The sequence below is a fragment of the Oncorhynchus kisutch genome, linkage group LG14 (genome assembly GCF_002021735.2).
Source record: "Oncorhynchus kisutch isolate 150728-3 linkage group LG14, Okis_V2, whole genome shotgun sequence".
In the NCBI taxonomy this organism is placed as follows: Eukaryota; Metazoa; Chordata; class Actinopteri; order Salmoniformes; family Salmonidae; genus Oncorhynchus; species Oncorhynchus kisutch.
In genome coordinates this window covers 67,280,708-67,341,655 of record NC_034187.2, presented here as the reverse complement: position 1 = coordinate 67,341,655, position 60,948 = coordinate 67,280,708, and the positions used below count along the sequence as shown (strand labels likewise).

The following is a 60,948-nucleotide window of genomic DNA, read 5'->3' as shown; positions in this document are numbered from 1 at the left end:
AGGGCTGATATGAATGGCACGACAATGGGCCTCAGGATTTTGTCATAGTATCTCTGTGCATTCAAATTGCATTTATAAAATGCGTTCATTGTCCATAGCTTATGCCTGTCGGCCCATACCATAACCCCACCGCCACCATGGGGCACTCTGTTCACAATGTTGACATCAGCAAACCGCTCGTCCACACAACGCCATACACGTGGTCTGCAGTTGTGAGACAGGTTGGACGTGCTGCCGAATTCTCTAAAACAACGTTGGAGGTGGCTTATGGTAGAGAAATTAACATTAAATAATCAGCATGCCAATTCCACTCTCCTTCAAAACTTGATACATCTGTGGCATTGTGTTGTGACACAACTGCTCATTTTAGAGGCCTTTTATTGTCTCCAGCACAAGGTGCACCTGTGTAATGATCATGCTGTTTAATCAACTTCTTGATATGCCACACCTGTCAGGTGGATGGATTATCTTGGTAAAAGAGAAATGTTCACATACCTGTGTTACAGATACAAGTATCCGTGAAAATCATCACTCCCCAATCAGTCAACAATCAATTATCAATCAGAAGACACACCTCCTCCTGTTTCCTACCCTATCACAGTTCCTTTCCCTTGGTTTAAAAACCCCATCAGTTGTTTGCTCTAGAGCTCAATCTCTCTGTAAATGCCATGTATGTAGATCTCTGTGTTTCACTCTCGCTTTGTGTCTTAACCTCTCTTTTGTTTGAGCACCTCCAAATCACTTTGTCATCTCCCGTGAGTATTGTTTTTGGTTATGGTGTTTGTTTGATTGCTGGTGGGAAAAGGGGAAACCAAGACAAGTCGCCCATGGGCATACACTACCCGTAGGTAGACTTTGTTAAAAACACTAGTTAGAACTGGGCGGACCACCCACTGTATTTTTGGTTAGTTAGTTAGCTGTTGTTAAAATAGGCTAGCCTAGCTTAGGGGTGTTTTGGATGCTTATTGTTTCTTTCCTTGAGTCCAGCTCAGCCCCTTTTCCTGCTCCCCCCATTACCGTGTGTTTTACAATAAACCCGGAGTTTGACGGTATAATTTCAGTTGTCGTGGTTATTTCGTTAACACTTTTACTTTGTCACAAATATAATTTGCATGAGTTATGTTACGGGTCTCATTACCATCCCCCCCCCTAGACTGTCGGGCCAAAAGGGATTCGTAACATAAGTGGGGGCTCATCCGGGATCTGTCATAACTGACACCCATGCCGCTCATGTAGATTGTTGTAGTGGTATAGTTCAGTGTTGAGCGTCATAGCTGAAGTAGCATTAGTGTTTGCTATTTTCTTTGGCTCTTCTGAAGTAGTTTAAGATGGCTACTTTTGATTTGAAATCCTTTTTGGATAATCCTTCGTGGGAGGTTTTTGATAAATGTCGTAGAGTTGATTTAATAACCTTGGCTGACCATTATTCAGTATCGATTCCACAGAATGTAGTTAATTCGGAGGTTAAAAAGCTGGTGTTAAATGTATTGTTGGAAGAGCAGGTGCTTGTGTTACCGCTGCCTGAGCCTACTACCCCTGTAGGGGATGTTGCTGCTCCTGTAAGCCCATTGGTGTCTGATAATGAGGGCGAGGCTAAAACACCAGCCACATTGTCCCGTTTTGATCCACTCTCCCCACTGTCAAATGGTGATGCCAGGAGGGATGTCCGTATAGCACAGTTACAACTGGAGGCGGAAGAGAGAGCCCAAATTAGGCGAGAGACTCTCCAGTTGGAGATGTGTAAAATTGAGGCAGAACGAGAACAGTGGCATTTAGATTTGGAGATGTGTAAAATTAAGGCAGAAAAAGAACGAGAACGAGAACAGCGTCAGATGACGTTTAAAATGCGCCAGATGGAACTGGAGGCAGAGACAGCGAGGCTAGCCTCCGGTCCTACTGTGCCTGTTTGTGAGCCGTCCTCACCTGCTGTGTCCTCAAACACGTTTGACATTAGTAGGCAGATTGCCTTAGTACCTTTGTTCAGAGAGTCAGAGGTTGACTCCTATTTTTGTGTATTTGAGCGTATAGCCATAGCATTGAAATGGCCTGAAGAGGTATGGTGCCTATTAATTCAGTGTAAATTAACTGGTAAAGCCCAAGAGGTTTTGTCAGCGCAACCTCTGGAGGACAGTTTGAATTATGAAGTGGTCAAAGCTACTGTTCTTCGTGCCTATGAGCTTGTGACTGAGGCATACCGACAGAGATTTAGGTCTCATAGAAAGTCTTCTAGTAAGACTTATGTGGAATTTGCTAGAGACAAGGGAAATCTGTTTGATAAATGGCATGCTGCTAGTAAGGTAACTGATTTCAACTCTCTCCGGGAGTTAATCTTGTTGGAAGAGTTTATAAATTGCTTACCCGAACGCATTGTAGTTTACCTAAACGAACAGAAAGTATCCTCCCTGGCAGAAGCGTCTGTGTTGGCAGACGAGTTTGTGTTGACGCACAAGAGTGTTTTCGGCTCAAACTGAGAGTAGAGCCACTGAGTTTCCTACTTTTAGCCCTAGTCGACCAGCAGTAGTATATCAAGCACGCCAGAAGAATGAGCGTCCCTGTTTCTATTGTCATAAAGTGGGACATATGATGATTGTTTCCTGCTAAAACGCAAACAAGGGATGCCTCTTCGTGCCAAGCCGCCAACAGGTGTTGCTCTAATTCGTACGGTTGTGAGGTCTGCAACAAAACAGGTGCCTCAGGGTAACTGCAGTTTGAAAGTCTCAGTCCCCGACATCAGTTATGAACCATTCATTTTCGAGGGGTTTGTGTCCCTAACGAATGACGAAGCGTCTTAGCGACCGGTTAAAATCCTTCGAGATACTGGTGCGGCGCAGTCGTTTATATTGTCTGATGTGTTGCCCTTATCTGACGATACATACTGTGGTTCCAGTGTGTTAGTGCAGGGTATTGAAATGGGTTTTGTCCCAGTGCCATTGCACTTTGTGAAAGTACACTGAGTTAATCAGTGGAATATTCAGATTGGGGGTACGTCCTATGTTGCCAGTAAAAGGTGTGACCTTTATAATGGGTAACGATATTGCCGGAGGAAAGGTAGTACCCGTATTGGAAGTATTGGATAAAAGTGACCACTCTCTCTCCAATGAGTTGGCACAGAGTTATCCACATGTGTTCCCCGCTTGTGCTGTCACTTGTGCTCAGTCACGACAAGAGGGTGACGTGATAGATTTGTCAAACACTGTTCTGTTCAAAGAGGATGATCAAGAGGATGGATTGTGTGATACCTCTGAGAAGCTGATCACCTCTGACAAACAGCCCAGGAAAGAATCAAAGAACGTTGAACTTATTGCTGATGCAATACAGTTACCAGTCACTCGTGAGCAGCTGATTGCAAACCAAAAGGTTGATGACAAGCTTGCTAAATGTTTTTCTAGTGTTGTCTCATTGGAAGATGTAAAGATGAAGAACATGGCTTACTTCATTGATGGTAATCTCCTCATGCGTAAATGGAAATCCCATGTTGACGCGGGTGGAGATTGGAATGCTGTTTACCAAATAGTGATTCCTACAGCCTTTCGACAAAATGTGTTATCCCTTGCTCATGATCACCAGTGGTCTGGTCATTTAGGAATCACCAAGACTTATGATCGGATCCTTCGACATTTCTTTTGGCCGGGTTTAAAACCAGATGTGGCTCAGTTTTGTCGGACATGCCACACATGTCAGATAACAGGAAAACCAAATCGGGTTATTCCTCCCGCTCCTCTTTGTCCCATACCTGTCATAGGTGAACCATTCGAGCATGTGGTGGTTGATTGTGTCGGACCGTTGCCGAAGACAAAATCGGGTAACCAGTTTTTGTTAACGATTATGTGTATGGCTTCAAGATACCCCGAGGCCATTCCTCTACGAAGGATTACAGCCCCAGTAGTGAGTAAAGCCTTAATAAAATTCTTCACGACATTCGGGTTACCTAAGGTGGTACAAAGCGATCAAGGTACCAATTTCCTATCCAAGCTCTTCAAGCAGGTGTTAAAATCCTTGTCAATTACGCACCGTGTGTCAAGCGCCTATCACCCAGAGTCTCAGGGTGCGCTTGAAAGATGGCATCAGACACTGAAGTCTATGCTACGTAAATATTGTTTGGAATCTGAGAAAGATTGGGATGAGGGAGTTCCTCTAGTTTTGTTTGCTGCTCGTGAAACTGTGCAGGAGTCCCTAGGTTTCAGCCCGGCTGAACTAGTGTTTGGTCATACAGTGAGAGGACCAATGAAAGTCCTTAAAGAACAGTTCTTGTCCCAAGAGTTGTGTACAGGAGACGAGAATGTGTTGGACTACGTTAGTCGCTTTCGTGAGCGCCTACACCAAGCTTGTGCTCTCGCAAAGGAAGCTCTGTCTTCCTCACAGAGAAGCATGAAAAGACACTATGATAAAGAGGCTGTTTCTCGTCCACTACAGCCAGGTGACCAAGTACTGGTGTTATTACCTGTTCCAGGATCTTCACTGTCAGCTCGTTTCTCTGGTCCTTATTTGATTGAAAAGAAAATAAGTGAAACTGACTATGTGCTTCAAACTCCTGATAGACAACGGCAATCTCGTGTGTGTCACATTAACATGTTGAAAGCTTATCACACCCGACCCATCACACCCGACCCATCACACAGTTAGATAGTTCAAAAACAGAGGAAGGTACTGCTGTCTCCTCTGTTACTACTGCTATCATAGTGGACTGTCATGTTGATGATGATGGATTGGAGTTGCGCAACACTCAACAGCAGTGTGTTAGATTGCCCAACTCAGAAATGCTGCTGTCTATCCAGTCAGGTCTGGTTCATTTAACGGATGGACAGGCTAATGATATTGTGAGGCTACTACAGTTTTCCATGTCTCTTTAATGACGTTCCTACTCGCACAAATGTGTTGGAACATGACATTAATGTTGGAAATGCTACACCTCTCAAGCAACACCCATATCGTATCAACGCTTCCAAGAGGAAGATAATGAGGGATGAGGTGAAATATTTGTTGGAGAATGACCTGGCTACGCCAAGTTCCAGCCCTTGGAGTTCTCCTTGCATTTTGGTTCCTAAACCTGATGGTACGTCCAGGTTATGTACGGATTATCGAAAGGTAAATTCTGTCACAATGCCAGATTCGTTCCCGTTACCCAGACTGGACGACTGTATCGACACTATTGGTGCTGCTAAGTATGTAACTAAGTTGGACCTCTTAAAAGGTTACTGGCAGGTTCCGTTAACTTCACGTGCTTCTGAGATTTCTGCCTTTGTGACCCCAGACAACTTCCTACAGTACTCAGTCATTGCTTTTGGGATGCGAAATGCACCAGCCACTTTCCAACGACTGGTTAACTCCGTATTAGCTGGCTTTCCTAATTGTAGTGCATACCTTGATGACCTAGTGATTTATTTGTCTGAGTGGTCAGATCATGTTGACTCGCTAAGGGTAGTATGTGAACGGTTGGCAGCTGCTTCTCTAACCCTGAACTTGGCAAAGTGCGAGTTTGGGAAGGCTACTGTTACCTATCTCGGTAAAGAGGTTGACAGGACAGGTGCGCCCTGTTGATGCCAAGGTCTTGGCTATAACTGCATTCCCTGCACCTACCACCAGACGAGAGCTACGCAGCTTTCTCTGCGGTAGTTGCTCCATTGACCGATTTTGCTTAGTCCGGCTAGATCATTTGTGTGTTCCCCTGATTGTAAGAGAGCTTTTGAATCAGCGAAAGCACTCTTATGTAGTACACCTGTACTTGCTGCTCCAGAGTTTGAACAACCGTTCAAACTTGAGGTAGATGCTAGTGCCAGAGGTGCTGGTGCTGTTCTACTGCAGCAGGACAAGAGTGGAGTGGATCATCCCGTTTGTTATTTTTCTCACAAATTTTATAAATGTCAAACTATGCGACAATAGAACAAGAAGCTCTTGCTTTGTTGGCTCTGCAATACTTTGAAGTATACATTGGTTCCAGTGCCCTACCAGTGATTGTGTATACTGACCATAACCCCTTAGTTTTTCTCCACCGAATGTACAACCAGAACCAGCGCCTTATGCGTTGGGCGCTGATTGTACAAAATTATAATTTGGAGATCCGTCACAAAAAGGGTTCAGATAATGTGTTGGTAGATGCTTTGTCTCGTGTGTAATAATTGTTGTATGTTTTGCAAGGTTGTTGCTTTGTTGTGAGTATTCATTAATACTGTGGTCGCAACCCCCCCTAGGGTTGCTCTTTTAAGGGTGAGTGTTACGGATACAAGTATCCGTGAAAATCATCACTCTCCAATCAGTCAACAATCAGACACACCTCCTCCTGTTTCCTACCCTATCACAGTTCCTTTCCCTTGGTTTAAAAACCCCATCAGTAGTTTGCTCTAGAGCTCAATCTCTCTGTAAATGCCATGTATGTAGATCTCTGTGTTTCACTCTCTTTGTGTCTTAACCTCTTGTTTGAGCTTCTCAAAATCACTTTGTCATCTCCTGTGAGTATAGCTTAGGGGTGTTTTGGATGCTTATTGTTTCTTTCCTTGGGTCCAGCTCAGCCCCTTTTCCTGCTCCCCCCCATTACCGTGTGTTTTACAATAAACCCGGAGTTTGACGGTATAATTTCAGTTGTCGTGGTTATTTCGTTCACACTTTTACTTTGTCACAAATATAATATATATAAAATATAATTTAAAATATAATTTGCATGAGTTATGTTACGGGTCTCATTACCATCCCCCCCCCCTAGACTGTCGGGCCAAAAGGGATTCGTAAACAACCTGTTTGTGAGCAAATGTGTGCACAAAATGAGAAGCTTTTTGTGCCTATGGAACATTTCTGTGATCTTTTATTTCAGCTCATGAAACATGGGACCAACACTTTGCATGTTGCGTTTTATATATTTTTCAACGTATAGCACTTGATCTGTTACTCAGTGTTGAAATTGAAAGTTTTGTGAAATTGTGATTCCTAGGATTTGTGTGGTGTCAATCTGACTAATTTTTGTAACTACTTATTTTGTTCCCCCTGTTATTCAAAGGTGCTGTCAGGTGAAACTTTCACATCCAAAGCTACAGATGGAGAGACGGAGAAGTTTGTCATAAGGTTGCTGCAGCTTGCACCAGACCTAGACGGAGGCAGAAAGGAAGTAGGTTTCCCTGATGGGAAACCTACAGATTAAGTATTTTTGGTGGCTGGGACAGACGCCTGTGCGGGAACCCGCAGTCCTCGCAGACAAGCCCCCTGTCTTTTCACACTGCGGGCATGTCACCTGAATGTCTAAGGGGAGAATTGATGGGCGAGGGAGCGGCCGACCTGTGATCCCCTGGCTCTTCGCCCAGTGCCTCAGGCCCCATGTGACTTGCTGGGATTCTGTCTTTTGTCATGCGACCCCTTTGACCATCAGGGTTCTGAGTAGGTGCTGGCTCAGCAATCCGAAGGTCAACCCTGTTACGAAGGTACAGTGATCCATTCACTTCGACCAAGTAGGAGCGTGGTGCCACTTTCTGTACACAGGATCCGAGTCTCCAGAGGCCTTTCCGGTCCCCTGGTAGTGGCTTCATTCGCACCGTTTCACCCACCCTGAGCTCAGGTAAGTCTTTGCTGATTTGTCGTAGATGAACTTGGAGACCTGTCTTCTGTGACGTAGCTTCACCAGCACGTCTGTCACCACACATGGCTCCAGGAGAGTGCTGGCTACTGGCAGAGCTGCTTTTAAGCGCCGTGCCATGAGGCGCTGTGCCGGGCTGCTGTCCATGCCTTCTGTCGGGGTATTGCGCCACTGCAGGATTGCTTTCCAGGCATCTTTGCCCTCGCAGAGCCTTTTTGCAATTTTTACTGCAGACTCCGCTTTCCCATTAGCTTTTGGGTGTCGTGGTGATGAAGTGACGTGCTCGAATTCCCATCCTGCAGCAAATTTTCGGAACTCAACTCCGGAGAATTGGGGTCCATTGTCTGAAATTACCCTATCTGGCTGGCCATAGCGGGCAAACCGAGCCTTGCAGCGTTTGATCGTTGTCTCTGCTGAGAGGTAGGGGAGGAGGTCGATCTCCCAAAAGTCTGAGTAATGATCGACTACCAGCAGAAAGTCTTTGCCACTGTGTTGGAAGAGATCTAGACTTACTATCTGCCAGGGGCGCATCGGTAGCTCGTGGGACATCATCGTCTCTCTCTGTTGCTCAATGGCATATTCATTGCAGATTGTGCATTTACTGACATAGTCTTTGATTTCACTCTGCATTCCTGGCCAATACAGTGTGTCACGTGCTTGTCTGTAACAGGCCTCACCTCCTATGTGACTTGAGTGCACGCGTGCCAACATCTCAGGGCGCAGAGACCGGGGAATAACGACTCTCTGACTCTTGAATATTACTCCGTTTTGAACACTGAGCTCCTCTTTGACTGGCCAATATTCTCTGACGGCTAAAGCAGTTTCTTCCCTGCAGTCGGGCCAGCCCATCAGAATCACAGACCTCAATGCCTGGAGTTGCCTGTCCCTGTCTGTGTGCTGTCTGATTTGTATAAGGCGCTGGTCCGTAACATTAAGGTAGTCAGCCTGGTTGATGTGTTCAACATCCACTTGCTCTGTTTGTAAGCTGCACACTGCGTGTTGTTCATGCATGGAGCGTGTGTGAGTGCCTGATGCAGTAGCCCTGCTGAGCGTGTCACTCACACATCTCTGGCCCTGGCTTATACACCACCTTGAGGTTGTAGTTTTGTAGGGCCAGTAGCATGCTCTGGAGTTGTTTTGGGGCATTCAGGAGAGGCTTGCTGAATATAGCAATAAGGGGTTTGTGATCTGTCTCTGCCCGTACAGGTAGTGGTGGAAGCGTTGGCATGCAAACACAATGCTGAGGCAGTCCTTCTCCATCTGGGCATAGTTCTGCTCTGTTGGGGTGAGTGCCCTAGAGGCGAATGCCACAGGCTGACCTGCATGAGGCAACAGCCAAGTCCATACTGGCTTGAGTCACTCTGAATCGTGACAGGTTTTGACACATTGTAGTATCGGAGTACAGGTGTCTGGGTGACCAGTTGTTTTATTTCCCTCGCCGCTGCGTCATGTTTTGGGAGCCAATGCCAGATGGTGTCCTTGTCCATGAGCCTCAGTGGCTCACACACTTCAGAGAGCCGCGGTAGGAATTTGGCCAGGTAGGTGACGAATCCGACAAAGCGCTGCACTCCCTTCACGTCAGATGGGTGGGGCATTTCCAAGACAGCCTTCACTTTTTCAGGATCCGCCTTCAATCCGGTGGAGGACAAGATGTGCCCATGAAAGCGGACCTCTGGCACTTTAAACTGAAGCTTTTTTAATGCTTAGCCTTAGCTTGACCTGTCTGCATCTGACCATCAGGGCCAGCAGCTTGGCGTCATGGTCACATTCTGCCTCATCACTGTCCCCACAGCCCACTACGAGGATGTCCTCTGCTATGGGTTCCACGCCACTGAGTCCCATCAACAGCTCATGCTGTTTCCGCTGATACACCTCTGGAGACACCAAACGGAAGCTTCAACCACCTCTTCCTGCCCCAGGGTGTCCAAAAGGTGGTCATGTAGCTGCTGGGCTCGTTGAGCTTGCACTGCAGGAAGGCATCTCTGGCATCCACGAGCATGAAGACTCTGGCCTTTGGGAGCTTGTAAAGAACATCCTCCAACGTGGGCATAATGTAATGTGAAAGTCGCAGAGCCCGGTTGAGGTGTTTAGGATCAATGCATATCCGTAGCTTGTCTGGTTTCTTGACGATAACCATATTACTTATCCAGTCTGTAGGCTCGGTGACAGATATGATGTGGCCATCTGCTTCGTATTTGTCAAGCTGAGCCTTCGTAGCTGCTTTCATGGCCACTGGTACATTGCGGGGTGCACACTGTACAGGCTGGATTGCTGCGTCCAACTCAAAGTGGACTTCCCCAGGAACTGACTCGACCGGTGCGTTGAAGACATCATGGTACTTGCTTAGGAGTGTCTCCTTGCTCAGGGGCCCAGCCTGGACTTTGTCTATAATGTTAAGATTAGCTGGGATGGTGAAGTTAATAAGTCCAAGGCGCTCGCATGTAGAACCTGACAGGAATGGCTGACTATCCTCAACTATTTCAAACTCAAGGGTGTATTTCTGGCCACGTAAAACACACTCTGTCACAAATCAAATCAAATTTATTTATATAGCCCTTCGTACATCAGCTGATATCTCAAAGTGCTGTACAGAAACCCAGCCTAAAACCCCAAACAGCAAGCAATGCAGGTGTAGAAGCACGGTGGCTAGGAAAAACTCCCTAGAAAGGCCAAAACCTAGGAAGAAACCTAGAGAGGAACCAGGCTATGTGGGGTGGCCAGTCCTCTTCTGGCTGTGCCGGGTGGAGATTATAACAGAACATGGCCAAGATGTTCAAATGTTCATAAATGACCAGCATGGTCGAATAATAATGCAGAACAGTTGAAACTGGAGCAGCAGCACAGTCAGGTGGACTGGGGACAGCAAGGAGTCATCATGTCAGGTAGTCCTGGGGCATGGTCCTAGGGCTCAGGTCCTCCGAGAGACCGAGAGAGAATTAGAGAACGCACACTTAGATTCACACAGGACACCGAATAGGACAGGAGAAGTACTCCAGATATAACAAACTGACCCCAGCCCCCCGACACATAAACTACTGCAGCATAAATACTGGAGGCTGAGACAGGAGGGGTCAGGAGACACTGTGGCCCCATCCGAGGACACCCCCGGACAGGGCCAAACAGGAAGGATATAACCCCACCCACTTTGCCAAAGCACAACCCCCACACCACAAACAGGCCTAAAGAGGTCATGAACTGGCCTGAATACCGTTTCAGCTTGGTGCTACTCTGTGAGTTTGTCTCTGGGCACAAGCTTCCTTTTGTCTTTAAGGCTCATAACGTTGCATGTGGCCCCTGAATCTAGCTGGCATTGCTGTGGTTTATTATTAAGTAGCAGAGTGACAAACCACTTTTGCCCTCACTGCCCCTATGCACTCGCTAGAATGTACATCCTCTGTGCTGCTGTTCCCTTCATCTGTTTGTTTCCATGGAGTGCACTTTACCCTCCTTTCTCTTGCTTTTCATGCAGACCCTTGCGAAGTGATTAGCTGTACCACAGGATTTGCATATTTTTCCATAGGCTGGGCAGTGTTCTTTTCCTCGTCCATGAAAAATGCCACAATATCGGCATGTATTGGTTGTCTACTGCAGAGTTGGCTGTAGTATTAGCATTCGCTGTGGAAAAGGGGAATTTCTTTACTGGCTGCCTGAATGTAGCATTGACATTGTCCGTATGTTGCCTTTCTAGCTCCATGGACCTCATCCGTATATCAGTAAGCTCTGCTGCACGGCATGTCTCCACTGCCAAGGCCAGCGTCAGGTCAGGTGCCCTCATCAGTTATGCCAAGCACAATCGTATCTCTGATCAGTTCATCTCTTAAAGCACCATAGTCACATGTAGCTGCCTTTTCCCTTAACCTAGTGACCAAGCTGTCAATGGACTCCCCGTCCTCCTGTTTGCAACGACTGAACATAACGCTCGTAGATGACGTTCTTTGCTGGCGTAAAGTAATGTTCAAGAGCATCAAGAATAGCTGCAGCGTTACTGTTAGTGGAATTCTAAATTCCTCTGTATTATTTCCCAATCAGAATTATTACTCTGTCAATGCATTCTAAAGGGATTGTAAGACCCAATATTTTTATAAGAAATGGACAGAGTCCCGGTCTTAAGTCAGGTAGCAGCGTTTATTACAAGAGTACTGAAGCAAAATACAAAGAACCTTACATTTTTAAAGAGAGGACATGAAATGACATCAGTTTCTCACACTCTCTCCGATCCACACAATGGTAGTGTTTTCAGGTCTGGAGATGTCTGCTACTCCCCTCATAAACCAGACATTCCAATCTGTCTAAAAGATATCTTCTCCTCCACTAATGGAATATCAAGGACCATTCTTATCTGTCAGAAAAGCTATATCATCCCTCTCCCTTAAACTTCCCGCAAGGTACAGACAATGAATTTGTTTTACTTATATTTTCAGTAACAGCTTAACCAAGAACCCATACATTTCATACCATAACATAATAGTATTAGAATAAATGGTTCTTAAATAAATGTACACATAATTAATAATTTCAACTATACTTTCCTCCAACAGTTACCTTGCTGTGCTGCTGTTAGGTTCAGGTTGTTTGTATACGTGTCGGCATTCAGTTCCCATTATAGTCCTTAAAGTGGCAGCCACTACCTCATCTTCCTTTTCCAGAAGTCCCGTTGCTAGCGCATAGTCCTCCCATTCACCTCTAAACATATCCCAGTTCGTGCTCCAATCCCCGCTGAGCTTCATAACCGTGGGAGGGGGAATGTTCGCTGCCATGTCTAACCGGTGCTAACAACACTGAAGCTAACTAGCAAACTCACTCTAGCTTAAGGCCAATTCCGGGCGAAATTTTACACAAATAAGCATTTGTTTTAAACCAGAGCATGTGACTCTAATTTGCGGAAAGCATGGTTAGTTATCCAACTCTGACACCATGTTTGAATGTTAAATGACGAGACCGAGGCATTGATGCGAGTAACCAGTCTTGTTCAGTACATGACAACACATCCGGGTATCTCAAGCACCCCGGTAAAACACAAGAATTGCAGTAATTCCAACAGATGGAATAACATCAAAGTGTGCCTCCCGTGTGGTGCAGTGGTTAAGGGCGCTGTAAGGGCTCTGTCGTAACCAACCGACTGGGAGGTCCGTGGGGCGATGCACAATTGGCATAGCGCCGTCCGAGTTGGGGAGGGTTTGTCCGGTAGGGATATCCTTGTCTCATCGCACACCAGCGACTCCTGTGGCGGGCCGGGCGCAGTGCACGCTAACCAAGGTTGCCAGGTGCATGATGTTTCCTCCGACACATTGGTGCGGCTGGCTTCCGGGTTGGATGCGCGCTATGTTAAGAAGCAGTGTGGCTTGGTTGGGTTGTGTATTGGAGGATGCATGACTTTCAACCTTAGTCTTTCCGGAGCCCGTATGGGAGTTGTAGCGATGAGACAAGTACAATTGGACACCATGAAATTGGGGAGAAAAAGGAGGTAAAAGAAATAATAACATCAAAGTAGCTGAATTTGCTGTTTTCTAGTGATGTTTATTTAGATTCATCCATTCATCCATCTATACATGTTGAGGGATGACAGTGTTTCCTTCCAGTTCTCTGCTGCCAATGATTGGAACTAATTGCAAAAATCTGAAGCCTTATCTCCCTCTAACTTTAAGCATCAGCTGTCTGAGCAGGTCTGGCCGGGTCGCAGTTGTAAATGAGAACTTGTTCTCAACTGGCCTGGTTAAATAAAGGTGAAATACAATTGTTTTTTTAAAGTCAATTTCATCTAGTCTTAAAATGAGAAAGTATTTTATGTTCATAGTTCGTTTAAGAGCTGCAGTATAACTACCTACATTTTAATATAATATTGAGTGGATTTGGGACATTGCTGGGAATATTCTGGTCCTAAAATTGCAGCTTTGGCTCAGTTCAGGCTTGGGCCTAGTCTGTACCGTCATTCATTTCGGTCTCGGCGGATCCGGCTGCCAGACCCGGGCCAGCAGTTTGATGTTTGTGCTACTTCGGGAGTAATCAGTATCAAACACTACATCACAAATGACACCCTATTTCCTATATACAGTAGTTCACTACTTATGACCAGACCCCTATGGGCCCATATGACTGGAATAGAGCTGTCTTCACTTTCTCCACCAAGGTGGCATAGCAGTTCAGACGTCTTTTGTCCTCGTCTTGTCGTATGTATGTATGTACGTACAACTTTTTCACATACATTTTATTTTTATTTTCCATCAACTCATCTTCAAAACACTCTCCTGCAACCCGCCTCACCAATTTATATTTATAAAAAAGTATTATTTACCTAAAATCTGTAATCCTCCAAGAAGCTAGCCTGAAACTAGCCAGAAGCTAATCAGAAGCTAGTTCAGAAGCTAGTTAGCTTCTTTACTGGCAAATCGTTAGTATTCAGCTAACCACGGTTTGTGGTCATCAGCTATCCTTTAGCTCGAATCTATCGCCAGTTCTGTACGGCGCAGCGCGGCTTGGAACGGAACATACCGGACCAATTTTTCTCTCCATGTCCCTGGATTTCGACTGCTCTCTGGACATTCATACCCGGATCTCACAGCTAGCTAGCTGCTATCCGTGTGACTATCGGCCTTCGTCGATTCCGGAGCAAACATCAATTATTCCGGAGCTAGCCAGCTCCGTCAATCACTCCTGGGCTGCAGTCACCTATCCGGACCCGTTTTACTGCCTACGCGGAGCCCCACCGGGCCTTCACAACTGGACTGCCGACGTTATCTACCCGAAGGAGTTATCCGGCTGGCTCCTCCGTCGCGACGTTACCTGAACGCCCATCTGCGGCCTGCTAACCGTTAGCTGTCTTACCGGCTGCTATCTGAATAGATAATCGGACAATTTATTTATTTTTATTATTATGTTTTCTTCTTGGGCCTCTAACTATATCTATTTTTGTTGTGTGATTTGGATTAATCCCCTCTACCACACGGAACCCCACTAATCTACTGACAGAACGCAAGAGGTGGCTAACAACAGACCTCCATCCTATGCTAGCTTGCTACCGATGGCCTGGCTAGCTGTCTAAATCACCGTGACCCCCAACCAACCTCTCCACTCACTGGACCCTTTTGATCACTCGACTAAGCATGCCTCTCCTTAATGTCAATATGTCTTGTCCATTGCTGTTCTGGTTAGTGTTTATTGGCTTATTTCACTGTAGAGCCTCTAGTCCTGCTCACTATACCTTATCCAACCTATTAGTTCCACCACCCACACATGCAATGACATCTCCTGGTTTCAATGATGTTTCTAGAGACAATATCTCTCCATCACTCAATACCTAGGTTTACCTCCACTGTATTCACATCCTACCATACATTTGTCTGTACATTATACCTTGATGCTATTTTATCGCCCCCAGAAACCTCCTTTTACTCTGTTCCAGACGTTCTAGACGACCAATTCTCATAGCTTTTAGCCGTACCCTTATTCTACTCCTCCTATGTTCCTCTGGCGATGTAGAGGTGAATCCAGGCCCTGCAGTGCCTAGCTCCACTCCTATTCCCCAGGCGCTCTCTTTTGACGACTTCTGTAACCGTAATAGCCTTGGTTTCATGCATGTTAACATTAGAAGCCTCCTCCATAAGTTTGTTCTATTCACTGCTTTAGCACACTCTGCCAACCCGGATGTTCTAGCTGTGTCTGAATCCTGGCTTAGGAAGACCACCAAAAACTCAGACATTTTAATTCCAAACTACAACATTTTCAGACAAGATAGAACTGCCAAATGGGGTGGTGTTGCAATCTACTGCAAAGATCGCAGAGTTCTGTCCTACTATCCAGGTCTGTACCCAAACAATTTGAACTTCTACTTTTTTTTAAATCCACCTCTCTAAAAACAAGTCTCTCACTGTTGCCGCCTGCTATAGACCACCCTCTGCCCCCAGCTGTGCTCTGGACACCATATGTGAACTGATTGCCCCCCATCTATCTTCAGAGTTCGTGCTGCTAGGCGACCTAAACTGGAATATGCTTAACACCCCAGCCATCCTAAAATCTAAACTTGATGCCCTCAATCTCACACAAATTATCAATGAACCTACCAGGTACCTCCCCAAAGCCTTAAACACGGGCACCCTCATAGATATCATCCTAACCAACTTCCCCTCTAAATACACCTCTGCTGTCTTCAACCAAGATCTCAGCAATCACTGCCTCATTGCCTGCATCCGTAATGGGTCAGCGGTCAAACGACCTCCACTCATCACTGTAAAACGCTCCCTGAAACACTTCTGCGAGCAGGCCTTTCTAATCGACCTGGCCGGGGTATCCTGGAAGGATATTGATCTCATCCCGTCAGATGCCTGGATATTTTTTTTTAAATGCCTTCCTAACCATCTTAAATAAACATGCCCCATTCAAGAAATTTAGAACCAGGAACAGATATAGCCCTTGGTTCTCCCCAGACCTGACTGCCCTTAACCAACACAAAAACATCCTATGGCGTTCTGCATTAGCATCGAACAGCCCCCGTGATATGCAGCTGTTCAGGGAAGCTAGAAACCATTATACACAGGCAGTTAGAAAAGCCAAGGCTAGCTTTTTCAAGCAGAAATTTGCTTCCTGCAACACTAACTCAAAAAAGTTCTGGGACACTATAGTCCATGGAGAATAAGAACACCTCCTCCCAGCTGCCCACTGCACTGAAGATAGGAAACACTGTCACCACTGATAAATCCACCATAATTGAGACTTTCAATAAGCATTTTTCTACGGCTGGCCATGCTTTCCACCTGGCTACTCCTACCCCGGTCAACAGCACTGCCTTCCCCATTTCTCCTTCTCCCAAATCCATTCAGCTGATGTTCTGAAAGAGCTTCAAAATCTGGACCCCTACAAATCAGCCGGGCTAGACAATCTGGACCCTTTCTCTCTAAAATTATCTGCCAATTGTTGCCACCCCTATTACTAGCCTGTTCAACCTCTCTTTCGTGTCGTCTGAGATTCCCAAAGACTGGAAAGCAGCTGTGGTCATCCCCCTCTTCAAAGGGGGGGACACTCTTGACCCAAACTGCTACAGACCTATATCTATCCTACCGTGCCTTTCTAAGGTCTTCGAAAGCCAAGTCAACAAACAGATTACTGACCATTTTGAATCTCACCATACCTTCTCTGCTATGCAATCTGGTTTCAGAGCTGGTCATGGGTGCACCTCAGCCACACTCAAGGTCCTAAACGATATCTTAACCGCCATCGATAAACATTACTGTGCAGCCGTATTCATTGATCTGGCCAAGGCTTTCGACTCTGTCAGTCACCACATCCTCATCGGCAGACTCGACAGCCTTGGTTTCTCAAATGATTGCCTCGCCTGGTTCACCAACTACTTCTCTAATAGAGTTCAGTGTGTCAAATCGGAGGGTCTGCTGTCAGGACCTCTGGCAGTCTCTATGGGGGTGCCACAGGGTTCAATTCTTGGACCGACTCTCTTCTCTGTATACATCAATGAGGTCGTTCTTGCTGCTGGTGAGTCTCTGAGCCACCTCTACGCAGACGACACCATTCTGTATACTTCCGGCCCTTCTTTGGACACTGTGTTAACAACCCTCCAGGCAAGCTTCAATGCCATACAACTCTCCTTCCGTGGCCTCCAATTGCTCTTAAATACAAGTAAAACTAAATGCATGCTCTTCAACCGATCGCTACCTGCACCTACCCGCCTGTCCAACATCACTACTCTGGACGGCTCTGACTTAGAATACGTGGACAACTACAAATACTTAGGTGTCTGGTTAGACTAAACTCTCCTTCCAGACCCATATCAAACATCTCCAATCCAAAGTTAAATCTAGAATTGGCTTCCTATTTCGCAACAAAGCATCCTTCACTCATGCTGCCAAACATAACCTTGTAAAACTGACCATCCTACCAATCCTCGACTTTGGCGATGTCATTTACAAAATAGCCTCCAATACCCTACTCAACAAATTGGATGCAGTCTATCACAGTGCAATCCGTTTTATCACCAAAGCCCCATATACTACCCACCATTGCGACCTGTACGCTCTCGTTGGCTGGCCCTCGCTTCATACTCGTCGCCAAACCCACTGGCTCCATGTCATCTACAAGACCCTGCTAGGTAAAGTCCCCCCTTATCTCAGCTCGCTGGTCACCTTAGCATCTCCCACCTGTAGCACACGCTCCAGCAGGTGTATATCTCTCTAGTCACCCCCAAAACCAATTCTTTCTTTGGCCGCCTCTCCTTCCAGTTCTCTGCTGCCAATGACTGGAACGAACTACAAAAATCTCTGAAACTGGAAACACTTATCTCCCTCACTAGCTTTAAGCACCAACTGTCAGAGCAGCTCACAGATTACTGCACCTGTACATAGCCCACCTATAATTTAGCCCAAACAACTACCTCTTTCCCAACTGTATTTAATTTTAATTTATTTATTTTGCTCCTTTGCACCCCATTATTTTTATTTCTACTTTGCACATTCTTCCATTGCAAAACTACCATTCCAGTGTTTTACTTGCTATATTGTATTTACTTTGCCACCATGGCCTTTTTTTGCCTTTACCTCCATTCTCACCTAATTTGCTCACATTGTGTGTATAGACTTGTTTATACTGTATTATTGACTGTGTGTTTGACTCCATGTGTAACTCTGTCGTTGTATCTGTCGAACTGCTTTGCTTTATCTTGGCCAGGTCGCAATTGTAAATGAGAACTTGTTCTCAACTTGCCTACCTGGTTAAATAAAGGTAAAATAAATTCAGCATCCAGAACAGTTAAGACAACACCTGTTTGTGTTTGCCACCAGAGAAGCTAGCATGAGTGTTTAGCATCAGTATTTGGAGTTACTGAGTGTGGCCAACAGTTTGAATGCAATTATTCTGCATAGTAGACAATGATGTTAGCCCCCTGAACAAAAACCAAGGCATTTGTTTAGTCAGTTTCAGCATCATTCCTGTACTGCGCTATTTGTGAGGCTTTTTATAGGCTAGCAAACTGAATGGAGCTTTTACTATTGCTGAACTATATCTGAGTCACGAACAGTTCTTAGTCTACTTTTTAGGGGCACTTCTTAAAGTGTAATTCATCGCTGCTCTTCTGATGCAGTGCTCCCTTTGAAAAAGAGACTTTAGTCTCAGTGGGGCTACATGCTTAAATAATGGTAAATAAAAGATGAGGACATAGACTCTCAGATAGAGATCCTTGATATAATTGATTAAATCCTATGGCTACATTTGGGGCCAGGGGTTATACAATGGGCATCTTCTAGTCGCTGTCTGTTCTTACCATGATATATTTTGTGTTATATTCATTTTACCCATAAACTTAATATGTTGTGCACCTGACTGCCCCCTCCTTTCTTGATTGTGTGCATTAGAATTATCCCCAGGTTATAGGAAATTGTGGCATCTAAACTTTTTGTTATTGTTGTATTTACCACTAGAATGTTTGGGTGGTGCTCTCTAGTGGCAGAGTTTGTGATATTTATAGTAGGCCTACTGAGCAAATGGTTGACACTAGCTGCTGCCCCCATATGGACAGCTTAGGATCATTTAGGTGGCAGGTTAGGATCATTAACGTGGCTGGTTAGGATCGTTTACATGGTAGGTTATGAGAATTAGGTTAGGAAAAGGGTTAGGGTTAAATAAAATGCTGGTCGTACAGTAGTTGTACTCTCCCTAGTCACAAACACCCTTCATTGTTCAAACCATAGAGAATGATTATAGGCACAGAGTTTCTAAACCCAGAGTCGCAACATCGCAAGACTTCTGGAATCTCTTGCGAAGCAGACTAAGTAGACCAGGCCGGGGTTTGAGTTATTCATTTTCTCAATCTAAAGTCACAACCTAAATTCGAACCAATTGAGAATTTGAACATGTTATTACTCCAACTTCGTGACAGTGACAAACTGACACGTTTTCGTCAAAAACGACTTAATACTGTAGGAGTGCCTTTGCTTTGACTGCCTCCACTTGCGCAGTTGAGCGGAAACTCAACCGGATGCGTCACACTTGTACATCCTGTGGCTCATCTGTGACGTTGTGTTTACTTCAAACGCGGAAAAGCAAACAGAAGAAATTGCACAGCGGTCCGTTCTCTCTTCGTATCTACAGTGAGGATAGAAGCATCTTACATGCCAATTCACGACATTTCTTCACAATAAGTGGCAGGTAAGCTTAATTAAATTGGTGAAAAAAATTATGATTGCGTATGTTGGTTGCATTTCAAGTTGTTTTTGTGCTCAATAGTTTCACTTTCACGTTTGATAGCTTTAGGGTCTTATGTCAATGTTTTAGAACATTTCTTTCAAACCTTTTCTTTTAGTAGATCTAATTATATCAAATATTTTTGACCTTTTATGTTACATGAAATGAGCAGTTGAACAAGCTGTCAGACAATAATAGCAGTTGAAAGCTGCGTTTTGTCTTGTCCAAACGTTATTCAACATGAGAGATGCTCCTCTAATGGTGACTGTCCATGCGTCCTGTCTTTATATTCTGTTTCCTTCCTAATTCAGAAAACGTCAACTGCCCTTGACCAGGCTACAGCACATACAGAAATGGCGTAAGGGATTTCTTAAATTGAGCAGACTCACTCAAATATATCTAGTTAGTGTGTTGTAATGACACTGCAATAAATCATGTGTGGTGGGGTTGACGTCATTAAAGAGCTGTACACACAAATCCAGTGTTAATTTAATAAAAACTCATGACAGTTTGTTTCTGTTGGTCTATATCCCATACAGATCTGCATGCTATCAGGACATTGAGAAAGATTTCATAAAATGTGGAGAAACACAAGGTACCTATTGATTTGTTGACTTGATCATACCTTTGCTTTGGTCACTCAACAGTTTGTGATAATATGGTAGCTGCATAGCAGTTGGTTAGCCTACAACAGCAGCTTTTGTCACCAGTAACATTATTGTAAGCCTCAGCATTTAAAATAGATTTTAAGAAACATGTTTTGGTCAGAGTTTTAACCCTAATGAAGAAATATTGACCAATGTTGCCTTTAAGATCTATTTAACGTTGTGGAGCATAGACCTAGCATACAATAATATGTTAGGCTAAAATAAAAACCTGCATATATTCTACACCTGCTCTTCAGTAATTTAGTTTGACACTTTTGTTTAACAATATCTTCAACAGATGCAACGGAATACCTACAGCAGGTGTCTGATGCAGTGTTAAAACATCGTCATACTAGTATTGCCCTTAAGAAGCCAAAGGAATCAGAGTGGAAGATTGCGGGCCTGGATGACACGTCCTACAAAGGAGAAGAGGAAATTAAGGAGTGGCAGAACTTCTACCTACAAGACAGTGTGAAGATGGAGTTGTTAGGAGCTGTGGAAAACCTCCCCTACCCGACAGAGAGTGGCCAGCTGGTCATAATGCTGTGTGAGGACCTTCAGGTGTATGCTTATGACGGAGAGGAGATGCACCTGGTCGCTCTGAGCCTGGAGGAAGTCTTTGTCTCTGGGCTTCAGTATCCTGGCATCAAGTCCTTCTACAGAGGGGAGTGCTTTAAGGACATGGTGAGAATCAATCTGTAGTGAATCAAACAGTTGTTATAGCTGGTAAAATGTAGTGATTCAAGTAGAGTAACATTTATCATTATTTATTTGGTATAGTTTTGTTAATATTGATATTGATATCGGATAAGGTGCATTTACAAATCTTGAGGAGTGATCATGCTTGATATCTAACACTTATGTTGTGCTGTTTTGCGTTGCATTCCGTTGTGTAGACTAAAGAAGACTGGGCCAAGGTAAGACAGGGCAAAGTGGGGAGGAGACTTGAAAAGGAGCACCAGGATTTACTGAGACAAGCCAAACCCAGCTTCCTGAGTTGTCTTGACTCCATCAAAGGAGCAAGCCACACAGTCACAGGTGGGCAGGTTTAATGTGTAGCACACAGACAGCTCATTATTGGTGTGCCCATCCAATGTGATCAATGATGATAAGTAGATATAGATTGCTGTTTAGATAGAAAAGTTGCAATTTTTGGATTTACTCCTTAACAAGCACCTTTGCCCTTCCCTCACAGGTGCCTGTAGCTATCACAAACCAGTGGAACCTCCAACAGTACTTGATGGACTTCTTACGGTTGAAATCCTGTGAACGGGATCCAAATTCAAACAAATCTCATAATTAAAATTCCTCAAACGTACAAGTATTATACACCATTTTAAAGATACACTTGTTGTTAATCCCACCACAGTATCCAATTTCAAAAAGGCTTTACAACGAAAGCATACCATGCGATTATGTTAGGTGAGTGCCTAGTCACAAAAAACAGCCATTTTTCAAGCCAAAGAGGAGTCACAAAAAGCAGACATAAAGATAAAATTAATCACTAACCGTTGATCTTTATCAGATGCCCCCCCCCCCCCCCCCCCCAAAAAAAAAGAAAGAAATATGCCGTCTGTAGCCTGCACTCTTAATAGCTTTTGGAGATTACGTGATACGTTTGTAATATGCCAGGTAGGCTACATCGTTTGTAAAGCGGATTGTGCTTAATTTTAAGAATTTAGCTATGAATATAGTAAAAGCTGGGATCCTCTTTTTAAATAGTAGCCACTCAAAACTCTGTTCTCACACACACGATTGCGCAATGACTGGGCTTATAAGAACCCATTTCACTAGGCTCTGTAGGCTATGGGCTCTCCAACTGTGTTCCAGGGGTCTTGGGACTACATGCTACGTTTGGAGTTATTTGGCCACTTTAGTTGTGAATCAACCTTATCAAAACATATAGGCCTTTGTGCTAGGCTACATGAAGCTTGCGAGTAGAAAAACTCCCACAAAAAAATGCATGCGCTGTTTCTTGCCTTAGATTGCACACGCTGGGCATCATTCACAAGTGATAATATTCTCACCCCTATCAAACTATTTTCAATTTAATCTATTCTTTACACATACTAAATAATATGTGTGAAATTGGTTTTGATTTAGAATTGGCCATTATCATGCACCTGTTGGAACAGGGGATGGGGGAAAAAAGACATGTAGTCCTTATGTCCTTGAATAGCAAATGGAGGATGCTTTCCCCTAGGTTCATTTTCTTGCCAGCCAGGTAGGCTATTCCAGTTGTAAAGCAAAACAATGTGCTTCATTTTAGGAAATTTGAGAAATAAATATAGTCTATAGAAATCTGATGGGATCCTCTTTAACTTCTTGGCGCACCCATCCCGTTAGCGGGATCATTTTCGTCAACATCCGCTGAATTTCAGAGCGCCAAATTCAAATTAAATTACAAAAAATATTAAATTTTCATGAAATCACAAGTGCAATATAGCAAAACACAGCTTAGTTTGTTGTTAATCCACCTGGCGTGTCAGATTTCAAAAAAGCTTTACAGCAGAAGCTATCCAAGCGTTTATGTTAGGATATCTCTCTCAGCAGACAAAACATTACAAACAGCTAGCAGCAAAGTAGATTGGTCACAAAAGTCAGAAAAGCAATTAAATGAATCGCTTACCTTTGATCTTCGGATGTTTGCACTCACGAGACTCCCAGTTACACAATAAATGTTCCTTTTGTTCCATAAAGATTATTTTTATATCCAAAATACCTCCATTTGGTTGGCGCGTTTTGTTCAGAAATCCACAGGCTCGAGCGGGGCAGACAAATTCCAAATAGTATCCGTAAAGTTCGTAGAAACATGTCAAACATTTTTTATAATCAATCCTCAGGTTGATTTTACAATAAATAATTGATAATATAACGTGACTAAATGTCACATGGAATTTGACTGCGGTCATGTCTCGCGACTGCCGGTGGGCGGTAATATGGTCACCTTAACAGCCCCAGATGCAATGCACGATGCATCCTTTTGGTTGTTAATTCAATGTGTCAAAGTTTTACTTCTATCCTGTCCATATTCAAATAAACTAGGCCTACTAAATGTGTGAATTATGAATCTTCTCTGCATGCATTGGCTGAACACTTCAAGTCTTATCTGACTGTATATTTACAGCAGTGGTAGAAAATTCAGTAAACATATTGATAAAACTTTGAATGTTTAACTTTTTCCCCTCAAGTACGCATGTTACCTGTTTAAACCTCTCCTGCGCATTTTTCCTGTCGCATCACTCCTGAACCATACCATACTCTACAGCTCTACAGGAGTCTATACTACCAACCAATCACTTAATCTGCCTCAGAAGCTCTGTGCTGGACCAATCATATATTTTGTGCACTAATAAACAAATCTACACAAATTAATTGTGGATCATTTTTATTTGTAAGTGTTGATTAGGTCTATGGGTGCATTTTAATAGTGTGAAGTGGTTTCTTCTCCATCTGAGAAAACAGGACACTGACAGGTAGAAACAACATTGGGGATGTCTACAGGGGACTGGCTCTCATGTGCAATGATGTCAGTACAGATTAAGGAAAGGTGATGAGGAGAAGAAGCAGGAAGCCACTTGTGGTGCACCCTAGCAGCTCTGAGTTTGTGGCCAAAATAACAAGAATAATGACTAGTTTTTCTCCTTGATGTCTTCACGTTTGCATCAAGGGAATTCACTGCATTTCACATATTAATTTATATATGTACTAACGCAGTTGGATTATATTCAGGGGTGTTTCTAGGATTTTAAGACATTGGGGGCTAAATCCCTAAGCCAGTAAGGGGTCTCAACAGCTAAGTGCAGGAATGAAAGAATTCCACTACACACACACACACTCACTCACCTACAAATGATTTGTAAACCACATTTTACTTTTTCACTGTATTTCACCTCTTATAATTTGTGCTAATAAATATAACTAATTAGAATCTATAGAACAGCTTGACGTGATAGTCTACTGTGTACTCAACCCACCTCTTTTCTATCTGCCCTCTTCTGTCACTTTCTCTGTCTTGTCTGTTGCTGTTTCAGGTTCTTGTTTATTACTGTCTCCTTTGTCTGTCCTTTTCTGTTCTTCTGGTGTCTATATTATATTCTTATGTTGCTGTCTCTGTCTTGTCTGTGTCTTTAGTTTTGCAATCCAAAACGATCAAGGGGGTACTGGGGTAGCTTAACTTGCTTTGGGCATGTGTCTGGGTCACCTAAAAGGGGGCCCCCCTTTGGTGCACGTTTTGGTTTTTACATTCGCACTACACAGCTGATTCAAATAATCAAAGCCTAATGATGAGTTGGTATTTGAATCAGCTGTGTAGTGCTAGGGCAAAAACCAAAACGAGCACTCGGGGGTTCCCAGGACCGATCTAAATCATCCTCTTCCCTACAATTTGCCATTGCCTGCTGTTCTCATCTGTCCTCATCCTTAACTCATCTGAAAGGGAGCAAGGTGCCACATGTCAATATTTCATATTAAAGGGTGACTGCACTTCCTGATTTAGCTTAGTTTTAGATTTGGGACCATCAATAAATGACAATGTAAATTAGACAATATTTTCATGTTGCACACCTTTTAGTTTTCTCATTAAATGCTTTCGATATTTGTATATGAGTATCTACAATTTATAGTTGGTTTGAGGTTTTAAAGTCATGGAATTTTGGAACTATTGGAATTTAACATAATTACTGATCGTCCCTAACTTGACCCTTAGGGATATCCAAAGTCAACCCAAATGTACCACAGGCATTACATGAAATAATAACATGTTTGAGGAAAGTGCACAGTTATGGACTTCAAAAGTTATTAATAAACCAATTAGGCACATTTGGGCAGTCTTGATACAACATTTTGAACAGAAATGCAATGGTTTATTGGCTCAGTGCAAACTGTGCACATACACTGCTGCCATCTAGTGGACAAAATCGGGTCTGGGCTGGAATAATACATTATGGCCTTTCTCTTGCATTTCAAATATGATGGTACAAAAAAACATATCTTTTTCTTTGTATTATCTTTTGCCAGATCTAAACTTCAAAGTGTTTCCTTTCAAATGGTATCAAGAATATGCATATCCTTGCTTCAGGTCCTGAGCTACAGGCGGTTAGATTTGGGTATGTAATTTTAGCCGAAAATTGAAAAAAAGTGCGGATCCTCAAAATATCACAGACAAAATGTTCAGCTGCCCCTTTATGGATGGGAGGTTACCGTGGTAACAGGGCCACACGAGTCTGTGCACGTGAGTCTGTGATTTGGGTTCTGACAAGGAAATTTGACGAATTGACTTTTTGGAAAGGTGGCATGCTATGATGGTGCCATGGTGAAAGTCGCTGAGCTATTCAGTACGGCCATTCTACTGCCAATATTTGTCTATGGAGATTTCATGGCTGTGTGCTTGATTTTATACACCTGTCAGCAATGGGTGTGGCTGAAATAGCCGAATCCACTAATATTAAGGGGAGTCCACATACTTTTGTATATATAGTGTATAATATTTGACTAAAACATAATTTCAAACCTTTACATTTAGGGACATTGCCCTTCGTGGAGTGCCATCTTTTGGATGGGAAGTTGAAACGGGTGTCCTGACTCTTTGTTATCATTCAAAATACCATGGCACTTATTGTAAGAGTACTGGTGTTCATCCCGGTGTCGTTGCTAAATTCCCATCCTGGCCACATTCCATCATGGCCACCTAATCATCCCCCTCATTCCTAATTGGCATACATCACTCCTCACCTCTCCACCTGATAGCTGATGTGTGGTGAGCGTTCTGGCACAAAAATGGCTGCCATGCATCATTGAGGTGGGTGCTACGCATTGTTGGTGGATATGGTGAGTTTCCACCTACTATGTAATGCGCTTTGAGTACCTCAGTTGGTATAAAAGTGCTATATAAATCCAATAAATTGTTATTGATTATTCTTTGTGAACGATCATGTCTCTCTATTATGCGTGGGAATATGTGGGAACAGATTTACTAAATGAAATCACAGATTTTCTGGTGTTTTTACAGTCTTTTATGTCCAACATTTTATTTTTTATGAAAGAAATATAAACAATAAAAAAATAATTATTTATCTGTCTGTCTGTCTCTCTGTGTTTTGATTGTTTGTTATTTTTCTCAGAAAACTTGTGGGGCCAAATAAAACCAGTTGGGGAACCCTGGGCTATGGTCTCATGAGTTTTCTCAATTCCGCTAGTTGGGAACTAGGCTATTATGCGTTAGCCGATTTACTTTCATTTTCATATTTGCAACTACCAAAAAAATGGTGAGTAGCCTTTTTACTTCGTCTGTTGAGAAGAAATGAAGATACACGACAAACATCAACATTTGAACACACATATTTTATTAATCTATCGATTTTGCCAAAACATATAAAGATAAATTCGTGCGATGTGAAGGGCACGCACGCGCGCACAGACACACCTATGCAATTTTTTATTTATTTAACGAGACAAGTCAGTTAAGAACAAATTCTTATTTTCAATGACTGCCTAGGAACAGCCTGTTCAGAGATAGAACGACAGATGTGTACCTTGCCAGCTCAGGGATTTGAACTTGCAACCTTCTGGTTATTAGTCCAACACTCTAACCACTAGGCTACCCTATTTGGCCTAGTCTACCATCTTTGTCCTATACTCTCAAAAACGTAGTTTTTTCGGAAAGTAAATTTGGCGATATTCAAATAAGTATTAACCTTCTCATGACTTTTCATAATATTGTAGTTTTAGTTTATTAAATGCTTATGACGTTATCTTTCCCATGACAGGAGACCGGACTACAAGAGAGGTGAGCCTCAACATAGTAACCATTAATTCTTCTTTTGATATTTCAATAAATTAATTGATTACACACTTATTTATTGAGAAAATGTATATTGTGTCATTACATTTTTTAGGGCAGAATTGTTTTTGCTGACTGAAGACAGTTTTAGGATTAATGCCTACAATATCATCTGTGAAATGGACAAACTACACGGACCTAAGGAATATGTGGATGAGGTATGCATGTACCCCTTTGAAGACAAAGGTAAAACAAGTTTCAGGTTGGATATTCGATGGATATTCACCTGTAGTTTTCCTTACGTCCACCTACAGCAGTTAGGGACCGTCAACATAGTGATAAATCACATTTTTGACATTTCAATAGCTCTTTAACCATTACTCCTAAAACTTTCAAAACTGGTTCTAGCTAACCCGATGACAGACACACATTGCGCACACTTTTTTTTGTAGGTTTACATCTCGCATCTCCCCCCCCCCCCCCCCCCCCCTTGGTCTTAGAGTATAGCTTACTCCCTGGAATTACTAAGACATCTATAGTCCTGCTGTCAGGAACCACGTGCACCTGGTAACCCGTAACAGGCTCTGTGCATCTGGTAACCCGTAACAGGCTCTGTGCATCTGGTAACCCGTAACAGGCTCTGTGTACCTGGTAACCCATAACAGGCTCTGTGTACCTGGTAACCCATAACAGGCTCTGTGGTTCTGGTGACCCGCCCGCTTTTTTCTGCTCACAGACTAAGTCCCCACTCCAACCTCCATGGCCTGAGTGCTGCCCCCAGCCCCTGATTAACGTCCGGTGGTATCATCAGAGGCTTTTCTGTCTAACAAACGACATCAGTTGCCGCTACAAACCTTCAGCTGACTTTGACTGTTGTTTTTACACCCAATCGACATCAAGCGCAATACTTATAAGCTTGAGGACCAAATACCCCTCGCTGTATCTAGAGGCACCATCAACCTGGTGTCAGAAGAAGCAACAGAAAATAATCCTCCCCTTTCAATCATTTGCTTTCCCAGTCAGCCCAGAACCATAGGAACCACCTTTGCCAGCGCTTCATCGATATTCCTCACTTTGACATGAGGGGGTCACAGTCACCCCACGGGTGATTTGAGTGTGACTGTGACAGGTCGGAACGGTTCTTTGAATTTGAATTTCAAGTTGACATTCATTGATCCATGCCCAGTGGGAACCTAGGCTTCTTCCGTCAATTTTATGGATCCGCAGCAAATCGATGAGTGTGGATGGTACTACCCACATCAGATGTAGGCCCCCTCCCCAGACAAGCTGGAGATACCTCTCCCCACTTCGTAGGGCATGAGCCAGATCCATGCAATGCCCTATCACTGCGGGCCAATGGGTTTAGTCTCCGCCTCAAGTGTAGTGAGCGTAGAGGAGACCTCCCCACCTACGGTGCTCGTTGGTGTGGGGCCGGCGAGCACCGTAGCTGGGGAGATCCGCGAGAAGGGCCTGGCGCGCACCGTAGCTGGGGAGATCCGCGAGAAGGGCCTGGCGCGCGTCCAGAGTTGCCGCCACCAACTTCCGGACCCAACTCCCCACCGGTCCGCCTTTAGCCCACCGACGGACACCACCCTGACGAACCCCCGTACACAGCCCCTTGCGAGACCACACACGAGAGACCACGAGATGGGCCGCACAACGAACTTCCAATGGTGTCGAGAGGAGGGCGACGGAGCGACTGCTCCCCTTGAAGCAGCTTGAGCTAAGCCCCACTTCGCACCACAGCCCGACCGACCCAGCCCTTAGAGCCAATCCTTATCCCAAAGTAACAGATCTTTTTTTGCAAACTTCCCTTACCTACATTGTTCTAACATGCCAGAGGCTGTTCACCTTGGAGACCTGCTACAGATATGGGTACGGCCCGGCGCGAGATTTACACCCTCTCCCCCGGATTTTCAAGGGCCAGGGAGAGCTCCTCGAACGCCGCCGAAACCGTGACGCTTTCCATGGCTTGGGCCCCTCTCTCGGGGCGAACCTATTCCAGGGCGCCCTGTCCTTGAATGGGTTCGAAGAAAAGAGAACTCTCCCCAGGGCTCCTGCCAGCTTCTCCGGGATCGGTTGTGTTACCACACTGGATGTCTCGTGGCGCCCATCTCTGCCAGTCCGTGGACATTCTAAAAGTAGTTTGAGGTCAGTAGGTCACATTACCAAGGAGATATTGAAATTCGAAAGTTTAAAATATTAATGTAAAACCGTGTAAGATGAAAATGGACAAACTAAAGGGTGTGCAATATAGAAGGGTAGTCAGTGGACATTCTGAACCTTTTTTGAGTCAAGCAGGTCACATGACCAAGGAGCTATTGAAATTCTAATGTAAATAAAGTTTGTACTTTGTTTATGCTCCCTAACTAATTAAACTAGGAATACAAAATGCTGCTCACATTGCCACATGTTCATTAGCTTTGGAAAGCAAATTAATGTCCAAATCGTGAAAATAAGACCTGTGCAATGTTGTGCGCAATTTGTCCAACATCATGACACTTAATTGGAGTCTGTGGCTCAAGTGGTTTGAAAGCTATTGAGGTTTGAAAGCACGAATATCCGTCCAATATCCAACTTGAAACTGTCTTTACCTCGGTCCTTTGAAGGTGTCATTGTCCAAAGTTGGATAGTTTCTCTTCTTGTCCTGTATAAAAAGCACCTTAAGAAAGCCCCTTTTCTGGCAGTTTAATTGTGCCATCAAATCCATTGGTCTTCCAGAGGAGCCAATATGGATGAATAGATAGATAAAAGTGTCCAGAAATTAGGGTTATACCCTGATGAAGACAGCTTTACATTTTTGCATCTGAGCTCCTAGTGTGCAGCTCTCCTTTATTTTCAGAAATTAGGGTTACACTTTTAAAGAGAAAATCATTTTTATTTGTCCTTCTCATATCAAACCTGTGTCTATAAGATGCTCCACAGCATCTTCTTCTTAGGCTGGATTCATTCCCCCAAATACACCCCCGAGATGATCCTTGGTGACCATTTATCTACGATGATAAAGATATTCCCACAACCGTTTGAGAGTTACACAAGGAAACTACCAAAACGGACTCCGTTCTCCTGTGTGCTGGATATGGTGAGTGTTGTGTTGCTGATGCTCTTGACTAACTCACTGGGTGCGCGCTAATAGCGTTTCAATCAGTGACATCAATAGCTCTGAGACCTTGAAGTAGTTGTTTCCCTTGCTCTGAGGGCCGCAGCTTTTGTGGAGCGATAGGTAACGATGCTTCAAGCGTGACTGTTTTCAATGTGTGCAGAGGGTCCCTGGTTCGGGGCTAGGAGAGGGATGGAAACAATACTGTTACATGGGCAGAGACATCAGTTCAACGTCTAGTCTTGATGTATATTTTGTTGAGTTGTCAACTAACCATGAATTCAATGTGAAATCAAGAACAAATGTCCAGTGGCATGTATTCATGGAGCCAAGGGAAGCCCGGCTTCCCCCCAAAAATGTACCAGTTGGTAGAGCTCTTGCAATGCCAGGGTTGTGGGTTCGATTCCCACAGGAGACCAGTACAGCTGGTCCCAGCGCCTCTCTGTCTCTCTACGTGGAGGCCATCTATCTGATACTGTCGGGTCCAAACAAGTTGCCGCCCGTCGCATTGAATGCAAGGGAAGCCAGCGAGCATTTGGTCCCCCTTGACAAAAAAAGTATAACAAATTTGCCAATCAGCATTGAGCTAAACTGAGCGAGCTCAACTGTGAATGGTCCTGGCGGGGGGGAAAAAGTGTAAAGGGAAGCCAGCTTGGATTTGGTGTCTCACCTATCAAATTGCTTTGAGAGCATACGTCATTAACCGAAACAACTTCAATTGTTGCATCTCTTTGTGTTGTTGTCCTCCGGTGGCTAGCTAGCTAGCTAAAATGGTCCCTTTCCTAAATTAGCCATGAATGGAGATAGGGATTTGGACTTGTGGTTTTACTTAATTAACCCTGCTGGCCAATGATTATCGGCGAGTCTGATCCAACCATTAATTTATACATTGTTGTGCTTCTCGCCTGAGAGGATGGAAGTTCAATATGTACAGTAGCTAGATGTAGAAGGCTAATGTTAACTAGCTAATGTTGCCCATTAATGGAAGTTAGGCTAGCGAGCAAGCATTTTAGCCAGGTAGCCTAGGACAACAAAACATAAGAGCGTGTACTGTATGAATGAAAGAGAGGAGGATAGCATTGGCGTTTCTCTACAAGTAGGGTGATTTTCTACTTGCGCGCACACACAAGCGTAAAACACAAATCAGAACCATGGACAGCCACGTCATATTTAGCTTATGTTGATTGGTCTCAATTGTTTTTGGTATCTTTTTGTTGAAGTTGAAACAGTGCTGGAATAGTGGAGGCACCTCCTGTTTTCTTTGCTGGAAAACTGCCGTCAGCTCCTGTTTTCTTTGTGACTTGTGGTAACTCTCTGTGGTTCTAAATCAATAGTTGTTTAGTGGTCTGAAAATGTCGGAAACATTAACTTGCTGTAGGTCATGTAACTCTCATGCAATATGCATAGTGGACTTCACTGGACAAAGGTTGCTATCCGTTTTTGTGATAAAACAAAGGCGTGGTTGAATTTATTCTGCCACTGTCTTCTTATTGTCTTGGCCTTTAGGGCTATATATCACAGTCACAAGTCATATGAATTAACAGCAAACAAAGCAATTATCACAACACATACAGTGTAGGTGGTAATATGGCTTCTCTTGGGGGGGGGGGCTTGACATCCCCAGTGATTTTGCCCACAGCACCGCTACTGCAAATGTCTCCATGTCATTGGATTCAAGTTAAGTTTGCAAATCCAATCAGTTTTCCACGTTGATTCGACATCATCACATTGATTTTTTGGGTTGAAATGAAGTGGAAACAACTTTGATTCAACCAGTTTCTGCCCAGTGGCAACTGCATATTATGAAGTGATGAGTGCTGAATGCTCTTGTATTATTATTCAGTATTAAACGGAAAAGGGACAAACAGCAGTGGTCATTTTTCACCGTGTTAATTGAATTTTAACTAAACTATGGATGCCCTCAAGGGACATCCTGATTTTACTATGCCTGCGGTTTTAATTTGTTTAAAAAAGACTGTTAAGTCCGTAGTCTTATTATTAAACATAAACACAGGACAACGGGATTCTTATTGCAAGGGAGAACTTTATCTCAGCGAGGACCGGAGCAACACAACATAAAAAGGTTCAACAGCCATAAGCATTCTGTGGGCAACAGCGCCCTCTTATGGGCAGAATGTATACAAACATTATACATTTACTACATAACGAAGACCAAAATGCAGCCAGTACTGTATATTGTGGAGAAACATTAGTGAACTGTGTATATTGTGGAGAAACGTTAGTGAACTATTCACAAAATGTGTGACCTGCTGTAACCTAATATATTGATCTGCTCCTATCTGTGTATTTTTTTTCGAAATAATTTCATGAATAGTTTGCAAAAGTTTCTGCAATATACAGGCTGCCATTTCTTGTCTATTTGGATTCTATCTGCCGTTTAAGGGCCTTTTTCTCACTGACCTTATCTTGTTTTACGTCTGTTGTCATCAACTCCCAGGTGGTCTCCATGTTTGGACCAGACAATGAGTTGGAAATATGGCGGAAACTGCGGGATATCGCCAATGTCATGTCAGGGAAACACCGGTTCACCTCCTCTACCATCTGCATCTCTGAAAGTGGAGGGAGGTACTATGGAGCGTCCATGTCCTGCACGGGGAAGAAAGAGGGACAGATTATGATCGCTGTGTCCTGTCTGTGTACCTGGCACTACAGTGTATCCAATGCCGTGATGTCATACAAGCCAGATAAGAACAAGAGAAAGAACTTTGATGGCACCATGAAACTACAAGAGTTTGTAAAGTGCCAGGCTTCCAATGTGAAGAGTGGGAAGATGTCTCCTTGCAGGTCCTGTGGTCATCTTTTTGATCTGGAGGAACCAAGCAATCAGATGTGGCCCTATGGGAACTGCGCAGAGGCAGAGAGCTTGAGCAAACTGCTCTATGGAGAGGAAGAGATTGTTAAGATAGTAGTACCATCAGTTGATTGCAAAATGCGAGAGCAAGTGGTGAACGAGGTAAAGGCTCACCTGGAAGAGAAGCTCCAAGAGTCAGAATTTCAATGGGATTCTTCCTATTACATTCCACAGTAGATTGTCAGAGAAACGCATGTGCGCACACGCACACACACACTAAGTTTACAGATATACAGATGCACATTCCTACTGCAACACACTGAGATCCAAAACATGAAACATATAATCATAGCTTGGTGCGGGGCTAGCAACATGTGATTTGTGTCTGACAGCTAGCATTGAAACATTGCCAAAGCAGTGAACCACTCTGTGCATGTAGTATACAGTATAACTGCTAGGCTATAGCTATCGGCTCTTATCAATGACATCTGTGAAGTAGATGGTTCTTTTAGTGGGGGACTTTGAGAACTTACAGTCAACAAAATGAAAGTTAGATAGTCAGGCCCCCATTGATCTTGTTATAATGTTTTAGCATAAGAATACAGCTTTAGCCTTGTAAAATGCAGGTATTTGCAGGGAATGTGCTTAAAAAGACAAAAAAATTGCTCTCAGTTCCATGGCAAAATGTATAGAATGGCAGGAAATTAGCTTTAAAATAAAATGTTCTCTACACCAACCCATATGGTGGGTTGTGACTCAAAAGACACCTCCATTTGTGTTTCACAAAGCCAAACAGTTTGGAAATCCCTGGTTGGAAACCTCGATGGAGATACTCTATTATTCATCATTTGTCTGCTGTATTTAATTGAATATTCTAGACAAAGAATTTGACATTAAACATGTATTATTTTAAATTGATTTTAAACTTTACTTCTACTGTAAGCATTGATGCACATCTTACTCATCTGTAACAAATTACTAATACTTTAACCGTTGGTGTGAATTAATGTCTGGGTTGACTAATATGTGAGGAATTAATATAATAAAGGAGACTATGATAAAGGAGACTGTGTGTGTGTGTGTGTGTGTGTGTGTGTGTTTGTTTGATCTCCTAGTGTACTTAAGTTTCAGTGACTGTGTAGTTTGCAAACGGAAGGGTTGAGAGGGTTGAAATAGCAAACAGAAGGGTTGAGAGGCTTGAAATAGCAAACAGAAGGGTTGAGGCTTGAAATAGCAAACAGAAGGGTTGAGAGGTTTGAAATAGCAAACAGAAGGGTTGAGATGCTTGAAATAGCAAACAGAAGGGTTGAGAGGTTTGAAATAGCAAACAGAAGGGTTGAGAGGTTTGAAATAGCAAACAGAAGGGTTGAGAGGCTTGAAATAGCAAACAGAAGGGTTGAGAGGTTTGAAATAGCAAACAAGGGTTGAGAGGGTTGAAATAGCAAACAGAAGGGTTGAGAGGCTTGAAATAGCAAACAGAAGGGTTGAGAGGATTGCAATAGCAAACAGAAGGGTTGAGAGGATTGAAATAGCAAACAGAAGGGTTGAGAGGTTTGAAATAGCAAACAGAAGGGTTGAGAGGCTTGAAATAGCAAACAGAAGGGTTGAGAGGTTTGAAATAGCAAACAAGGGTTGAGAGGGTTGAAATAGCAAACAGAAGGGTTGAGAGGCTTGAAATAGCAAACAGAAGGGTTGAGAGGATTGCAATAGCAAACAGAAGGGTTGAGAGGATTGAAATAGCAAACAGAAGGGTTGAGAGGTTTGAAATAGCAAACAGAAGGGTTGATAGGGTTGAAATAGCAAACAGAAGGGTTGAGAAGATTGAAATAGCAAACAGAAGGGTTGAGAGGATTGAAATAGCAAACAGAAGGGTTGAGAGGATTGAAATACCAAACAGAAGGGTTGAGAGGCTTGAAATGGCAAACGGGAAAGTGCTAAATAGGGAAGTGCAATCAATGTATTTAACAGCAAACTTTAAACAGGAACCAAAACGCTTGTCTGATTCCAGTCAGTTCCGTCACATGGCCATTACACCAGGGGCCGGTGTCACACCAGGCAATATCCCTACTGAAATTAAGACACGTTTGGGTTTTAGTTAAATAATGAGTTCTTAAACAACTTGTCTTGACTTTCCTGGTGAAGGTTAGATATTTTATTACAACTGGAAACTAGATTTTGTTCAGTGTTTTGTTTCGTCTTGTCAGCATTTCTGTATTTTGTATTGCTGCCTGTCTGTGTTATCCTTAACACATTGCATGGACACCGTACCTTTTTCACAAGAGGATGCTTTGAAAGCTACAGTATTTGAATGCCGTTTTAAATCAAATTGATGACTTGCACAGCTGCACGTTACTAGTGGATTCCTAACATGCAATTGGGCAGATAAGCCACTGTTCAAAAGTATAGGGAATAGGGTCGCATTTTGGATGGATGGGCCGTGATCAAATGTAGTGCGTTATATTAGGGTGGCATTTTGGATGGATGGGCTGTGATCAAAAGTAGTGAGTTATGTTAGGGGGGTATTTTGGCTCTGGTCAAAAGTAGTGAGTTATGGTAGGGGGGAATTTTGGATGGATGGGCCGTGATCAAAAGTAGTGAGTTATGTTAGGGGGGCATTTTGGCTCGGGTCAAAAGTAGTGCGTTATGTTAGGGGGGCATTTTGGCTCTAGTCAAAAGTAGTGAGTTATGTTAGGGGGGCATTTTGGCTCTGGTCAAAAGTAGTGAGTTATGTTAGGGGGGCATTTTGGCTCTGGTCAAAAGTAGTTCACTATAAGCCTTAAAGGACTAGACTCTAGGCACTATTATCATGGTCAAGATCCCTCTAGCTCAGTCACTGCAACCTGCCACGATGGTAAATTGTGTATTTCAGACACATGAACAGGTCCCAGCACTGAAACCCACACACACAGACAAACACACAGAAATACAAATCAACAACAGTTATTAATATGAATCATGGAGCTGGCAACACTAAGGTTGCAGGTTCAATTCCCACATTGGCTACATTTACTGAGTAAACAGTATGTGGTAAGAGTAAGTGGCTTTTAGGATAGAGGCCCCTGCTGAAGTGGCTGAAGCACAGAGAGCAGTGTGAGACTGATTAAACCAGTCTTGGTGTGCGTGCGTGTGTATGGGTGTGTGTGTTAGCATCAGAGTCACTCTGTCATCCCATGGGATAAACGGTGCTCCTGAACCGCCCAGATTACTCCACCTCTCTCTGACAGGCTATAAATAGTGACACACCTCAACATACAGCCAGACACAGAGAGAATGGATACATAGCACCTTCTCAGTGATCACTAGAGCCACCAGATCATTACAGGATGCTATATTGATTACCAGATCATCCATCATAGCAATGTCACCTTTTATTCTAATTTCCAATGAACAGAGAATATATCAGTCCCTTATTTGTATAAAAATACCTGAACAGGAGATACAATGTGATTGATTCAGATGTCTTCCTGACATTCAGCTCTCAGAGAGAAAGGAGCAAGAGTGGACAGATACCTCTGTTAAACAAACCACAATGCACTGCTGACATCGCACTGCACTTAACTTTTAAAGGTCATTTCAATGATGTTTTGTTTGAATCCTTGCCCATGGGTTTCAGTGGTGCAGATGGGTTTTGTTTGAATCCCTGCCCATGGGTTTCAGTGGTACAGATGGGTTTTGTTTGAATCCCTGCCCATGGGTTTCAGTGGTGCAGATGGGTTTTGTTTGAATCCCTGCCCATGGGTTTCAGTGGTGCAGATGGGTTTTGTTTGAATCCCTGCCCATGGGTTTCAGTGGTGCAGATGGGTTTTGTTTGAATCCCTGCCCATGGGTTTCAGTGGTGCAGATGGGTTTTGTTTGAATCCCTGCCCATGGGTTTCAGTGGTGCAGATGGGTTTTGTTTGAATCCCTGCCCATGGGTTTCAGTGGTGCAGATGGGTTTTGTTTGAATCCCTGCCCATGGGTTTCAGTGGTGCAGATGGGTTTTGTTTGAATCCCTGCCCATGGGTTTCAGTGGTGCAGATGGGTTTTGTTTGAATCCCTGCCCATGGGTTTCAGTGGTGCAGATGGGTTTTGTTTGAATCCCTGCCCATGGGTTTCAGTGGTGCAGATGGGTTTTGTTTGAATCCCTGCCCATGGGTTTCAGTGGTGCAGATGGGTTTTGTTTGAATCCCTGCCCATGGGTTTCAGTGGTGCAGATGGGTTTTGTTTGAATCCCTGCCCATGGGTTTCAGTGGTGCAGATGGGTTTTGTTTGAATCCCTGCCCATGGGTTTCAGTGGTGCAGATGGGTTTTGTTTGAATCCCTGCCCATGGGTTTCAGTGGTGCAGATGGGTTTTGTTTGAATCCCTGCCCATGGGTTTCAGTGGTGCAGATGGGTTTTGTTTGAATCCCTGCCCATGGGTTTCAGTGGTGCAGATGGGTTTTGTTTGAATCCCTGCCCATGGGTTTCAGTGGTGCAGATGGGTTTTGTTTGAATCCCTGCCCATGGGTTTCAGTGGTGCAGATGGGTTTTGTTTGAATCCCTGCCCATGGGTTTCAGTGGTGCAGATGGGTTTTGTTTGAATCCCTGCCCATGGGTTTCAGTGGTGCAGATGGGTTTTGTTTGAATCCCTGCCCATGGGTTTCAGTGGTGCAGATGGGTTTTGTTTGAATCCCTGCCCATGGGTTTCAGTGGTGCAGATGGGTTTTGTTTGAATCCCTGCCCATGGGTTTCAGTGGTGCAGATGGGTTTTGTTTGAATCCCTGCCCATGGGTTTCAGTGGTGCAGATGGGTTTTGTTTGAATCCCTGCCCATGGGTTTCAGTGGTGCAGATGGGTTTTGTTTGAATCCCTGCCCATGGGTTTCAGTGGTGCAGATGGGTTTTGTTCGCTAGTGAGAAAACATTTAAAAAACATGTCATAACAAAGTGTAACAAGGAGATACTACAAGAACATATCCAATTGGAACACAAAATATTAGCATTTTATGTTAAAACACGTTCTGCTAGTGTTTGCCACGCTGGCACCACACTGGCAGAAATGCTGGGCCAACCCTGAAATGTTTTCATTTTTTATTTGATAAATCCTATGAGAGAGACACACCTAGCTGGTTCTGTTTCAGTGTCTAGTCCCCAGCCCTTGACAATTTCTTATACCCTTTTCTGTCACAGACATAGATCAGAAGAACTGGATAGGTACGTGTAAGCAATATGTTCTCACCATTGAGTGTAAGGAAGGCTGAATGGCTGGGATTCAAGGCCTGCACTTTACTTTTAAAGGTAATTCACCTTGTGCCAACATCCACAGAATTTACCGTGAATGCGATCTCTGTGAACATTGGGATATTGCCTTTAAAAGGTGCATTGCTGACTTTGACAACATCTAAAGTCCTTAGATTGTTTCAACATTCTCTGAGCCAGTCAGCTTATACATACTAGAATTCAATGCATGCCAAAAGTTTGATAGCTTAATTTAATACTGTATATGTTCTGGTATATTATTATTTGTATATATAAAAGGTAATTTTCTGATGAAAATAAGAAAAATATACAATTGAGTCAATAGACACAATAAATCAAATAATGAAAAAAGGACCAAATGAATCTTCATTTGAGAGTGATGAGCAAATGCATAAAGCCCAATACATAGGCAGTGTCCCAAATGGCACCCTATTCCCTTTATTGTGCACTATATAGGAAATAGCGTGCCATTTGGAACGCACTCATAGTGCCCTGTTACCTAGATACAGTGTTAGATCTACATTTTGTCCATAGTTTCACATTCTGTCTAATAGATATTCAATACTGTCTTTATATTATACACATATGATTGGCCTTCTGTGAAGGATTGCATTATAACACAGTGATTAAGAGGCAAAGATTCAGAAAGCAAGAGACCTACTGTATACAGTGCCTTCAGAAAGTATTCACACCCAGCTTTGAGTAGTCTTGGGTATGTCTGCATCATCTTTGCAGATCTGGATTTGGGGATTTTCTCCTATTCTTCCTTGATGATTTTTTGCTAGGCCAACATCTCTGCTGTCTCACGCTAGGGCAACTGAGAAGGACAGGACTGGATGGTCTGGGCCGGGATGGGACTAGACAGGATAAGACATAACTGGACAGGATAAAACAGAACGGGACAGGACTGGTCCCAATACTCACAGAAACATTCTTACTGGACCCTTGTTTCCAGGGTTTGGAACATCTATCTGAAATGTATTATGTAAATTATAATAGCATGATTTCATACGCACACACAGCTCACAATGCCCACTTTAAGGTGAGGAGACTGTGGGCTGCTGCACTGCCCACCAATCCTACATCTCAAGTCATTATTTGAATCAAGATAAATACAATACATGTTGGGGGGTGGTTTAAATGGTTTCCTGTGTTCTGAGAATTAATGTCCTCTCACACCTATTGGTCTGACCTGTGTTAAAAGTACTATTTGAAATCTTTCAAATGCTTTGGGTGTTTGCTCTAGCCAGATGGGTAGGGTTTGCAGTTTTGAGACAGTTCTATTGGTCTATTAAGCAAGGCAAGCCCAATCAAGCACATATAGTATATTTTAAATGATTTCAAATAGTATTTAAACACAGCATCATGCTGACTGTGCAGTGAGAAGTGTGATTGAACACTGATTGAACACTGATTGACATTAATAAAATACAGTCTGGCTGTGATGAGGTTCTGTTCCAATACCCACATACAGTACTAGTGTAACGGATGTGAAACAGCTAGCTTAGTTAGCGGTGCACGCTAAATAGCGTTTCAATCGGTGACGTCACTTGCTCTGAGACGTTGAAGTAGTAGTTCCCCTTGCTCTGCAAGGGCCGCGGCTTTTGTGGAGCGATGGGTAACGATGCTTCGAGGGTGACTGTTGTTGATGTGTGCAGAGGGTCCCTGGTTCGCGCCTGGGTATGGGCGAGGGGACGGTCTAAAGTTATACTGTTACACTAGCACACTACTAAGAGTGTAACAAGGTCTTGAACATATGTTCTAAGAGCAATATTAGTGTGGACATTGGAACATAGCCTGAAAGACTCCAGTTTTAACTCTTGACAGTTTCAAGTGACAGTGCAGGGGGCAGGTTTTCCGGGGACCTATGTGAGACTTCTCCTCCTCTTCCCTCTGTCCCGTTATCAACACTCTGAACTTTCCGTCTGATTCCAGGGAATGGTAATGGGTTTCTAAATGTTCTGATGGGATCAGATGGAGCCGAACGGAGTAGGAATGAAAAGGTTGGTGAGGATTTCAGGAGCGGAGCCGCCTAGCTGTCACCTTTCTCAATAGCATGGCAAGGGCACGCTCAGCCACGCCTCTCAGTCCTGTCCAACACAATGCTAATCCAATCAGTAGGCTGGGATTTTTCACGCAGAAAAGAGGAGTAGGAGTAGAAAGAGGAGAAGGACAAGAGGAGAAGAAAGAAAGGAGGAAGAGGAGGTTGAGAAGGAGCGTTCAGCTTCATCCAACTCAGAAGAGAACTGTCGGCTGTCTGTTCAGAAGTGCAAATAGTTCTACAACAGTAATACAATGTCATCAGCTCTGACAGGGAAGTCCCCAACTCAAACATTCATCTGCCCTTTCAAACAAACGTCTTGGCCGTTTGTTTGAAAGGAGTTTTCTTTTTGGGGTTTTCTTTTTCTCCTCCTAGGGCCCTGTATAAAGTCTCGGTGAGTTAGTTGGATGGTTGGTCCAGTAAGTATAGCAGAGGAAGAGTAGGATGCCTCCCAGGCAACATCAGCTCCCCAGGTAGCATGAAGCGTCAGGTGATCAGCTTATAAAGACTGTACTGCACATATTGATTTGAGATATTGTCAATTGTTGTGATCGATTCGATCCATGTCTATCCCTGATGATCATTAAGGAAGTGAGGGGAGCCCAGCCCCCTGTCCGTCTGTCTATCTGAGGTGGATGAAGGAGAAGGAAACGGGCTTGGTTGGATCCATAGATATCCATAGAACACGATAGTTCACCACATATGTTTGTCTGTCTGTCCTTGTGTGTGGCAAGGTTTGAATACCCCACCCCTCTCTCTAAAATGTGGACTTGCTTACTCCCACTCATTTTAAAAAGCTTTGGATTGATGTAACTAAGCATATGCCATCAGCTTCCTTCCTTCCCTTTAAATCCATGACGAACGAGCGAACGAGGGGTAGAGAATTTAACTGCAGACAGAGGGTGGTGTAGTGAGACCAGGGGGCAGAGATCATGGTTCAGGGGTCAGAGGTCAGGGGTGAAGGGTCACAAGGCCACAACAGTGCAGGGGTGTTTGAGTTTGCAGGGCAGCACCCCTCTGTTGAGCTGGTAGAACTCCACAAGGTGGATCAGGTCTGTGAACTTGGTGGAGCCGTCGTCCAGACTGAAGGACATCTGACCTTCCTCCTCACACTGTGAGAGAGAGGAGACAAGTGAGCTATTATACACATACAATACAGTTGAGAAGGAGGGGAGGAGATAGGATGTGAGGACAACTTGAGACCGAGCCAAAATGGATGAACAAGAAAGAAGAGGAACAGATTAGACGTAGAAATTAGAAATAAAGTTGATGAGTTGAAAGAATAAATAACTGACCGGTAGGATCTGGAAGTGTCTGATCTTCTGGTGGTGGCACAGGGTCAGGACAAACGCCTTGGGGTTACTCTGACACTCTCTCAGCAGGAACAACCTGAAAAACACACACAAACACACATCCAAAACAGTGTCAATTATGTGTGTACTAGGGTGGATGGATGGACAGATGGATGTACGACGGACAGAAGGATGGATGGATAATACAGCTTCTAAGTCTTACCCGTCTACTTGTCCTTGTTGCATGATCATCTTGTGGGACTCTTCTCTCCTGATGCGACCACGGAACCATAGCTGTGTTCTGTGGATCACTGAAAGACACAGCAAGATGAGGTAAAGGTAAAGTAGAAGGCATTTTTTAGGTATGAATGTCTAAACCCAACTCATGTCCAGTTTTAGACAGGCAGAGATACATACGGATAAGGAGTGGAATAGGAACTGCTCCTTTTTCCAATGACAAAGGTTCATAAAGATGTCGGGATTCAGATATGACGTCTTGATTTAGTACTATCTACATTGCCCCAATAAATCAGCACAATGTACTTTTGAGTATACATTGGCAGCGTCTTGGAGCTTAAATTGGGATCATGTATACTGTTCTAATGACGATACAAAAAAAAGAGTAACAGAGAGAAATGTACAATATGGTGAACTTAGCAAATGATACATTTGTGGTGCATGGGGGCCGGCATTTATATGCACCTCCGCTATTGTGTAACAATAAACTAAATTACTAAGCATTTACGAAGTTACTCTGTTGTTACTATTGTAGTTATTACAGTGTTACTACCTAGATAGTGTAACGTGTAGGGTACCTGAGCTGAGAGAAGAGGGCTGGAGGGGGCTGGGGCTGCCAAGAGCCTTCATACGCTGACCCCGTTTCTGACGGCAGGGAAGATAACAAAGAAACAAAACATTTTAGATTGAAAGTGACAGAATTACACCTTTTTTTCCACAGACTCAGTCTCCCAAATCTTCCTCCCCCTTCTACTCCCCTCCTCACCCTCCATGTCTGTCCCTCCTCCACAGCGGCGCTCACTGCTTCCAGAGGGTTCTCTATGACGCGTCCCGTCCTGCCAGAGAAGTCCATGGCCACCAGAGAGTTCTCAGACACACTCCTCTACAGAGACGAGGATAGAGAACTTGTCTGAGCCATGCTACCATGCTCCAAAAGATCCTAGTCTGCCCTTTCAAGGTAAATCAGGATAACGCTAACCAGTTGTCATAAACATATAGGAGTCCTACCACAGGAGTAGAGAAATGTGGGACCGGAGACATCCTTTGCTGGGGACTCTTGTAGTTCTGATCCAGTAATATTCCATACTGTAAACACAGAACAACAACACAATAGAACATTTACATTTAGTCATTTAGCAGACGTGCTTATCCAGAGCCACTTAGAGACGCAATTTGGGTTAAGTGTCTTGCTCAAGAGCACATCAACATATTTTTCCTCTAGTCAGCTCAGGGATTTGAACCAGCAACGTTTCGGTTACTGGCCCAACGCTCCTAACTGCTAGGCTACCTCCTGCGTGTGTGTTCATGCATGTGTGTATGTACTGTACCTTTAAGAGTCTGAAGGCAGTCATCCAGCAGGTTCTGCTCTGTTCATCTTCGGCACACAGCATCCTCAGCTCCTTGCACTCACTCCTCACCTTACTGGGCTGTCAATCAAATAATCAGCCAATCACAGAGCCTTACTGGACTGTTCAAACAATATTTAGCTTGATTCTCTCGAATACTCACATTAAATAAGATAACCAAAGGATGATTTTACCAGTCTCCACCCTCCCTTATATCAGTCACTAGGCCACAACGACACCTGCACACCCCAACACCTGCACAGTCATCCCTGGGGGTCTGTCTGTCTGTCTGTCTGTCTGTCTGCAGTGTTATGTGTGTGTGTCCCTCACCTTGATACAGAACGTGTAGTCTGTGGGGGCGTTGTGCAGCTTCCTCCCTGTTGTCACTGTGAACACACTACTGTCCTCCAGGTCTGACAACAACTGGAGGTGTCTGGGCTCCTAGAGAGTGGAGGAAGGGGAGAGAGAGGGAGAGAGAGAGCAAGAGAGAGAGAGACAAAGTAGTGCTCCCTTAAAGCTTTGTGTCCAAACAACAAGGGCACTACCTAGGGAAAATAACTCTGATCTTCTTCCTACCTTGGACGATCCTTTAGTGGAGTAGTAAAGTCCAGAGCGTCTGAGGAACATGGAGAGTCTCTTCCAGGATTTCCTCCCTGATGCCTTCAGATAGAGGAACCCATGCACCTCCGGACAGCTGCTGGAGTTTAGGAAGTTCTGTACCCCCCCCCCCCCCCACACACACACAAACACAAACACAGGAGTGAGTAAGGACTGTGTGCTTGTGCATGTGTGTATGTTGAGGTGGGGATAGAGGTGTGTGTGTTTGTGTGTGTGTGTGTGTGTGTGTGTGTGTGTGTGTGTGTGTGTGTGTGTGTGTGTGTGTGTGTGTGTGTGTGTGTGTGTGTGTGTGTGTGTGTGTAGTGTAAGAGTACTCCACCTGTAAGAGCTGTGAGTGGGGGATGGAGCCGTTAGATTCCTGACACCACGCCACCATCTGCTCCGGGAAGAAGTTCTGAAGAGAGAGAGAGGATGAAAGAAGAGAAGAGAGCAAAATACTTCAGGGACTTCAGTATCACATTAGTGAACCACTAATAGTAGTCGAGAGAGAGGATAGGGGAGAGAGAGAGAGATGGAGAGAGAGGATAGGGGAGAGAGAGAGAGATGGAGAGAGAGGACAGGGGAGAGAGAGAGGATAGGGGAGAGAGAGAGAGGACAGCGAGAGAGTGATCCAGAGTAGATGCAGTATGATCTCACCCCCTGACGTAATCCCTTGGTGAGCGCACCCATGCAGGCACACGCGCACAAACACCCCTCTTAGTGTGATTGACATGGTAGTTTTACTGTAGTCATTACCACAGTACTGAGGTGAGGTCACTCCCTCTTACTGAATCACCTCGGGCAGTGTGTGTGTGTGTGTGTGTGTGTGTGTGTGTGTGTGTGTGTGTGTGTGTGTGTGTGTGTGTGTGTGTGTGTGTGTGTGTGTGCGTGTGTGTGTGTTTTTGTTTGCAACAGTGTGTATGTGTGTGCGACGGAGTGTGCAGAGGACTCACCAAGGGATTCCTGAAGAACTCATACTTGTCATAGTTCTTCCTGAAGAGGAATTTACTGTCACTGGGCATAGAGGCTTGAACCTGAACCACCAACTCATGGTCCTCCAGACAACGCTCTGCAGAGAGGAGGGGGAGGAAGAGGGAGAATAGAGAGGGAGAGATCAGACATTAGCTCATTTATTTGCATTGCTACAGTTAGTTATCATACTTTGTTTCCAGTATTTGAGTGAGGGTACCCTGGAAAAGAGATCAGGGAAGCCCATGGTAGGGATGCTGTGAGACTTGACGGGAAAGAGAGAGGGGGAGGGTGGAGTGAGAGAAAGAAAGAAAGAGAAACAGAGATGAAGAGAGAAAGGACAGCAGGACTTGGCATTGCAGTAGAATGATGTCATGTATTTAACTTGATTGCATAGAGAAACCAGCCCAGTTTCCCTGTCCTCTCCCTCTCCTGTTACTCTCCCTCCCACCCTCCTTTTTCTCTCTACCTCTCACTTCTTCCCTCCATAACTCCTCCTCCCTGTCAAAAAAACATCCTGGCAGGAGAATTTCCTGTTGAAGTAGAGGGAGAGAGCTGATTGGCTGAGCTTTCAGGGGGCTCGACCAACATAGCTCTGTGATTGGTTGTTTGCTACATTGGCCTAATACTGACATCCTGCCTCAGCACCCTTCCCCCTCTCCCTCTCTCTACTTTCTCCACCCTCCCTTTCACTGTTCTCTTCTCACATTCCATCTCTCCCATACAATTTTTCCAGAAACGACAATGATCTACCAAGTATAAACCAGTCTTCTATCACAGTAACAGTCAGTAGAAATAGGAACGCTAAGTGGAAACTATATAGAGAATAAGAGGGAAGAAACAAAACTACACTACCCTAGTCTAGTAGGGTCAGATGTTGTAACCAGTCCTATTGGACTCCTACAGTATTTTCTCCTACAGGATTTTTAAAAATCCTTTCGGATAACTCCTATAGGATTATATTCTATAGCATAAGATTAATCATAATGGATTGTTTCCAAAATCTGATAGGATTTACTATAGGATTTTTGACTAGGGTAAAGAGGTCATAAAAGGTAGAACAGAAGTGTGGATTGTATGTGATTGAAACTTTTAGGTAACTATGATCTGTATGCTTCCCCAACCTTAATACACTCCACGCAGAGGCACACACCAGATGCAGGCATGCATGCACACGCATGTACACACATACATACACACACTGACCCTCATATCAGCCGCCACCTCCACCACCTTTCCAGCTCCATCGCCACTGTACAACTTGAAGATCTGGACACAGGACTTTTTACTCTCCCTCCCTCCATCCATCCCTCCCTCCCTCCCTCCGTCTCCCCCTATTCTGTTCCTCCATCTCTCTACCTCTCACTTTCTCCCTCCGTAACTCCTCCCCCGTGTCAAAGAACAGTCAGAAATAACTATAGTTTGTATAAAGAACTGAAGTTGAGGGTCTGTTAGACCCTTTTTACTTTCTCTATTTGTATGTTCCCCTTTCCCTCTCTCTTGATCTTGAGGTAGAGATCATATGATGGGACTCCAGCTGATTGGAGACCCTTAGTCACACACACACACACACATGCATACACACAGTGCTCAAACTCAGTTTCTATTTAAAAAAAAGGATTGCGCCCATACCATGCCTCAGTGCTGGCTAACACAAAGCTCAAGGTGTGTGTGTGTGTGTCTGCGCCTCTCTGTCCTTGCAGGGGAATTTCCTGTTGAAGTAGAGGGAGAGATCTGATTGGCTGAGCTGTCTGGGGGCTCGACCAACGTAATTCTGCGATTGGCCATTTGCTGCATTGGCCTGATACTGACACCCCGCCTCAGCACCCTTCCCCCTCTCCCTCTCTCTACTTTCTCCACCCTCCCTTTCTCTGCTCTCTTCTCACATTCCATCTCTCCCGTACAGTTTTTTCCAGAAACGACAATCTACCAAGTATAAAACGATCTTCTATCCCAGTAACAGTCAGTAGAAATAGGAACGTTTGGTGAAAACTATACTGTATAGAGAATAAAAGAGAAGAAACAAAACTACTCTAATAAAAACATCCTATAGGACAAGTGATTTTCAATACAATCCTATATAATTCTCACAATCCTATAGGATTTTGTGTCACCTCTACTGTTTGAATTCTACTGGACTACTGTTTTCCTATTGGAAATAAAAAGTAATCATCTTGGATCCTATAGGATTCTTGCAGTTCTATAGGATTCTTGACCCTATATGATTCTCACAATCCTATAGGATTCTTGACCCTATATGATTCTCACAATCCTATAGGATTTTGTGTCACCTCTACTGTTTGAATTCTACTGGACTACTGTTTTCCTATTGGAAATAAAAAGTAATCATCTTGGATCCTATAGGATTCTTGCAGTTCTATAGGATTCTTGACCCTATATGATTCTCACAATCCTATAGGATTCTTGACCCTATATGATTCTCACAATCCTATAGGATTTTGTGTCACCTCTACTGTTTGAATTCTACTGGACTACTGTTTTCCTATTGGAAATAAAAAGTAATCATCTTGGATCCTATAGGATTCTTGCAGTTCTATAGGATTCTTGACCCTATATGATTCTCACAATCCTATAGGATTCTTGACCCTATATGATTCTCACAATCCTATAGGATTTTGTGTCACCTCTACTGTTTGAATTCTACTGGACTACTGTTTTCCTATTGGAAATAAAAAGTAATCATCTTGGATCCTATAGGATTCTTGCAGTTCTATAGGATTCTTGACCCTATATGATTCTCACAATCCTATAGGATTCTTGACCCTATATGATTCTCACAATCCTATAGGATTTTGTGTCACCTCTACTGTTTGAATTCTACTGGACTACTGTTTTCCTATTGGAAATAAAAAGTAATCATCTTGGATCCTATAGGATTCTTGCAGTTCTATAGGATTCTTGACCCTATATGATTCTCACAATCCTATAGGATTCTTGACCCTATATGATTCTCACAATCCTATAGGATTTTGTGTCACCTCTACTGTTTGAATTCTACTGGACTACTGTTTTCCTATTGGAAATAAAAAGTAATCATCTTGGATCCTATAGGATTCTTGCAGTTCTATAGGATTCTTGACCCTATATGATTCTCACAATCCTATAGGATTCTTGACCCTATATGATTCTCACAATCCTATAGGATTTTGTGTCACCTCTACTGTTTGAATTCTACTGGACTACTGTTTTCCTATTGGAAATAAAAAGTAATCATCTTGGATCCTATAGGATTCTTGCAGTTCTATAGGATTCTTGACCCTATATGATTCTCACAATCCTATAGGATTCTTGACCCTATATGATTCTCACAATCCTATAGGATTTTGTGTCACCTCTACTGTTTGAATTCTACTGGACTACTGTTTTCCTATTGGAAATAAAAAGTAATCATCTTGGATCCTATAGGATTCTTGCAGTTCTATAGGATTCTTGACCCTATATGATTCTCACAATCCTATAGGATTCTTGACCCTATATGATTCTCACAATCCTATAGGATTTTGTGTCACCTCTACTGTTTGAATTCTACTGGACTACTGTTTTCCTATTGGAAATAAAAAGTAATCATCTTGGATCCTATAGGATTCTTGCAGTTCTATAGGATTCTTGACCCTATATGATTCTCACAATCCTATAGGATTCTTGACCCTATATGATTCTCACAATCCTATAGGATTTTGTATCAACTCTATCAGAATTGGACTACTTCTTTTCCTATGTGAAATCAAAAGTAATCCCATTGGAACCTCTCGTATATTTTTTACTTTGTATTTTTATTCAATTTTTTTAACAATACAAAACATGCACATACAAACACTCACCAACATCTACCACATTCCCCTTGCCCAGACCCACCTGCTCACATCTCCCATCTCCAGCACCCATCACTCTCCGCCACATGGCCTCAAACTGCACCATTTTATTTCTCTCCATCGACCATGCACATTCAACATTTAGATAATAAAGCATTTGACCTTTCCATTGTGGAGGATGGAGGATTGGTTTATTTCCAGTTTTTAAGTATGTTTTTCCTGCTGATTGATGAGAATAGTATCGTCCAGCCCATCGGGTATCTCACTGCACCATCATATGCCATGTCTTGAACGATGCAGACAGACAGATTAAAAGTACATTTATTCTATAGGTTTTTGATAACTCTTGAAGGATTTTGTTAGCCCAATCAGAATCATATTATAACTTTTTTTCTTAATTGAACCCATTCAATATAATTTGTTGTCCTTAGTTCCAGCACAATACAACAACATTAATTACCACATTTTCGATGATCGGAAACAACAGTTCTATATTAATTTCTGTTTTATTCACCTGTGAGAAAGCATGTCCCTTTAAGAGTGATTGATGATGTCACAACTAGCACGAGCCTGCAGTTTTAATTAGAACTTCTTAAGGCTAGGTGTCCCGCTAGCGGGATACCTGTCGACAGCTTCCGGTGAAATTGGAGGGCCGCAATTCAAATAAAAATGATGGATAAAAATGATGGATATTAAACATTTAGGTACATACAAGTATGTTATATCGGGTAAAAGCTTAAATTCTTGTTAATCTAACTGCATGTCATGCGATTGTTTAAGGACGGTGCCCCACATCAAAATATTTTTTCACCGGCACAAGTTTCATAAATTCACAAATAGCGATTATAATATTTTCACTTACTTTTTGAAAATCTTCCTCTGATTTGCAATCCAAAGGGTCCCAGCTACAAAATTATTGGTTGTTTTGTGAGATAAAATCCTTCTTTATATCCCAAAAAGTCAGTTTAGTTGGTGCCATCGATTTGAGTAATTCACTCGTTCAACATTCAGAGAAAGGAATCCGAAAAGCTACGGCTAAACTTTGATAAAACAAGTCAAAATACATGTATATTTAATCGTCAGGTACCCTAAAATGTAATTAAACTATAATATTTCATACGGAAAGAAGTATGTTCAATAGGAAATCAAAATTAGCAGGTGCGCGTCCTCTTTGTCACGCACACACAGACTGATTTCCAACTCTGACTCCCAGTACTAAAACTCAAAATTCTTCCTCGATTGGGAAGAAACACGCCTGAGACCTTGAACAGAGACTGTTGACATCTAGTGTAAACCATAGGGATTGTAATCTGGGAGCTGGATTTGGATATGATTTGGATACGTTCCATTGGAAGAGCATGGGCTCTGGTTGGTTTTTCTTTGGATTTTCTCCTATCATATCTATTGTGTTATAGTCTCATACATTATTTTAACATTTCTACACATTTCAAAGTGTTTTATATCCAGTGCCACGAATTATATGCATATCCCGGCTTCTGGGCCTGAGTAACAGGCAGTTTACTTTGGGCACGTCAGTCAGGCGGAAATTCTGAAAAAAGGAACCTAGCCCTAGTCTAACTCTCAAGTTGAGCTCGCCACTAGTGGCGATTGTCTAACATCTCCGGTTGTCTAACATAATTTTTTACTGTTTTCTCCTTCACTGTGCGTGAATGCAAGAACTGTGAGTACAGTAATTTTCCTTATGTTTCCTGATAAAGTTGTCAATGTTTTAGACATATTTTCATCATTGTACAACATTTTATGCACTTGTTTTTATGCTAGCAAAGAAACTACTGTTAGGCACATTTTGCCAATCAGCTGACTAGCTACAATATATATATACAAAGGTATGTGGACACCCCTTCAAATTAGTGGATTCGGGAGCCCCACGTAATAGGATGCAACCTTTCCAACAAGTCATTTTGTAACATTTCGGCCCTGCTAGAGTTGCCCCGGTCAACTGTAAGTGCTGTTATTGTGAAGTGGAAACGTATAGGAGCAACAATGGCTCAGCCGTGAAGTGGTAGGCCACACAGGCTCAAAGAACAGGGCCGCAGAGTGTGTAAAATGAATCTGTCCTCAGCTGCAACAATCACTACCGAGTTCCAAATTGCCTCTGGAAGCAACGTCAGCACAATAACTGTTTGTTGAGAGCTTCATGAAATGGTTTTCCATGGCAGCCACACAGAAGCCTAAGATCACCATGCGCAATGCCAAGTGTCAGCAGCAGTGGTGTAAAGCTCGCCGCCATTGGACTCTGGAGCAGTGGAAACACATTCTCTGGAGTGATGAATTCCACTTCACCATATGGCAGTCCGACGAACTAATCTGTGTTTGGCAGATGCCAGGAGAACGATACCTGCCCCAATGCATAGTGCTCACTGTAAAGTTTGGTCTGGGGCTGTTTTTCATGGTTCGGGCTAGGCCCCTTAGTTCCAGTGAAGGGAAATCTTAATGCTACAGCATACAATGACATTATAGATGACTCTGTGCTTCCAACTTTGTGGCAACAGTTTGAGGAATGCCCTTTCCTGTTTCAGCATGACAATGCTCCCGTGCACAAAGCGAGGTCCATACAGAAATGGTTTATTGAGGTCGGCATGGAAGAACTTGACTGGCCTGCACAGAGCCCTGACCTTAACCCCATTGAACAACTTTGGGATGAATTAGGACTGCGACCCAGGCCTAATCGCCCAACATCACTAATGCTCTTATGGTTGAATGGAAACAAGTCCCCCCAGCAATGTTCCAGCATCTAGTGGAAAGCCTTCTCAGAAGAGTTATAGCAGCAAACGGGGGACCAACTCCATATTAATCCCCGTGATTTTGCACCTGTTCAACGAGCAGGTGTCCACATGCTTTTGGTCATGTAGTGTAGCTAACTAGGTACGTTGTAGCCATCTGTATGTTGTTTTTGAGTCATTGTATTATCATAGCAGATGAGAAATGTGTTTTCTTGTTTGTTTATATGTGCCTTATTATATGCAAGTCAACCCCACTTTCATGATTCCTGGTAGACCCCTAGTAGAAAAATCTGATCACATTTTGGAACCAGTCCTATTGGAATCCCATGGAATTCTTCTTCATTTTTATATATATTTTGTGTTCTCCTTTCCCTCTCTCTTGATCTTGAGGTAGAGATAACATGATGGGACTCCAGCTGATTTGGAGACACATAGTCAGTCAGACAGTCAGTCAGACAGACAGACAGACTGTGCTAAAACTTACAGTATCTATTCTCCAAAAGGATTAAGCCCATACCTTGCTTCAGTGCTGGCTAACATGGAGCTCAAGGTGTCTGTATATCTGCGCCACTCTGTCCTGGCGTCTGGCAGAGAAATGTCCTGTTTAAGTAGAGGGAGAGAGCTGAGCTGTCTGGGGGCTCGACCAACGGCTGATACTGACACCCACCTCAGCACCCTTCCCCCTCTCCTTCTCTCTACTTTCTCCATCCCTCCCTTTCTCTGCTCTCATCTCACATTCCATCTTTCCAATACAGTTTTTCCAGAAATGACGACACTCTACCTAGTATAAACCAGTCTTCTATCCCAGTAACAGTCAGTACAAATAGGAAATAGGAAAACAGGATAGCGAATAAGAGGGAAGAAACTCACCTAAAAGTCATAAAAGGTAGAACAGAAGTGTGGATTTTATGTTATTGAAGTTTTTAGGTAGCTAGGATCTTCCCCAACCTTAACACACTTGATGCACATACACACACACCAGACAGACCCACACACAAGCACACACCGAGGCCCAGCAGTGGGTGATGCTCCACCAGGCTCCAGCTGTTGTCGTCCAGACAGTGGCTCCTATAGACCAGGAACTGGCACACGTCTCTGGCCCTCATATCAGCTGGCACCTCCACCACATTCCCTGCGCCATCTTCACTGTACACCTTGATGATCTGTATACACACGCACACACAGAGAGAGAGAGAAATATTATATTAATATAAAAACATGAATATGATCATTATAAAAGACACAGTCCCTGCCCCATCATCACTGTTCACCTTTATTAGAATAAAGGGTCACAAAATACATTTACAGTCATTACAAACAGGCCACTGTGAAGAGTAGCTGAAACATTAAGGGCCGGTTAACAGTTAAGGGCCGGTTAACAGTTAAGGGCCGGTTAACAGTTAAGGGCCCGTTAACATTAAGGGCCCGTTAACATTAAGGGCCCGTTAACAGTTAAGGGCCCGTTAACAGTTAAGGGCCCGTTAACATTAAGGGCCGGTTAACAGTTAAGGGCCGGTTAACAGTTAAGGGCCGGTTAACAGTTAAGGGCCGGTTAACAGTTAAGGGCCCGTTAACATTAAGGGCCGGTTAACAGTTAAGGGCCCGTTAACAGTTAAGGTCCCGTTAACATTAAGGGCCGGTTAACAGTTAAGGGCTGGTTAACAGTTAAGGGCCGGTTAACATTAAGGGCCCGTTAACATTAAGGGCCCGTTAAGCCTAGCCGTTCCGTCTGAAACACAAACTGTAGCACTGCAGCTATACTGCATTATGATGCTGTTATAACACATTGTAAGACTTCTCATAAGCATGACTGTCTGCCTTATGTCTTATTACCATGCCATAATAATCCGGACTCATTTTGAGTGAGTTGAAATGTTAATGAAACAGGGTTGGTTTCCTGGACACAGATCAAGCCTATTCCTGATCAATAGAGATTCTCCACACTGGTCTTTTAGGTCCAGGACTTAGTCTGGGTTGGGGAAACAGAGACACAGTAGGACTGTTACTGTTACTGACACACACGCACGCACACACGCATGCACGCACACACAGACACACACACACACGCGCACACACACACACACACACACACACTTTCTAGCCGTTCTATTAGATGGTTGAATCCGGCTCCTGTGGTACAACTTTCTGATCTGTAAGTGAGGATATCCTCGAACGCTGACCATGACTGTATGTATATCATCTAAAAACCACGGTTCGACCTTTAACACACGCTCCCGAACATACACATTTACCAATATACCTGAGATATATTGTACACACCCTACATACACACCTCTGAGATATACGCACTAAACATACTGACAATATACATACATTCACCTAAACATATACAATACTCACACTTAAAAATACACATATGCACTTAACGATGTACACACAAATATTCACGTTTTAAAATCACACCCACTTAGACATTTATTAATTGACATACATACATATATACCTATCTTCTTTCTCCCAGCAGGGAAGTGTGTGTGTGTGTGTGTGTGTGTGTGTGTGTGTGTGTGTGTGTGTGTGTGTGTGTGTGTGTGTGTGTGTGTGTGTGAGCATGTGAGAGAGAGGGTGTGCTGTATGTCTGCAGAAAATGTTATTTCAATCATTCAACTTTTTATCCCCAAACCCATCAAAACATATCGTAGAAAATCACACGACACTAGAAACAACTCCACAGTAGAACACAGAATCACACGACACTAGAAACAACTCCACAGTAGAACACAGAATCACACGACACTAGAAACAACTCCACAGTAGAACACAGAATCACACGACACTAGAAACAACTCCACAGTAGAACACAGAATCACACGACACTAGAAACAACTCCACAGTAGAACACAGAATCACACGACACTAGAAACAACTCCACAGTAGAACACAGAATCACACGACACTAGAAACAACTCCACAGTAGAACACAGAATCACACGACACTAGAAACAACTCCACAGTATCACACAACACTAGAAACAACTCCACAGTAGAACACAGAGAATCACAGGAAATCAAAAATGACGCCAAAGCTCTCTCTGCCTCCCCCGGCCCCCGTGCAGAGAACACAAAGGGTACAAACTAGAAAGGAGACACCAGAAACAAAATAAAAATATTCTTGCCTCTCATAGTAGTTTGAGAACGTTTCTAAATGTGGAATGTCATCACTACTAAAGCTATACACACAGACACACACACAACAAACCCTACCCACTACACACACATATGCTTACCTCTACAGCCTGAAAGAGGCAACAGTCAGGAGAGCACGATGGCATTTTCACACTGAGCCTTACTCTGCTGAGACAGAGAGAGGAAGAGAGAGAAAGAGGGAGGGATAGGGGAGGGAGGGGAAAGGAGTGGAAGAGAGGGAGGGACAGAGGAGGGAGGGGAAAGGAGTGGAAGAGAGGGAGGGATAGGGGAGGGAGGGGAAGAGAGGGAGGGATAGGGGAGGGAGGGGAAAGGAGTGGAAGAGAGGGAGGGACAGAGGAGGGAGGGGAAAGGAGTGGAAGAGAGGGAGGGACAGGGGAGGGAGGGGAAAGTAGTGGAAGAGAGGGAGGGAGGGGAAAGTAGTGGAAGAGAGGGAGGGACAGGGGAGGGAGGGGAAAGTAGTGGAAGAGAGGGAGGGAGGGGAAATTAGTGGAAGAGAGGGAGGGACAGGGGAGGGAGGGGAAAGGAGTGGAAGAGAGGGAGGGACAGGGGAGGGAGGGGAAAGGAGTGGAAGAGAGGGAGGGACAGAGGTAAATAGAACACGAAAGAGGCAGAGGGAGAAGGAGAGAGGGACAGGACATAGAAATGGAACAAGGAATATGGGTGAGGGAGAGAGACGGGGAGAGAGTGAGGGGGAGAGACAGGGAGAGAGAGAGGGAGAAAGACAGGGAGAGAGAGAGGGGGAGAGAGAGACAGGGAGAGAGAGAGAGAGAGAGAGAGAGAGAGAGAGAGAGGGAGAGAGAGAGGGAGAGAGAGAGGGAGAGAGACAGGGAGAGAGACAGGGAGAGAGTGAGGGGGAGAGAAAGTGAGAAGGCGAGAGAGATTGAGAGAGTCCTTCCTCTTGTGCTGGGAAGGATAATGCCTGAATGCTACTCTCTCTATGACTCAGCCAGTGGATTGTGCAGTGTGTGTGTGTGTGTGTGTGTTTAAAATTTAACTAATTTATTTCACCTTTATTTAACCAGGTAGGCCAGTTGAGAACAAGTTCTCATTTACAACTGTGACCTGGCTAAGATAAAGCAAAGTGACAAAAACAACAACACAGAGCTACACATGGAATAAACAAACGTCAATAACACAATAGAAAAATGTGTATACAGTGTGAGCAAATGAAGTAAGGCAATAAATAGGCCAATAGTGGCGAAGTAAATGACAATTTATCAATTTACACTGGAGTAATAAATATGCAGATGAGAATGTGCAAGTAGAAATACTGTTGTGCAAAAGAGCAGAAAAACAAAAACAAATATGGGGATGAGGTAGGTAGTTGATTGGATGGGCTATTTACAGATGGGCTGTATACAGCTGCTCTGACAGCTGATGCTTAAAGTTAGTGAGGGAGATATAAGTCTCCAACTTCAGTGATTTTTGCAATTGGTTCCAGTCATTGGCAGCAGAGAACTGGAAGGAAAGGCGGCCTAAAAAGGTGTTGGCTTTGGGAATGACCAGTGAAATATACCTGCTGGAGCACGTGCTATGGGTGGTTGTTGCTATGGTGAAAGGTGAGCTTCGATAAAGCAGAGCTTCACCTAGCAAAGACTTATAGATGACCTGGAGCCAGTGGGTTAGGCGACAAATATGTAGCGAGGACCAGCCAACAAGAACATACAGGTCGCAGTGGTGGGTGGTAAATGGGGCTTTGGTGGCAAAACGGATGGCACTGTGATAGACTGCATCCAGTTTGCTGAGTAGAGTGTTGGAGGCTATTTTGTAAATGACATCGCCAAAGTCAAGGATTGGTAGGATAGTCAGTTTTACAAGGGTATGTTTGGCAGCATGAGTGACGGAGGCTTTGTTGCGAAATAGGAAGCCGATTCTAGATTTATCTTTGGACTGGAGATGCTTAATGCGAGTCTGGAAGGAGAGTTTACAGTCTAGACAGACACCTAGGTATTTATATTCTAAGTCAGAACCGTCCAGAGTAGTGATGCTAGTCGGGCAGGCGGGTGTGGGCAGCGATCGTTTGAAGAGCATGCATTTAGTTTTACTTGCATTTAAGAGCAGTTGGAGGCAACGGAAGGAGTGTTTTATGGCGTTGAAGCTCGTTTGGAGGTGTGTGTGTGTGTGTATGTATGCACACACACATTTTCTAGCTGCCTCACGGTTTCAATTTCTCTTATCAGACCTCTCTCCCCCTTTTTTCTCCCTCCCCTCTTTTCTCCTCTCCCTTCCAGCCGTCCTGCCATTCTCTCCTCTACAGATGGGTGTGAGATGGAGGGATGAGGGGTCAGGTATGGAGCATTGTGAGGAACAGATCTCTGTTGTCTTTTATGGGGGAGAAAGAGTTTGTTAATTAAAGTGAAATAGTCTGTAAAGTTTTTTAAAAGTTTGAGACAGTGATCACGTCAGGTATAGGGGCTGGGGGGGGAGACAGACAGACAGATAGATAGACACACACACACACACACACACACACACCGGGGATTTCTCAGCTATTCTGCAGAGAGAAAAGGGAAGATAAGGAAGTGAGGGGGGATTAAGAGAGGGAGAGAGACAGTGAGTGACAAATAATGTTATATTTATTTAGATTCTAGTTTATTATCTATTTATTTATTCATTTTAGTTTAAATGGAATAAAATAAAGCAATTATTCAATTGTGTATAAATTGTGAATAACAATAAAGATATTAGTGATTTTTGAGGTCGGTTCAGTGTCGTTTAGATTATAAAAACATAATCACGGTTTTCTATTGCTATTTTTATTGCCACTAAATGTACCATGCATTATGTGAGTTGAATGCTGGAACAACACAGAATAAAACAATTAATACAAGTCCAATGATGGTAGTGACAGCTCAGTACTGCTTATCACTTATTAACCATAATTTATTCACATTACTTCAATACAATATTTGTATTATTTGTTGACTATCGTTTCATTACAAGTCATCATCTCATTTCTATAGAGCTGCTGCCTGGGCTGTCTGACACAATCACTACTAATTACTAAAGGCATAGTTTTATGATTACTGAATACCAATTACCAACGTAGATCATCTATTTTCAGGTAGAGATACCTCATTAAGCAGTTGCTTTCCATCCCTCTCCATCGCGTGTTCTTCTGTCTCTTCTCTCAGTCTCTGTCTGCGCCATAGAGATAGTCCTCTATCTATCTATATATCTGTGCAATTATATCATTTGTGACAGCATGGGCAGCACCATTGAGGCTAAAACCCTAAGGAATCCCCACCCAGTTGACTACTTTGACTACTTTAAAATGGTGGAAGGATGGAGGAAGCCCTCAATGGAGCAGCCCATTCTAAAATGGCCTTTTGGCCACTAATGGCCTATATGGTCTGTACTGCACAGACTGGACAAGTAGGTGCGCAATGGAATGGTCATTGTAGTTAATTACCACGTTTTCTGCGCTAAACTGTTGTATATTGGCCTGTTGGAAACTACAAAACCCTACTACATCGCACAGTTCGGGCATGATCTGATTTATCTCTAGTGAAACTGGGCATTGATCTCACAAAAAAATTATAATAAAATGGATTTTGGTGAATTAGTTGTTTAAAAAAAAACAACAACAACGTTGTGGTTAATTGTTCAGCACTAAAAGAAACAGAGTGACAGAAAGATAGAGAGGAGTGAGAGGCAGAAGGAGAGAAAGAAAGAGAGGAATGTCAGAACTGTAATACTGAGCCATAATCAGCCTCATGTGTGGAGCGCTGCATGCCAGCTGGCCCCTAACACAGCATGCATAAGTAAACACACAACACACACGCATGTATGCAAGCATACACACATACAAATGCGCATTGACACACATACAGTACATGCACGCACACAAGAATGTATGCATGCTCACACACACACACACATACACACGCACACACACACACACACACACACACACACACACACACACACACACACACACACACACACACACACACACACACAGAGCATGAAATGCTAGCTATGTTAAGCCCCACAGCAAGAGAGAGAGCTGGGTGTTGTCATAGGCCACATCAACAGCGAGGAATGCGTGTGTGTGTCAGTAAAACTCTTCAGTCAAATCATTCATCACATATGAACTATTAACACCCTCTTCCTTTCTTCCTTCTCCCTCACTTTTCTTTTTCTCTCTTCCTTTAACCCCCTTTCCTCCTTGCTCCTTCCTTCTCCCTCACCCCTCTTTCTCCCCTTTTCCCCACTCCATCTCAAACATCTGACCCTCTCATGGAGAGAAAGATGGAAGCGAAGCGTCTTTGACTTTATGAGCATGCAGAATTAATTGGTTGTTTTGTGGGTCAGTGTAGGTGTGTGTGTGATGTCTTAACTTGATTGGAGGCCACAGTTCAGCCTCAAACTCAACTTACCACTTAACCAACCTTTTTTTTAACCACACCCACATGCAATACGCACACACACGCATGTACACACACTGTGGTCTACCCCTTCAGTCTCTAGATAAGACCCAAAGATCAACCTCTGTGTTGGTTCAGGGAGGTAGAATGTCACATGCCAAGGAACATTTCACCACTTTTCAACTTCATATTCATCATCTCCAGCATCACCCCAACATCAACATATGTGAAAATTGCTTGTCTCTATGTTTTGTAGTAAAAAGAAAGACAGAGGAAGATGTGTTTCCAATTACATCACTGGTGTGCGTCGTGAGATTTTAAACAATTATGAATAGGCATTGCCTACTCATTTTCTACTAATTGCCTACTAATGGCCTACTAATTGGCTGAGGATGTAATTGGAAACACTTACCTTCCTTTTCTTTTTACTACAAAACATAGAAACGCATCATTTTCACAGATGTTGATGTTGGGGTGGTGCTGGAGATGATGAGTATGATGTTAAAACATTTGAACATTTCCTTTTAAAGGAAAACTATCTTTTGGTATTTGTTTAATTAGTCCATTGTTGACATACACGTAGTCCCAAAATAAAAAACACAGAAATCCTCCACCATATGATGCATCTTGTTTTAGTTTAGTTAGTTTATTTTAATTAATTTGACCATTATAAAACAAATAAAACTTGAAATGCCGCCTCCCGAGTGGTGCAGTGGTCTAAGGCATGCTAACTGTGCCACCTAGAGATTCTGGGTTCGAGTCCAGTCTCTGTCGCAGCCGGCCGTGACTGGGAGACCCATGGGGTGGCGCACAATTGGCCCAGCGTCGTCCAGGTTAGGGGAGGGTTTGGCCGGCAGGGATGTCCTTGTCCCATCGCCCACTAGCGACTCCTGTGGCAGGCACGGTCGCCAGGTGTATGCTATTTCCTCCGACACATTGGTGCGGCTGGCTTCCGGGTTAAGTGGGAATTGTGTCAAGAAGCAGTGCGACTTGGTTGGGTTGTGTTTCGGATGATGCACGGCTATCGACCTTCTACTCTCCCGAGTCCATACGGGAGTTTCAGCGATGAGACAAGACTGTAACTACCAATTGGATACCATGACAAAGGGGGTGAAATTTTTTAAATAATAGTCATTTCAAAAAACTTCAAAAGCCATACATTCACATGAGTAAAATGATTGAGGATAACACACTTGCACAGACCAGCTGGCTGGAGTGTTTACGGATATATTCAATCTCTCCCTATCCCAGTCTGCTGTCCCCACTTGCTTCAAGATGTCCACCATTGTTCCTGTACCCAAGAAAGCAAAGGTTAACTGAACTAAATGACTACCGCACCATAGTACTCACTTCTGTCATCATGAAGTTCTTTGAGAGGCTAGTTAAGGATCATATCACCTCCACCTTACCTGACACCCTAGACCCATTTCAATTTGCTTACTGCCCCAATAGATTCACAGACGATGTAATCACCATCGCACTGCACACTGCCCTATTCCATCTGGACAAGAGGAATACCTACGCCAGAATGCTGTTCATGGATTATAGCTCAGCCTTCAACACCATAGTACCCTCCAAGATCATCATTAAGCTTGGGGCCCTGGGTCTGAACCCCGCCCTGTGCAATTTGGTCCTGGACTTCCTGACGGGCCGCCTCCAGGTGGTGAAGGTAGGAAACAACTCTTCCACTTCGCTGATCCTCAACACAGTGGCCCCACAAGGATGCGTGCTCAGCCCCCTCCTGTACTCCCTGTCACCCATGACTGCGTGGCCACGCACGCCTCCAACTCAATCATCACGTTTGCAGACGACAACAGTGGTAGGCCTGATTACCAACAATGACGAGAACGCCTACAGGGAGGAAGTGAGGGCCCTGGTGGGGTGGTGGCAGGAAAATAACCTCTCCCTCAACGTCAACAAAATGAAAGAGCTGATCGCGGACTTCAGGAAACACAGAGGGAGCACGCCCATATCCACATCGATGGGACCGCAGTAGAGAAGGTGGAAAGCTTCAAGTTCCTCGGCATACACATCACTGACGATCTGAAATGGTCCACCCA

At 43.7% G+C, this 60,948-nt stretch overlaps 3 protein-coding genes across 7 annotated transcripts; 2 read left to right on the top strand and 1 right to left on the bottom strand.

Moving 5' to 3' along the window:
• The first annotated feature begins 649 nt into the window (after positions 1–649).
• On the top strand, positions 650–23,760 carry LOC109903457 (uncharacterized). 3 transcript variants are annotated; one of them, XM_031788807.1, is made up of 6 exons: positions 650–755; positions 20,050–20,096; positions 20,278–20,333; positions 20,684–21,069; positions 21,282–21,423; positions 21,581–23,760. In XM_031788807.1, exons 1-6 carry the CDS (start codon positions 669–671, stop codon positions 21,652–21,654), a joined length of 792 nt encoding a protein of 263 aa, XP_031644667.1. In that variant the 5' UTR covers positions 650–668; the 3' UTR covers positions 21,655–23,760. The 3 variants fall into 3 exon arrangements, with proteins under 3 accessions (XP_031644667.1, XP_020355778.1, XP_020355779.1); XM_020500189.2 differs by lacking the exon at positions 650–755 and adding an exon at positions 19,545–19,702; XM_020500190.2 differs by lacking the exon at positions 650–755 and adding an exon at positions 19,574–19,698.
• A 2,793-nt stretch (positions 23,761–26,553) lies between these two features.
• Positions 26,554–34,143, top strand: LOC109903458 (uncharacterized). Of its 3 annotated transcripts, none has more exons than XM_020500191.2 (5): positions 26,554–26,651; positions 27,153–27,172; positions 27,282–27,384; positions 30,081–30,248; positions 32,725–34,143. In XM_020500191.2, the coding sequence occupies exons 1-5, from the start codon at positions 26,649–26,651 to the stop codon at positions 33,313–33,315; spliced, it is 885 nt and encodes a 294-aa protein (XP_020355780.1). In that variant the 5' UTR covers positions 26,554–26,648; the 3' UTR covers positions 33,316–34,143. The 3 variants fall into 3 exon arrangements, with proteins under 3 accessions (XP_020355780.1, XP_031644666.1, XP_020355782.1); XM_031788806.1 differs by having other exon boundaries at positions 26,579–26,651; positions 27,282–27,412; positions 32,725–34,140; XM_020500193.2 differs by lacking the exon at positions 27,282–27,384 and having other exon boundaries at positions 26,592–26,651; positions 32,725–34,140.
• A 2,290-nt stretch (positions 34,144–36,433) lies between these two features.
• On the bottom strand, positions 36,434–54,739 carry LOC109904677 (growth factor receptor-bound protein 10-like). The gene is made up of 14 exons (XM_020501860.2): positions 54,599–54,739; positions 53,187–53,322; positions 52,360–52,516; positions 44,761–44,876; positions 44,148–44,222; positions 43,787–43,924; positions 43,541–43,651; positions 43,193–43,291; positions 42,873–42,950; positions 42,631–42,747; positions 42,443–42,509; positions 41,851–41,938; positions 41,631–41,724; positions 36,434–41,447 (listed from the first exon to the last, which is right to left on the bottom strand). Exons 2-14 carry the CDS (start codon positions 53,208–53,210, stop codon positions 41,301–41,303), a joined length of 1,311 nt encoding a protein of 436 aa, XP_020357449.1. The 5' UTR covers positions 53,211–53,322; positions 54,599–54,739; the 3' UTR covers positions 36,434–41,300.
• Between the last annotated feature and the right edge of the window lie 6,209 nt (positions 54,740–60,948).

Excerpts from the sequence above, each read along its gene's own strand:
- LOC109903458 (XM_020500191.2), top strand. Across the intron at positions 27,173-27,281 it reads GAGACCGGACTACAAGAGAG|GGCAGAATTGTTTTTGCTGA; the intron begins GTGAGCCTCAAC and ends TACATTTTTTAG. Across the intron at positions 27,385-30,080 it reads CTAAGGAATATGTGGATGAG|ATGCTCCACAGCATCTTCTT; the intron begins GTATGCATGTAC and ends TGTGTCTATAAG.
- LOC109903457 (XM_031788807.1), top strand. The coding sequence starts at position 669 with ATGTATGTAGATCTCTGTGTTTCACTCTCGCTTTGTGTCTTAACCTCT. Across the intron at positions 20,097-20,277 it reads ACAGCACATACAGAAATGGC|ATCTGCATGCTATCAGGACA; the intron begins GTAAGGGATTTC and ends TATCCCATACAG. Across the intron at positions 21,424-21,580 it reads AGCAAGCCACACAGTCACAG|GTGCCTGTAGCTATCACAAA; the intron begins GTGGGCAGGTTT and ends CTTCCCTCACAG.
- LOC109904677 (XM_020501860.2), bottom strand. The coding sequence starts at position 53,210 with ATGAGTCCGGATTATTATGGCATG. Across the intron at positions 52,517-53,186 it reads GTCCGGATTATTATGGCATG|ATCATCAAGGTGTACAGTGA; the intron begins GTAATAAGACAT and ends GTGTGTATACAG. Across the intron at positions 42,951-43,192 it reads CTGCCTTCAGACTCTTAAAG|TATGGAATATTACTGGATCA; the intron begins GTACAGTACATA and ends CTGTGTTTACAG.